The 72,089-nt window shown below is 34.8% G+C and overlaps 1 protein-coding gene and 1 pseudogene across 1 annotated transcript; both read left to right on the forward strand.

Moving 5' to 3' along the window:
* The first annotated feature begins 18,401 nt into the window (after positions 1-18,401).
* Positions 18,402-54,953, forward strand: LOC149149072 (GDP-L-galactose phosphorylase 1-like; annotated as a pseudogene).
* A 2,382-nt stretch (positions 54,954-57,335) lies between these two features.
* Positions 57,336-57,587, forward strand: LOC149149073 (uncharacterized). Its single transcript, XM_089445086.1, has one exon. The coding sequence runs from the start codon at positions 57,336-57,338 to the stop codon at positions 57,585-57,587; it is 252 nt and encodes an 83-aa protein (XP_089301212.1).
* Positions 57,588-72,089: the final 14,502 nt, after the last annotated feature.

A 72,089-nucleotide genomic window follows, 5' to 3' on the forward strand; every position in this document is an offset into this window, starting at 1 on the left:
CGAAGTGGTTTCCTGTAGTGAGGGGTAGAGATAGTATTTGGAAGGAAGTTTTTCCAGATCTGAGGATTGCGTAATAGAGGGAGAGTGTACTCCACGGAAATGTTGACATAGTGAAGAGAGGCAGCGCATAGCTTTAGAGGAAGATTCGTATTTGCTGAGGAGAAGTTGAGTTTTAGAGGAAGAAGCTAGAGTAGAGCCAAAAGATCTATTTCCAAAAGTAGAAGCTAATCAGGATTAGAGAGAGAGAGAGACACTTGTCCCAGCAGGCTGACACAAAACTGATTAGGCTGATGAAAAGGCAGCATAGAGGCAGCAATGGGCAGCTCATCTTGAGCTAAGGTTAGTGTCGGATTACTAGTGGAAGTGGGAACTTTCTCACTAGATGTTTTTCATATGTTTTCTCTGGATGGATTGCTAGCTCTGAAGCATCCATAGATTTGTACTTAGATTACTACTCCTTAATCATACAAACCCTCAGCTACTGCACTAGTTTTCCCACACTAGGTTTTTCCAGGGACATTTGTCAAAAAATAATTGTGTATATGTGTGTGATAATTATTTCTCACCTGTCTTGTATTTAGTTTCCACCATTTGTATTTGTGTATGCTGTAGTGTATTTAATTTGATATTTGTCTTACCACACAGCAAGTAAATTGTTTAATTGAATTAACAATAAGAAGAATTAACATCAATTATTGTAGTAGGAATCAACTAACTAAATTTTCACATGGTATCACAACACAAATCATGAGTGGAAGAGATCAGAAGTAGAAAGGAAGAGGAATTCAAAATTATTGCAGAGGTAGCAATTCAAAACCCCAGAGGTAGCGCAGTTCGTGGGGCTAAGGAGGTCAAAGTTTTGAGGAGAATTCAATTTTTCAGAGTGAGTTGATAGAGAAATTTGATCTCCAGATCAAAGATTTCCAGAGGTAGAAGTGAGTAGCGTACGTTTCCTTGTAGAGCATATCTTCAGCTAGGACACAGATTTTTTGTAGCAAATGTTGTCAAAATAGTGTGAGTGGGGGGAGAAGAAGAAGTCTGAATTTTGATTTTCTAAGCAGCTGGAGGGAGCCACAGATCTACTCACTCCAACATGGGGTCCGTAGGCCAGTAACAACGCAAAGGAGAGAGGAAGAAATTTGACGTTTCACTGGCAAACATGGCAGCTCATGGGTTGCGAGATCAGGATCAGTTGGAGGGTGCATCAAACTACGTGATCTGGAAGACAAGGATATCATGCCTTCTAGATGAGTCAAATATCAAAACCTATGTCAACTATAGAAAATATTGTAGATTCACAAGCTCATGCAACGTATTAAAGCACACGAGAAGAATCTACTTCTACAGTCAAATAGCAAAAGCCAATAGATTGATCAAAACAATGTGAACAAGAAGAAGATAAATGAATATGAACTGGTAGTTGGTAAATATGACTAGGGGTTGGAGCTATCTTCCGGTAGGTATCGGTGAATGAGATCAGGGGATTGGATTTCCCTTCCAGTGGGTGTTGGAGAATGAGAGAAGATTGCATCCTTGTGTAGGTGGTCGATAGCATACTAGTAATAGTACGTGTCGGTACAATATTGTAAGATGTTTTCATTTATAATAAAGGATGAAGACAAAGAGAACAATCATGATGGTTTCTCCACATTGAGTTTTGACCTAAAGATTATGGTCTCCTCATGTGTTGCTACGTTGATTTTGTATGATGGCTTATTTTGTTTTTACTTCTCATGGATACTTTTTAATGAAATGTTAATGAAGTGATGACACACTCGTTAAAGTAGAACAAATGGAAAAATATATGAAAAGTTAGTTAATTGGATATATGTAGTTGTCCTTCATCATTTGTGCATACATACGATGTTTTACTTTATGAAAGTAGCATACAGAAATCTAAATAAGAAATTGAAAGTTTTAAGTGAGTTTTAAAATATTGATTCACCCCCACCCCCTCAATATTTTTCCCAACAAGGGGTCCCATAGAATAATGAGCTAGTAGTTGTTCATTGAGAAGACAAGTGACACGGGATTTTACTGCTGGACAATGGATGTAGATTTCTCTTTGGCAGTGGATTCCAGATTTCCTATGAAGTTGGTGAATCCTAGTACTACTTTGAGGGTGGAGGTGTGAGCCTCTAGATCCCTTGTTGCTTATACAGGCACCATATCCTTTTATTTGTTGGTTAAGTAAATGTACATATGTATATATGTGTATATTATTATAAATACTCTATCAAGTTTGTGGTTATAAAGCTCCATAGAAAGTATGATTATTTGGTAGTTGAAGAAAATGTTCACGAGTATATGTGGTTCTGATTGTAAGTATTGTAATGAGTTGTGTTATAAAGATCTAGTACATGGTATGGTTGTCATGTTTTCATTAAGATGTCATTATAAATACTGCAATGAATAGGGTTATAAATCTCTATGGGGTAGTACGTTTTGGTTTTTAGTGGTCTTACTAGTTATAGGTGTCATTGAACAGCAAGGATGGTGTTCCCCTAAGGGGGAGTGTTATGTAATAACCCTGGATAAAAATACATGTAATAAAGTTAATAAAGGAAAAAATAAGACCAAGGTCATGGGACACATATCCCAAGGAAAATATTGGGAAAAAATCCTAGTGGGTATTCATTTGGTTTATTATGGCTAAAGAAAATTGGAAAAGGGAATGGTAAAAAAAACGAGGAATCTATTGACATTTATTTATGAAAATAATGGAAAATAGGAGAAAAGAAAGGTGAAAGGTCACATATTTTCATGAGAATGAAATTGAAGGAAAAATAGAGGAAAATGGGGAAAATAGAGGCCTCAATTATAAATAGGCTTTTGAGGATCAGTTCATGTCATTTTTCAATGTTAAATTTTTGCCATCTTTAGCTTGGAGCTCCCTCTTATTTCATTCTCTCTCACACTCTTGAAGGATTTGGAGAAGGAAGGCAATGGAAAGTAGGAAAGTGCAAGGGGAAAATGAGATCAGTAGTTACAAAACAACTTCCTTTCTCTATATTTATACCATAAGGCATTCTCATTTGAGATTAACTTCCCTCTTGTCCATCTTTCATCACATTGAGCCTTTGGACTATATTTTAGACGATTAGAGAATCTTCAAAAATTTGATTATCCTAGGTGAAGGTAGTTCAAAGGAACGATCTCGAGATGTAGGTAGATGTTTTATTAAAAATTTGCTTGTAGTTTTCATTATTTTTTAGATGAATGGAGAGTTGAAGTTCCTGAAGGAGAAGTTTTCTTTTAGAAAGATAGAGATGTATAGGCATTTTCTTTAGTTTAGAAAGTCATTTCAAGGCCAAAGCCTGGCATAGAAAGATGCATTAGGACATAAGAGCTCGATATGAAATTAGTAGATTGTGATTTTCAAGGCCTCTGCAAGTTCCTAATTGGGCATGTTTAAGAGAATGAGATTGAGCTAGTCAAATTTTAAACCCCATGCTTACGTAACTAATCTAAAATGATCATAAACTAAAACTGATGTAGAATTGATTGACAATTAATGATTTGAAAGTTAGTTGATGGTGTGGAAATCGAGGAAATCTTCTTGAGAAGAAGACTTTACGACAATTGATTAAACATAATAAAGATACATAACAGAAGTGAAAATAGTAAAAACACAGCGATACCAGACATCAAGATTGATGACAGAGTTCATCACTGATGGCCTACGTCTCCAAGTCCACTTTCAAGATGGGCGACCTTTTTTATTAGGAATTAAAAGAAGGTGTTGGTTACGTAGATATTTTATCAGTTTGAATGTGGACCCAGGCACTTTTGATCACTGTCATCAGATAGCGCTTTGAACCAGCTTTCCAACGCCTCTTACGGATTCCAATTCTCACCTCTGATGCTCGTGTAACATTGAAAACATAACTTCCTATGACATCCAAAATCTACCAGCAAAAAGTCAAAAAACCTCTCTTCTCATCAATGAAGAAAAACTTCACCTTTTAAAAGCCTCCAAGTTCATGAAAACCACCTCAGTTGAATTCAGGGTGAATTTGGTTGCCTCAGGTTGAGTTTTAGAACTTAGTCTTGCAGTTCCATGACACCTAGGCTAGGTTTAATGACCATCGCATTAGTTGTTTGAACAACTTCAGCAAAAGAACCGTAAATAAACTTTATAATAACCATAGGACCGCTAGCGATTTACAAGCCGGTTGGAGGAGGTTGATCGCCTGCATGTGAACGGGGCGATCTAAGAGCGACATGACATCTGGCGACTATCCCGACGGTTCCGACGATGGCTTCGTTAACCACCCGCATGTGACAAGTGCCTAGTGGTTACATCTGGCAGCTAACCTCTGACGCAGTTGTGGTAAAGGCTTGTGGTCTTGGTTTTATATTTGTTTTACAATGTGTTAACATATGAATATAGTCAGAGAGTTATATAAGCATAGGTTTAGGGGTTTAGACTTAGGCAATGATTCATTAGGTATGGAATTAGGATTTGATACATGGTTGAGGGCTTAAGTGTTAGGTTAATGCACTTAGGGTTTAAGTTTTTAGCATTAGGTTCGTATTAGGTCTAGGTTTCACAAAATAACCTATGTACCTTTTCTTCATCAAAAAGTGACATTTTTACCAATATCATAAGATGATAACCTATGTCAACAAATCGTGCCAGACTCTCCAAATTGGATGACAACCCATAAAGATGATCAATCTACGAGGCAATGACACGACACATGTCATCGACCAATTCTAGCAGAACTGTCGATGGACGCAAGTCGACAACCATGTACAAACCCATATCCACTCAACACCATGAAAACCATTAACATTACCTCAACAACCTAATCCATAACCAACATTGTCAAACGATCGAATCTTAACTGAATTGATGACGACATTGAATACTGATGATGACACTTGAACACCTATGCAACTGAATCAATGGAATCCTCCCAGATAATTCCTCTCCACTTGAATGCTTTTCAACCACAAAAGTTTGACGAAAAAATTAGTCGATGACGGTAGAACTCCCTCTCTTTTCACCTTGACCTAACGATGTACCAATACATTCAATCAATCACTTGCAAGTGATGATTGTGATGATGCTGACCATGACACTTTTTGAGTCAGTGACCTATTTCATCCATCTGCAGTATGAGCAACATACGATGATGGGAACACAACCTGTTATGAGCATGGAAATTGACTTCTTTCCACCAAGAACCATGAGTTAGTGATTCACAATCTTTGAAAATAGTCTCTACTGGATGTTGTTTAATACCATCAATATGTATAAAAAATCTATTTTTCATAATGATAGAAACAATCAAAGATATACTTGATATCTAACCAACTACTTGAATTGACATACTTTTTTGCTTCCTATTTACTAAGTGAATTTGCTGCAACTTAGTTTGTCTTTGAAAGTATTGATTTAGCTGTTGATTTGTTTGAATCACTTCTTTTTAATTTATTACATGATGTTTCCATTGATTAGCCATCCTAATGGGTAAGGTCTTGGATGATTCTGTCTTTCCAAACCGAAACTTTTAACTAAATATTTAGAGATTAGATTTGCCTGTGATCCACTATCAAACATCGTATCTATCTTTGTATGCTTAGAAGTTATCCTTATTCTAAACAAATCAACTGTCTTATCCTCATGTGGAGGATTTATGTTTGATGAATATGCAATAGTTTTCGATCTTGAACATGTGTCATAAGTTTTGCCTATCGTAACCATGACAATTGTCCTCCTTTCATCACCTGAATCTAAACCTAGCTCTTGTTGGACTACCGCAATTGCCTTATTTTCATCCTTCTCCTTCAGGAACTTTTCGAGCTTAAGTTCTAGATGAAGTTTCCAACACTTTGATTCATCATGACTGATTCTCTGGAAATGAGAACAAGTAGGTATTTCCTTTTGAACTATCGTTGATTTCTTCCCCTTCGAATTGTTCTTCCCCTTACTGTCACTAGAATCTTTGGTTTCCAACTGTTTGGATGACTGCGATGAAAACTTGAAGGGTCTGCCACCTGATTCAATATGTATGGCCTGAACACACACCTCGTCAAAATCGTCAGGAGTAAACATCAATAAAGTATGTTGCAAATATGAATGTAAATTGTTGATGTATTTTAAAAAAGTTTCACGCGTATCGAATGAAATACTAAGTGCCAATGCTTTCTTTCTAAAATCTTGAGTAAACTCCTGAACAGTCTACCCTTTACCTTTCCTTAGATCTTTCCAATCAGTAATAGCTTGCTGCATGTAACCTAAATGATTGAATTGTTTCCTAAGGCATTTTAAGAACTTATACCATGAAGAGATGACTTTTCCTTTATTCTTTACATCTATCTGATTTTTACTTTCCCACCAGATTAATCTTGTCCCCCCCATTCTAAGTGTAGCTAATTGAGTTTTAGTTTTATCACTAGAAATTTTATGAATATGAAAATACACTTCTAACTTCTTAATCCATTTATCTATATTTTAAGGATTCACTTCACCATCATAAACATGTAACTCAAATTTAACATCAAGTTTCAAAAGATATGTTTTCTTAGGTTTCTTTTCCATTTCGGATTATGCACTGGAATAACAAGAAGATGATGATGATGATGGAGATGATGGAGGTGAAGGTGGTTTATCAGTCTTCCATTTACCTCTGTCCTTCTCTGATTGCTTTGAAGAAGAATCTACATCTCTCACCTTCTTGTCTTTGTACAATTCTCCTAACATCTGCTGCATAGTCAAGAATGCCTGTTGAAACTATTCTTCACACATATTAGTTTCATTGTTTTCACCTGCATCACGTCTTGACATGGTCGATTTATGATTGACTCGTCGCTTTCCAATCTCTAGATCGATCTTCTCAAGGATTCCTTCTGCTCATTGTGACTTTGACTTGGTTAGCATTAAATGGAAAATTCTAAAAACACAACCTCCTCTAATATCAAATTATATGATCTAAAATGATCATAAACTAAAACTGAAGTAGAATTGATTGAATATTAATGATTTGAATGTTAGCTGAAAGTGTGGAAATCGAGGAAAGCTACTTGAGAAGAAGACTTTACGACAGTTGATTAAACATAATAATGATGCATAAAAGAAGAGAAAATAGTAAAAACACAGCGATAACAAACAACGAGATTGATGATGAAGTTCGTTCCTCATGGACTACGTCTCTAGGTCTACTTTCAAGATAAAAGACTGTTTTTATTAGGAATGAAAATAAGGTGTTGATTACGCAGAGATTTGATTAGTATAAATGTGCACGCAGGCACCTCTGATCATTGTCATCAGGTAGTCCTTTGAACATCTTTCCAACACCTCTTAGGGATTCCAATTCTGACCCTAGATGTTCCTATAACACTAAAAACAAAATTTCCTAGGACGTCAAGAATCTACAAGCAAGAGGTCAAAAAACCACTCTTCTCATCAATGAAGGAAAACATTGCCTTTTAAAAGCCTCCAAGTTCATGAAAACCACCTTGGCTAAATTCATGTTTAATTTGGTTGCCTCGGGATGAGTTTTGGAACTTGGTGTTGTGGTTCCGTAACACCTAGGCTAGGTTTAATGACCATGACATTTGTTTTTTTAACAACTTCAACAAAAAAAACCATAAATAAACTTTATAATAACCATAGGACTATTGCGGCCTACTAACTGGGCAGAGGAGGTTGACCGCCCACATGTGAACGGGGTGGTCTAACCACAAACTGACATCTAGTGGCTATCCCGATGGTTCCAGCGACAGCTTCGTTAACCACCCGCATGTGACAACTGCCCAGTGGTTACATTTGCCAACTATCCTCCGATGTGGTTGTGGTCAAAGCCTATGGTCTTGCCTTTATATTTGTTTTACAATGTTTTAACATATGAATATAGTGTAGAGTTATATGATCATAGGTTTAGAGGTTTAGACTTAGGCAATGATTCATTAGGTATAGAATTAGGCTTTCATAAATGGTTTAGGGCTTAAGTGTTAGGTTAATGTACTTAGGGTTTATGTTTTTAGCATTAGATCTGTATTAGGTTTAGGTTTCACAAAATAACCTATGTACCTTTTCTTCGTCACAAAGTTACTTTTGTACCAATATCATAGGACGATAACCTATGTCAGCAAACCATATCAAACCCTACAATGTGGATGAAAACACATAATGATGATCAACTTGCGAGACAATGACATGACACATGTTGTCGACCAATCTTAGCAGCACTGTTGATGGACACAAGTCGAGAGCCACGTACAAACCCATATCCACTGAATTCCATGAAAACCATAAAAAGTACATGAACAACATGATCCATAAGCAACATTGTCGAACTATCGAGGCTAAACTTAATTGACGACAACAGTGAATACTGATGATGACACTTGAATGCCTATGCAACTGAATCAACGAAATTCTCCTGGATCAGTAACCCTAATCTTTAATATCATACGATCCTAATATTTGGTAGTTTTTTTGTCCATCATTTTGATAAAAAAAGTAGTCTCCAAATATGTCTCCTTACACTATAGATATCTATTTTCCTCTATAACACCCGTGATTACATTCAACAGAACTGGGTGTAAAGTGTCCTTGTTCTTGTATTTTCAAATTATATAAATCTATTTCACAACTTCCTAAATTGACATTCAAATCAAAAGGGTCGAACATTTTTTAGAATCTTTGAATGAAATGAGAAATTTTCAATCAATACCTCCTTTCAGTATTCCATATCGTTATTTAAAATGTACAAAAAATATTGTAATATCAGAAAAACAATTTTTAAAATTTTAGAATAAGGAGTCTATGTATGGGCTTTCAATAATATTCAACAGTTCTTTTGTTACAATCAAATTGGAAAGGATGATTCCTATGTAATATTATAAAAAATTAGAAAATAAAATAAAATAAAAATATGTAGACATAATACATTCTTTTAAAAGATGAAATAATTTGGTTCCTTTCTGAATATTTTCATCACAAGAGAAATATTGAATATTTTCAAAGTCTTCAGTATTCCCTAGATTCCCAAATTCATCATTGATTCCTAAATTCATCATAATGAGTGTGACCAAACAAAATTGTAATATCAGAAAAATAGTTATTAAAATTTGAGAAAAAAAACTATGTACAAACTATGTTGAGTAGTTCTTCTCTCACAATCAAATTGGAAAGGATGATTCCTATGTAATATTATCAAAATTTAGAAAAAAAATCAAATAAGAAATGTAGACATAATACTTTGTTTTACAAGATGAAATAATAAGCACAAGACATGTTACCCCTTTGTATTTTCATCTAGACATAAATAGAATATTTTAAAAGTCTTGAGTATTCCGTGGAATCCCAAATTCATCATAATGAGGGGTGAAACAAAATTGTAATATCTGAAAAAAATGTTGAATTTTGAGAAAAAAATAATCTTTTTCTATCACAATCAAATTGGAAAGGACCATATATATATATATATATATATATATTACATATCTTTTTTTCTTCTCAATACTTTCATCTGTAGAGAAATATTGAATATTTTCAAAGTTTTTATTACCCTGATATTCCCAAATTCATCATAACGAGTAGGGTCAAGTGGTATGATTGGATTCAAAAAAATAACCTACCCAATTAAAAAATTTAAAATATAAGAAGAAAAAAAATTACAAGATCAACGAGCACTAAATATAAGAGAAAAACAAAATACAAATAAATTTCTTTAAAAAATAAAAAGTTAATTTAAAATCACGTGCACATGAAATATACAATATACCAGTACTAAAATCAGAAATATTGGATATTTTCAAAGTCTTTATTACTCCCTGGATTTCCAAATTCATCATAATGAGTAAGTAAAGTGGTATGATTGGATTAAAAAAGAACCTACCCAATTAACAAATATAAAAGATAAGAGAACCAAATATTACAAGATCAACTAACTAAATATAAGAGAGAAACAAAATACTAAGAGAGAAAAAAAATACAAGTAAATTTCTTTAGGAAATAAAAAATTAATTTAAAATCATGTGCACATGAAATATACAATATACCAGTACTAAAATAAGAAATTGATAGAAAACGTTTTTATTTTTAAAATCTAGCATGGTTCCAGTTCAACGAGTACTAAATATAAATGGGAAAAAATAATACAAGTAACTTTCTTTATGAAGTAAATGGTTGATTTAAGATCATGCTAGCGGATATGAAAAAAATATAATACACATGTAATAAAACAAAACATTAATACGTGAACATGTTTATTTTTAAAATCGCAGCATGGTTTCGTAGGTATTCTAGTTTAATAAACACGAAATAAGGGAAAATCAATGAAAGTAAATTTTTTAGGAAATAAAAAAGTTAATTTAGGATCATGCACACATAAAAGAATATAATACATAAATACTAAAACAAAAAAGGTGATAGGAAAAGATATTTATATTTAAAATGCATCAAAATTTTGTGAATTATAAAGATGTATGGTTTTATTTTTTAATATTTAAAAGTGTATTAAGTTAATTATAATTAAATTAGAATAATTATATAAATTATATGATTGATATACATTTATAAATATATTAAAAATATGTTTTTATTATACATTTCAATACCATAAGAATTAAATAAATTGTGACTTTAAATTATTGTTCTTATTATTAAATGACTTAACATAAATAAATTAAAAAAAATGTAATAGTATTTATTGATTTAATTTATTATAGAAATTATTAACATATAAATATCTCTTCTTATAATACCATTGGCCAATACCATTACTTATCAATACCACATGCCTAATATTATATGTGTTGATATGATATTTTCTTTAATTAATTAATTTAAGATAAATTAAGAGGGAAAAAATACAAGTAAATTTCTTTAGGAAATAAAAGGTTAATTTAAGACTGTGCACATGAAATAATACAATACACAGGTACTAAAACAAGAAATAGAAATTGATAGGAATACATTTTTATTCTTAAAATCGCTACATACTTACCTAGGAGTATGAGAATTATAAAGATATATGATTCTATGTTTAGTATTGAAAAGTATGGTGAGTTAATTATAATTAAATTAGGATAATCATATCGATTAAAAGGTTGGTAAACATTGATAAACATATCAAAAATAAATTTCCATTATGCATCTCAATATCATAAAAATTAACTAAATTGTCATTTTATTTTTAAATTATTATTATTATTATTAAAAGAGTAAATATATTAGTTAAATATAAATACATTAAAAAAAATATGTAACAATATTCATTTATTTAGTTTATCATGGAAATTCTTAACTTGTAAATAACTCCTCTTATATTACCATGGGTCAATACCACGACTTAATACCACATACCTAATATTATATGTGTTGATATGATATTTTCTATAATTAATTAATTTAAGATAAATTAAGAGGGAAATAAAAATACAAGTAAATTTGTTTAGGAAATAAAAGGTTAATTAAAGATCCCCACATGAAAGAATACAATACAGAAATACTAAAACAAGAAATTGATAGGAAATTTTTGTTTCTTTAACTTGCACCATGGTTCCATAGGTAATGAAGTCTATGAATTATAAGGTTGTATGGTTCTATGATTTTAGTATTGAAAAGTGTGTTGAGTTAATTATATTTAAATTCAGATGATTATATAAATTAAACAAGTCTGTGAATTATAAAGATGTATGGTTATATGATTTTAGTATTGAAAAGTGTGTTTACTTAATTATACTTAAATTACGATGATCATATAAATTAGACGATTGGTAAACATTGATAAACATATCAAAATTACATCTTCATTATACATCTCAATATCATAAAACATAACTAAATTATTATTCTATTTTTTAATTATTATTATTATTATTATTATTAAAAGAACAAATATATTGGTTAAACATAAATAAATTTTTAAAAAACATGTAAAAATATTGATTGATTCAATTTTTTTTTATTTCTTTTTTTGGTACAAACCTTTAAGCTCGAAACCTTTTCTTCGAGGTGGAATTATTATACATATACATTTCTATGTCAAGGAGAGGGAGTTTGAGTTATGTGCATTTATTTCTATTCTAGGTCACAACACTACTCATAATTTGGGGAAGTGGGAAGAATATGTGTTAAATGGGTGAATTCTCTGATCTATGAAGTGGAGTTCTTGTTTTCTTTCACTAGTCATAATTTTGGGGAGTGGTAAGAATACGTGTTAGATGGGTGAATTCTCTTATCTATGAAGTGGAGTTCTTGTTTTCTTTCTATGCAACTACTACATTTACACACTTACATTTTGGAATGACCACAATGAAGCCAATTATTTTCATTATATGGGATATATCTAGCCTTCCCATTTACCTTTCTCCGAGCCTGCAAAATTTATGATATGTTCCAATTTATCCATTGCTGCCATGAATGTGAGTCTCATGTGGAATTATGTTTATTTTTACTAGGTGAGATTGATAGACTTGTTTTCCCTATTTTGCGAACAAGTATCCCACTCCTTTGTAGGATTTAAATCAAGACATTCACTTTCTCACCTTTTTTGTTCATTTGTATGCAAACAAATTGTTACATTGTTGTCAAAGTTACTTAGAATTGTTGGTATTTTTTATATGGAACCGAATAGATACTAAAAATATTACATCCAATAGAAGTGTTGAAAATATGGAAAATAGCATGAACATATAAAATTTCAATGTGCAAAATGTGATGCAAATTATTGAAATTTCCTATTCAGCATAGATTAATTTGGGTATGCCTTTTTGGTGATGTTTTTAAGGACATGTTTTGATAGGGATTGTATCCACAAACTATGTGGGGGTATTAAATTTCAGATCATCCCTATAAATATGGTTTCATCTCTCAACTGAATGAACAATGTCATATTAACAAATGTCCTACTGAATTTTTAGTGGACAAGGTGCTTTAGGGCTTCGACACTAGTAAATTCAACTTCACCAAAGTAGGCCAGGAAATGGTGTTTTTCCATTTTGAAGAAAGTGAGCAAATTAAATTTCAGTACTTGGAAAAATTCCCTATCTTTGATAGTCCAAATGTGATTTCCATAAATGTAAGCATAAATAGCAAGGATGGAAGCACCTTTTGATGCAGTGTTTGATGGTTTTGAGTGCACTTTGATGCACTTCTCATGTTATTGTTTCTTATACTGCAGGTGAGTCTAATTGAGTTTGAGAATGTGCTTCTTGAGTATTGGACTACTTGCCTAAATGCATTAACCATGATAGCTTGTTGTTAGAATTTCATTTGGTTGTCAAGGTTGGGAACCCATTTTCTCGTCATGGGTACAAGAAACTCTGAGATTTTACAACTATAAACCAACTACAATTCCACTTAACTCCACTATTTTAGTTGCAACATTTGGCTCTTTTTGGATTGGAACAATTTCAATGGAACTTTTGAATAGAAATAAGAAGAGGTTAAATATTTAATTCTTTTTATTTTTTTCGATTTGATAAGAAATTTTTAAACTAAAGAGATATGATTACGATTGTGATATCTAAATATTGTTCAAATTGGCATGATGAATTAATGCAGAAAGTTTATTACCTCAACATTCCCTTCCTCATTGAAAAAGCACCCAAAAAAAGTACCATGAAGTTCTTAGAAAGGGAGGGTCAATATCGTGGAGGTTCTTGACTATCCTGTGAAGGTCTATTTTTTTGAGGGGGTAATACTTTGGAGGATCTCTCCAATGATGTTGTTAGTGCTATCATATGTTTTCAACATAAAAACATACCATACCTTGTTCTCATCGAAAATTGGTAGCAAAATGGGTTTTTTGTTTCCTTAGGTATATTGTAGTAGCATATTACCAATATTTGTTCCTCCCTCATGCAGCAGTGTAGTTAACATTAATGGTTAAGTTGAGACCTATTCCTTTTAATAAAGTGTATAATCCTTTTTTTATATTACTAAACATCTCTAAATTGTGTATATAAGTAATGCTAAGTAGAAAAATAGGCTTTGGGAGAAGTGGACTAAGATATATTAGACACTCAAGTTAATATTGTTATGTGGGAAAACATAAATGGTAAGTTCATTGCAAAAGGAGGATATCCCTATATATAAGGTTTGAGAAATAGTCCAGGAAATGTTTAGATAAATGGCTTCTTTGGGGGTTCAAAGTTTTTGGGTTAGAGGCATATCAGTAATCAACATTATCATAGCTTTGATCAAGACATGTATAATATGTTGTGGTAATGTACTCAATGTTTGGAAAGATGGCATTTGATGCCCATTTTCTCCATGTATTGTTATCAGACTCTCCAAATTATGGATTTTATGTATAATTGCAAAACCACTAACCACAAATATAGTTCAGTGGATATGTAAAACCCGGTTTTATCATTCGGTTCTATACACAACACACTTGTTTTGTCCCTTGGTTAAGGATTCATACATCTGTGTGGAAGATCTTGCTACCTCTCACAAAGTCTAGTTCTTTTTTACTATTCCAATAAAATATAAATACTATCATAACTACCTAAAATTGGGTGATATATTACTTATACCTAATAGTATTAACTAGACTTTTACAAAACATTTTAAGCAATCATTATCTTTGCAAATGTTGAAAACATAGAACCGAGAAAGCTCAAAAGCTTCATCAAGAAAGTGTTCAACAAACCACTAAAGTAGTGACAGAGGTTATTGAAAATATATATCAAGCTCATAAATTACTATCAAAGAATTTATATGTAAGACAAATACCTCGTCTCAATGTAGAGGATCTCCTATTATTTAATTTTATCATATTGAAGCATTTGTAATTTTAAAGTTTATTGATATTTATTCTCTAGTTAGATGACTTCTTTTGATTTTTTACTTGTGTTGTTTACAAATCATTAAGCTCGAAACCTTTTATTTGATGCGAAATTCTAATACATATATATTTCTGAGAGAGAGAGAGAGAGAGAGAGAGAGAGAGAGAGAGAGAGAGAGAGTTTGAGTGATTTGCATTTATTTCTATTCTAGGTCACAACATTACCCATAATTTGGGGGAATGGGAAGAATATGTGTTAGATGGGTGAATTCTCTAATCTATGAAGTGGAGTTCTTGCTTTCTTTCTATGTAGGTTCTACATTGATAGACTTACATTTTAGAATGACCATACTAATGAAAATTATTCTTCATTTTATGGGTTATATCTAGCCTTCCCATTTACATTTCTTTGAGCTTGTAAAATTTGTGATTTGTACCAATTTCTCCATTGTTCGCATGAATGTCAGTCTCATGTGCAATTCTATTGGGTTTTACGAGGTGAGATTAATGTACTTGTTTTCTCTATTTTTCGAATAGATATCCCACTCTTTTGTAGGCTTTAAATCAATTCCCTCACTTTCTCACCTTTTATATTCATTGCAATGTAAATAAATAGTTTAGCTATTGTGAGAGTTACTAAGAATTGTTGGAATTTTTTTAGATGCAAGAACCTAATACATACTAAAAATATTGCATCCTATAAAAGCGTTGAAAGTATGGAAAATTGTAAGAACATATAAACTTTCAAAGTGAAAAATGTGATGCAAATTCTTGAAATTTCCTATTGAACATACATTAATTTGGTTATGCCTTTTTGAGTGATGTTTTTAAGGACACATTTTAACATGGATTCTATCTGTAGACTATGCGGGGGTAATAAATTATAGATCATCCCGGATGAATATGGTATCATTGCTCAACTGAATGAAGGACATCATCTTAAGAAATGTCCTACTGAATTTCAAGTGTAGAAGGTCTTGTAGGGCTTCAAACCTAGTAAATTCAACTTAAACAAAGTAGGGCAGAAAGAGACGCTTCATGCCTTTGACAGTCCAAATGTGTGTTCCATAAATAAAATTAGAAATAGCGATTATGACAACACCTTTCCATGCAGTGTTTGGGGTTTTTTATTGTTCATTCATGCACTTCTAATGTTATTCTTTTCTATACTGTAGGTGAATCCAATTGAATAGGGGCATGTGGTAACTGTGCCTAGAGTATTGGAATGCTTTCCCCAATGTATTTACCATGATAGCTTATCGTTACCATTGCATTTGGTTTTCGAGGCTGGAAATCCAATTTTTCGTCTTGGTTACAATAGCCTCGGATCTTTTGCAACTATAAACCATCTACACTTCCACTTAAGTACACTATTTTAGTTGCAACATGTGACTCTTTACTCATTGAAACTGTTTTGGTGCAACTTTTGAACATAAATAAAAGGTTAAATAATTCATTGTTTTAATTTTTTTATTCAATAACTTATTTTGAACTATAGAGATATGATTACAACGATGATATCCTGAAATTGTACAATTTGACATGATGAATCAATGTGGAATGATTATTATCTTAACGTTCTTATCTGCACCCACAAAAGGAGTACCATAGAAATCTGAGGAGGTGGGGACAATATCTTGGAGACTCTTGACTATCTTGTTAGCGGCCTGGTTTTTGAAGGGGGTAACACTTTGGAGGATCTCTCTGATGTTGTTGGTAGTTCTTGCATTTGTATTCAACCTATCAACATACCATACAATGTTTTCATTGCAAATTGCTGCAAACATTGTTTTCGTTTCCTCAGGTATATTGTAATAGCATATTACCAATATTTGTTCCTCCCTCATGTAGTAGTGTAGTTTGCATTGATGGTTGTGTTGATACTTGTTTCTTTTTATAAAGTATAGAATCCCTTTTTATATTCCTATATATCTTCAAATTGTTTATGTAACTAGCATTATGCCAAAAAAAAAGCTTTGGGAGAAGTGGACCAAGAGATATTAGATACTCAAGTTAATTCTTCTATGTGGAAAAGAACGAATGCATTTAAAAAGTTAAATGGTAAGTTGATTGCAAAAAGAGGATACCCCTATATACAAGGTTTCGGAAATAGTCCCGGAAATGTTTAAATAAATGGCTTCTTTGGGGGTTCGATGTTTTTGGCTTAGAAGCATATCAGTAATGAACATTGTCGTACCTTTGATGAAGACATGTATAATATACCTTTGTGGTACTATACTCAGTGGTTAGAAAGATGACATTCGATACACATTTGCTCCATGTATTGTTATGAGACTCTCCAAATGTGGGCTTTTATGTATAATTATAAAGCCACTAAGAATATGTATCATTTTTTTTTTTCTATTTGATAACTAATTTGTAACTATAGAGATATGATTACAACTATGATATCTCAAAACTATCCAAATTGGCATGATGAACCAATGTGCAAACTTACTACCTTAATATTCCTTTTCCCATAAAAAAAAGCACCCACAAAGAGAGTATCATCGATGTGTGAGAAAGGTTTTGGATTGACGGTGAATGGGTGCACTGTTAAGGCACTCCTTATTATAGGTCACTCGTTCAAATCCCCGTGGGTGGTTACTTACCAAAAAAATATTTATTAAGTGATAAATAATAATAATAAGTGATAGACAAGGAGACCTCTCCGTGAGCACATCTCAGTTTGCAAATCATGTGAGCTCAGCAAAATCCTCTTGATTGGGTCAAAGTTGGTAAAAAGAAAGGGAAAACATGCCAAATAGTTAATTCTGCACATGTTGGGTAGAGTCCTCTGTTGTGTTCTTGCTCCTCTATTCCTCTTGTTTCTTCTCGCTCATCCCTGCTCTCTTCTCTTTCTCTTTTAGGAGCCGAGGTGGATAGCCTATCCTTTCCGGCTCCCTGTGTTCTTGCTTCTCTTGTTTGTAATCTCTTTTGTACCATACGTTCTCTTAATAGAATTAGTTTTTACTAAGAAAAAATAATAATAACATTTAATCTTTAAAAATTAACTATAAGATATAATGAATATAATATAGTAAAAATAATTAAAAAAAAAGTCTTAATAGTATAGTAAAAAGAATTAAAAAAACAAAAAAAATAGGTATGTGTGGAGGGTAAGAAAAAGGCAAAAACAACATTGGATAAGACAGCAAGTTAAGAAATTGCATAAAAAACCAAGTTAAGAAATTACCATGAGGGCCTTTAGAATAAGTTAAATTTCAATTGGCCCGCACTTCTTTTCATTCCCGGCAACAAGGATTCCATCATCGTGCAAGTTGAAATCAGATTCCAAATTTCAAGAGTCAAAGATTAAGAAGCAAAATCATGTAACAGATTTGAGAGATGGGGTGATTGTGAAAAAAAGGTGTCACGCACAAGTAGATTTTGACCGTAACGGAGAGTGAGAAAGTCGGGTTTCGCTTTGACACGATTTCGGGTTGAGTTTCACTGAATTCCTTCGACCGATTGTAAACCGTCCATGCCATGCCGGTGTGTTGTCTATAAGTAAGATCCATCCATCGCACTACAATTCCAAAACGCAATTCGCAATTCCTTTTTCTATTATCGATTCCGTTACACATTCTGCAAGTAGAGTTAGAATTCATCATTTTATTTTCACTTTATATCAACAAGAGGACGGAAATGGCGCGGTTGTGCTCGATATCAATAGTTGCAATGCTGTTGTTAACTTCGACGATTCTGGTGACACTCTTTGGAGCTGAAGCTGAAGCTGCTGCCGCTATGTCTAACGAAGAAGTAGGTTCTGGAAGATTGGCGGAAGGGTCGACAAAGGCTGCATCCGGGTGCCACAAGCCCATCCATCTCCGTCTCCCCATGCCCATCGCCCTCTTCCATCCCGCATGCTTAATCTCCCTGGTCTCAAATTTTTTGTTCTTAAATCTCACCAGGAGCACATGCACATCACAAATGTGGTCTGCTTGCTTTTACCTCAGGTTCTCATCACCTCCTAGCAAGTAAATAAATAAATTCCATTCATGTAATGTAATCATTTGGCAAAACATTTCTGTTATCTCAATCTCAATAAAAGTTTGTGAACTTCGTTGGCGTAAGTTTTAAAATTATGGTTACAGTTAGTTATTTATGCATGATGATATGAATGTCTCTTTTATCTGAATAGTATTTGAACACATTTATATTATTAGTGGTGATAAACACGATAGTATTACATATTATAAAAAAACTTAAAAATAGTTTTTTTTTTAAATTTAATTAATATTTTATTTTTCTCCTTATACTAATCTTTTTTAAACTAAGATATCAAAAATTCATTTAGTCCTAAGGGATTGTAAGATTATTTTATGCGAAAATTTTGAAATCATCTATTAATTCTTAAGATATAAATAGTGTTTACAACATTCTAAATGATTTGTTCTCATTCATGTGATAACAGTGGCCTTCAAGGATCAAATATAAAGACGTGGTCAAGGCATGTCAATTAATGATTAAAAATTTAACATATCTCATAATGTTTTTCTCTAATAAATTGAATATCCATCCAAATGATACAAAATGAAACTTAATTTCAACATTTAATTTTGGTCCATTAATATTTTTAAAACTTGTGTATTATATATATATATATATATATATATATATATATATATATAGTTCCTAACCCTTTCATATATCATAAAAGAACTATACATGGCATGCATGTAAATTTAGTCATGAATCAACTCTAAGATATGAGCTAAATGATACATAGTATTCCATGTTCATCCTTAAATATTTTCATTCTTTTTTTGTTTCTCATTGTAATTTTTTTAGAAGAAATGACATGTGCTCTGACTGAAACAAGGAACTCATATGTATGATTTGGACTACTTGCCATATTGTTCAACAAAATTCTTAGTAATGACTATGCAATATAAGGAAATTGAGAGAATTCGTACCTAACAACCTTATTATAATAAGTTATTACATCATATCTATTGTATGAGATCTCATTCTTCCAATATCTAATAATGTTCGACATCAAAGATTTCTCATTTGAATACAAATATAGATGTTGAGAAGGAATAATGTAATAAAAGTATCCATAAAGTGGTAACAAATGCTTTTATTTTTCTAATTTACTCTATTTCTTAATCATTGAATTCATTAAAACATCTATAATATTATTTTTACTTTTGTGACATATTTATATTAATATGATAACAATGTAAATTTAGAAACATCTAAACCTATTTATCAAGTGACATTTCCTTACATTGTCTAGAAAATGCTATCCAAATATATGATTCCAAAATAAATTATTTGAAATAGCTCAAAACTAAATATTAGAGAGTAAAATGATTATTCTTTTTTAGGAATGACTCATCACTCACTTAGAATACACACTAGAAATTTACCATAACGACCTATGACTACAATTGACTAGTCTATCATTAGAAATAAAATGGAATAATTCAACTTGTATCTTTCTCAAAACACAACTTCTTAAGGTGAATAGTGGGTTTTAATGTTTAGTAATGCACCCCAATTTTAAAAAGTATCTAGGTTGTTTTGAGTTTGAAGAGCTTGAACTTTTGGCCTTATGGACCATTGAAAAGGTAAAAATTTGAAGGTGGGGTGTAAACTTGTATTCTACTGTGAAAACCCCTTTACTACCCATATTGCAGATGTCATGACAAATTGTAATATTTAAATTTTTTGGAAATTTTATCACAAGTAATCAATCACCTTCATTATTTGTTGAGAAGGAAATGGGGCTCTACTACGTAATTTTAATGATGGTTGTGCACTGTATGAATGTGTTGACATCATAATTTCAAATGATAGGAAGGGAAGATTCCGATATGTTATTGGTTCTATAATTTCCATGCTAAATTGTAGATGTCATGCATACCACTCTTTGTAAAAAGGATGATTTCAAACCTAGTGATGATATGAATATAAACATGATGATATGCACTTTTTATTCCTAGAATATGTGGCTACATGACTAAGAAAGGTTAAAATTGTTGATTTCTGATAGTATCTGATGTGTTGTAAGCTTCAAAAATTGAAGGGAGGCTTGGGCACATGTATTCCATAATACCCAGAAATCGTTTTGGCAAATTCCACATGCAGACAGTTTTATTAAAATAATTAATTCTTTTTAATGGGTCCCGAATTCTAAGCTTAGGAAATTAAAATAATTAAATGGTATTAATCAATTTGTGGGTGAAATTTTTGAACAACACGAGGATCTATCAAAAATTATTTGAGCCATTGATTAGAATCTAATTTGGGTCATTGGTTCTCACCTGAATGATTATAAGACAAGGCTTACTCAGAAGTTGGAGAGAACATCAAGTAAGATATCAGAATCAATTTTCTGAAGAGAGTGATGCAACAGTTACCAAAGAGAGATTTTTAAAGTGGTTTCTTGCAGTGAGGGGTAGAGATAGTATTTGGAAGGAAGTTTTTCCAGATCTCGGGAGTGCATAGTAGAGAGAGAGTGTACTCCACAGAAATGTTGATGTAGTGAAGAGAGGCAACGCATACCTTTAAAGTGAGATTCGTATTTGCTAAGGAGAAGTCGAGTTTTAGAGGAAGAAGTTAGAGTGGGAGCCTTGAAAGCCAAAAGATCTATTTCCCAAAGTAGAAGCTAATCAGGAGTAGAGGGAGAGAGAGACACTTGTCCCAGAAGGTTGACACAAAACTGATAATGCTAATGAAAAGGCAACGATAGACAATAAGGGGCAGTTCATCTTGAGCTAAGGTTAGTGTCGGATTACCAGTGGAAGTGAGAACTTTCTCACTAGATGTTTTTCATATGTTTTCTCTGCATGGATTGCTAATTGTAAAGAATCCATATATTTGTACTTAGATTACTACTCCTTAACCATACAAACCCTCAGCTACTGCACTAGTTCTCCCACAGTAGGTTTTTCCAAGAACATTTGTCCAAAAATAACTATGTAGATGTGTGTGATAATTATTTCTCACCTGTCTTGTATTTAGTTTCCATCGTTTGTATTTGTGTATGCTATAGTGTATTTCATTCGATATTTGTCGTAGCACACATCATGTAAATTTTTTAATCGAATTAACAATAAGAAGAATTAACATCAATTGTTGTAGTAGGAATCAGCTAACTAAATTTTCACATGGTATCACAACACAAATCATGAGCAGAAGAGATTAGACATAGAAAGAAAGAGGAAATTGAAATGACTGTAAAGGTAGAAATTCCAAGCCCCAGAGGCAGTGCAGTTTGTGGGCTAAGGAGGTCAAATTTTTGAGGAGAATTCGATTTTTCAGAGTGGGTTGATAGAGAAATTTGATCTCCAAATCAAATCTTTCTAGAGGTAGAAATGAGTAGCGTACGTTTTCTTGTAGAGCATATCTTCAGCTGGGACGCATGATCCAGGTGGATATTGGTGGCCACCTGCCAAGTCCACCTGGACCCCCACCATTGTCTTTCTCAGCATTTTCAGTTTCCTTAATTGCAGCACAACTTACTATTTTTAGCAGTTTTTCGGGTCCTGAACTTCCGGAGCCGTTTTGAGGCCCTAAATGACGTTTTTTGGGGAATCCGGGGGCAACACCAGTCCATGGAATGGACTGGTGTTGCCCGTTCCAACAATGATAGTGCTCGGATATATCTTTCTAATGAGCTATTGTACACGTCAAACGGAGATCATATGCCAAAGTTACGACCCCGGGAAGTTGATGTACCAACTTACCCCCAAACGGGGCCCACAGTTTGGCGTTTCATCTCCTAGGGTTAGGTTTTGGAATGTTAAGGGTTTTTCCATTGTTTCTCAACAATAAATAGGCCTTCGAGCCTCATTGTAACACAGTTCAGAGGCATGTAGCCATCACATCTCTTCTCAGAGATAAGCTACCATCGCCCTAGCTAGTTTATTGCCATTTCTGTTTGTAAGCATATTTCAGTATTTTCCATTAATGAAATGAAGTATTATTTCCACTGCATCTTTGTGTATATGGTTATCTCTGTAATTTGTTGCGTTCCTGTTTAAATCCGGATCAGTGGTATCAGAGCGGTCTGCTTTTTCTCTGTTTTTCTTTGCATGTCCCCAACAAGGTCGGGATATAAGGAGTTAGGGCTTGAACTAGTTGAACCTTTGCAAGACCAGCCTCGCAAATCCCGACGGCCTCCCATGGCGGATGAGAAGAAAGACGAGGGGGCAGGAGATCCCATCAAAATCTTGCTCGAAGAAGCGCTCGAGCGACAACGGAACGCGATGATGGACAGCTTTGCGCAGATCCTTCAGCGGCTACCCAGAAGCGGCGCATCGGCTTCGAGCAGCTCCTCTGGAAACGCCACACCCTTTAAGGTACAAGTTAATTTTGAAATCCCCATATTCGAGGGTTAGATAGACGCCGATGCCGTAGATAAATGGTTAAATCTGCTAGAGGGTTATTTTTCTGTTCATGAATTTTCGAGTCGGGAAAAGATTGTTTTTGCTCTTCTCAAAGCAGCCCCCCACGTCAAGGACTGGTGGGAAACCTACTGCGAGCAGAAGGATGAAAGTACTGGCTCACTATTTTCAGCCGCACCCACCTGGGATTCGTTCTGGGATGCCATCAAGGAGCAGTACTACCCTGTCGGAAGCTATGAGGATGAATACATAAAGTGGACCACGCTGCGGCAGGGAAGGGACCAAGACGTGCCGAAGTTCACCAATATTTTCCATACCCTTCGCACAAAGTTGGGTATCAAGGATTCGGAGCAACATTTGATCCTCAAATACCGTGGCTGCCTGCACAAGTACATCCAGGAAGAAATACAGTTCCTAAACATCCCCTCGCTCAGCGCAACATACCGGTATGCCGTCAAGGTCGAGCAGAAATTTAAACAAAAGAAGCGAGACTTTGGATCTGCGAATCCAAAGCAGGGGAAAGGTGCCCCTAAACCACAGAACAAAGGACAAAGCCAAGGCGGGACAACCCAAGAAAACCAGCCGAAGCTGCAAGCAAAGAGCAATGCTGCGAAGCCGAGAAAGGACACTGGAAAATGGTGCGAGTTCCATAAGAGCTCCACTCACAACACAAGTGAGTGTCGGGCCAAGCAGTCACTGGTGGCTGAGCTAAAGGTTTCAGAATCAGATGCATGTTCCGACTCTGAGTCAGAACCCGATAAGGGGTATGAAAAAGGGAAGCAGATCATTGATGCGGATCCCAGCGCCACTGTTGCTACCGCAAAGATCCAGAAAAATAAACCCGAAGATCCAGAGGAGGAGGAGCGTCTCTTCCACTCCCAGATGTGGGTAAAGGGCTCCCCGATACAGTTCATTGTTGATAGCGGGAGTCAAAAGAACCTCATTTCGGCAGAGGTCGTGAAGCGGTTGGGCTTACCGACCACAGCACATCCACAACCATACACCATTGGGTGGCTTCACCAAGGGCGAGATCTTCGCGTGAGCCAGCAGTGTCGCCTTCCATACAACATCAAGCCCTTCACGGATGAGGTATTGTGTGACATTGCTCCCCTTGAAGTTTGTGATGTATTACTAGGACAACCATACTTGTGGAAGCGACATGCTGTGTATGAATCAAGGCCCCGTGCTGTTATTATTACATTGGGAAATAAGTTGTTCAGGATACCAGAGGTAGCACCACCTGCCGCCATCTCTTTGATTACTGCAAAACAATGCAGTAAGATCATTTCCAAAACCAGGAAATTTGTTTTCCTGATGATACGCCCTCAAGGGAAGAAGAAGACAGTGGTCGCGGCCTCCAAACGGGGTCCCTCTGCACGGCAGCTACAGATGGACAAGATTGTGGAGGAGTACGAAGACATCTTCACCTCCCCAGCAGGGGTTCCTCTGCACTGTCAAGTCAAGCACTCCATCGATCTGACCCCAGGTGCGCCGCTACCCAATGGACCAATTTATCGGCTCTCCGTTCTGGAGAACAATGAAATCAAGAGGCAGATTCAGGAGCTCCTGCAGAAAGGTCACATCCGTCCGAGTTCTTCGCCCTGTGGAAGCCCGATAGTGTTGGTACAGAAGAAGGATGGGACGTGGAGACTCTGTATTGACTATCGGGCGCTGAACAAGATCACTGTCTGTAATAGGTACCCGATCCCGCGGATTGATGACCTCCTAGACCAACTAAAGGGGGCAAAATATTTCAGCAAGATCGATCTGAAGTCAGGATATCACCAGGTACCAATTGAACCCTCAGATGTGTGGAAGACTGCCTTCAAATCCAAGGAGGGCCTCTTCGAATGGTTGGTCATGCCTTTCGGATTGACGAATGCTCCTGCAACCTTTATGAGGCTAATGGATGACATCTTGCGGCCATTCACCAACTCCTTTGTAGTAGTATACTTGGATGACATTCTGATCTTCAGCCAAAGTTGGGAAGAGCACCTCCACCACATCCGACAGGTTCTCCAAACACTTCGGCAACACAAGCTATGTGCCAATTTGGAGAAATGCACTTTTGGCATGACCGAGGTTCAGTATCTGGGATACATCATTGATGAACAGGGGGTGCATGTCGATCCAGCCAAGGTCCAAGTCATTCGGGATTGGCCCTCTCCAACCACTCTAACAGAGCTCCGCAGCTTTCTAGGTCTTGCCAACTTCTACCGCAGGTTTGTGTTGGGATTTTCTCATATTTCTTGGCCCTTGAGTCAAGTCACCAAGGGCGGGGCGAAAGCAAAATTCTTTTGGTCTGAATCTCAACAGAAGGCATTCAGGGAGTTGAAGGATCGCCTCTGCACGGCACCAGTGCTCGCGTTACCAGATTTACAACTACCATTTGAGGTCGAGACAGATGCCTCTGACTATGCTATTGGGGCAGTCCTTACTCAACATGGACATCCAGTGGCATATCACAGTGAAACAGTTTCAGACACAGTCCGGAAGTACCCCACTTATGATAAAGAGATGTATTCCATTGTACAGGCCTGCCGACAATGGAAGCATTACATTTTGGGGAAGGAAACGGTCATCCACACAGACCACCGACCTCTGCAGTTCATACAGACCCAAGGGAAATTGCAGAATGATCGCCATCAGAAGTGGTCTACATACCTGCAACAGTTTCACTTGAATATCAAGTATAAAAAGGGCAGCACCAATAATGTTGCAGATTGCCTCAGTCGACCACCGATCATGGCGCTAACCACCGTGCTCAACTCTTGCGGGCACGAGACTTCTGATTGGCCACTTCTCTACAAAAGCGACCCAGAATTCGGCCACACATACCAGACACTCTTGGAGGGTCGGCAGGTTGCAGATTTTCACCTCCAGGATGCCCTATTATGCCACCTCGGTCACCTCTGTGTTCCTTCAAGCGAGCGTGCCAAGATGATTTGGGAAGCACACTACAGTCGGGCTGCTGGGCATTTCGGGGTTGAGAAAACAGTGGCAGTACTGCAAAACTATTTCTATTGGCCGAATCTTCGACAGGATGTTGGGAAGTACATCCGATCATGTATTGCCTGTGCCATTGCCAAACCGACCATTAAGAAGCAAGGCCTCTATACCCCGTTGCCTACCCCTAGTCGACCTTGGGAATCCATCTCCATGGATTACATGTCAGGCCTTCCTTCCACTAAGCATGGAAATGACTATGTTTTTGTGGTCGTCGACAGGTTCTCAAAGATGGCCATTATGATGGCCTGCAAGAAGAATATCACAGCAGAAGCCACTGCTAAACTCTTCTTTGAACGAGTGTGGGTGCAACTTTTGGATCCCACAGTCTATCATCTCAGATCGGGATAGTCGGTTTCTCAGCACCTTTTGGTCCAGTCTCTGGTCAATGCTGGACACCAAACTCACGAAGTCCACAGCCTTCCATCCTCAAACTGATGGCCAGACAGAGGTTGTCAATAGGATGATTGTGCACATTTTGCGCATGTATAACTCAAAGCATCCACGCACATGGGACGAGAGCCTCCCCTACGTTCAGCACAGCTACAACCGAGCTCTTCACAGCTCCACTGGCCATAGCCCTTTTCAGGTGGGTTTGGGATTCCAGCCACTATGCCCCATTGATGTGGCCATGCCACTTGCTGCTACTCACATGAATTCAGCTCATGTCCAGTCCAAAACAGATAAGGCCACCAGCTTCATTGAGCGCATCCAACATATTCGCCAGCAGGTCCATGACATTCTTGAGAAATCAAATGCCAAGTACAAGCAGCGACATGATCAACATCGGGTGCCACACAAGTTTCAGGTGGGCGACAAAGTCTGGTTGCATTTGCAAAAGGAACGCCGTACTGGAGCCTATCGGAAATTGAGACCAATTCGATATGGTCCTTACACCATTACTAAGGCTATGGGAGACAATGCATTTGAGCTCATCATTCCCCCATTCCTTGGCCTGCACCCAGTATTTAATGTGGACCGTCTTCGGCCATACTTTCCACCATTGCTAGACACATCCGACATTGCAGAACAGCTCAAACCCACAGAATTAAATCCAGATTGCATGGAACAGTTGCAACTGATCGGATCATTGACACACAGATCAAGAACACTCGCCAACAAAATATCCAACTGTATCGAGTTGTCAAAGCGGGCCAACTCCTTCAGCAGGGCAAGTGGCTCACCAAGGAACAAGTTCAGCAGAAGTTTCCTCATCTCATGGAGGAGCTCAACGCAATGGGGACCATTGCTTCCTAAGGGGGGAGGAATGATCCAGGTGGATATTGGTGGCCACCTGCCAAGTCCACCTGGACCCCCACCATTGTCTTTCTCAGCATTTTCAGTTTCCTTAATTGTAGCACAACTTACTATTTTTAGCAGTTTTTCGGGTCCTGAACTTCCGGAGCCGTTTTGAGGCCCTAAACGACGTTTTTTGGGGAATCCGGGGGCAACACGAGTCCATGGAATGGACTGGTGTTGCCCGTTCCAACAATGATATTGCTCGGATAGATCTTTCTAATGAGCTATTGTACGCATCAAACGGAGATCATATGCCAAAGTTACGACCCCGGGAAGTTGATGTACCAACTTACCCCCAAACGGGGCCCACAGTTTGGTGTTTCATCTCCTAGGGTTAGGTTTTGGAATGTTAAGGGTTTTTCCATTGTTTCTCAACAATAAATAGGCCTTCGAGCCTCATTGTAACACAGTTCAGAGGCATGTAGCCATCACATCTCTTCTCAGAGATAAGCTACCATCGCCCTAGCTAGTTTATTGCCATTTCTGTTTGTAAGCATATTTCATTATTTTCCATTAATGAAATGAAGTATTATTTCCGCTGCATCTTTGTGTATATGGTTATCTCTGTAATTTGTTGCTTTCCTGTTTAAATCCGGATCAACGCTGATATTTTGCAGTAGCTATTCTCAAAATAACATTAGCGGGGGGAGAAGAAGACACACTTAAGGGCATTCTTCCTCAAAGGACTTCTGGCTAAGAAGTCCAAATTCTGATTTCCTAAGTAGCAGGAGGGAGCCACAGATCTACTAACTCAAACATGGGGTCCGTAGGCCAGCCCAACAACAACGCAAAGGAGGGAGGAGGCAATTTGACATTTCATTAGCAAATATGGTAGCTCATGGGTTGCGAGATCAAGATCGGTTGGAGAGTTCATCCAACTACGTGATCTGGAAGACAAGGTATCATGCCTTCTAGATGAGCAGGATATCAAAACCTATGTCAACTATAGAAAATATTGTAGATTCACAAGCTCATGCAATGTACTAAAGAACATGAGAATAATCTACTTCTACTTTCAAATAGCAGAAGCCAATAGATCGATCAAAACAATATGAACAAGAAGAAGATAAATCAATATGAACTAGTAGTTGGTAAATATGATTAGGGGGTTGGAGTTCTCTTCCGGTGGGTATCGGTAAATGAGATCAAGGGATTGGATTTCCCTTCTAGTGGGTGTTGGAGAATGAGAGAAGATTGTATCCTTGTGTAGGTGGGTGATTATGTACTAGTAATAGTATGTGCTGGTACAAGATTGTAAGATGTTTTCATTTATAATAAAGGATGAAGACAAAGAGAACAATAACGATGGTTTCTCCACATTGAGTTTCCACCTAAAAATTATGGTCTCCTCATGTGTTGCTATGTTGATTATGTATGATGGTTTATTTTGTGATTACTTCTCATGGATACTTTTTAATTAAATGTTAATGAAGTGATGATACACTCGTTAAAGTAGAACAAATGGAAAAATATATGAAAAGTTAGTTAATTGTATATATGTAGTTGTCGTTCATCATTGGTGCATACATACAATGTTTTACTTAATGAAAGTAGCATACAAAAATCAAAATAATAAATTGAAAGGTTTAAGTGAGTTTTAAAATATTGATTCACCCCCACCCCCTCTGTTTTTTTCCCAACAAGGGGGTTCACTAGAATAATGAGCTAGTAGTTGTTCATTGCGAAGACAAGTGGCGGAGGATTTTAGCGCTGGACAATGGATGTTGGTTTGTCTTTGGAAGTGGATTCCAGAGTTCCTAAGAAGGAGGCGAATCCTAGTACTACTTTGAGGGCAAAGGTGTGAGTATCTAGAATCTCTTGTTGCTTGTACGGGCACCATATCCTTTTATTTGTTGGTTAATTAAATGTACATATGTATATATGTGTATATTATTGTAAATACTCTATCGCGTTGTGGCTATAAATCTCCATAGAAAGTATGATTATTTGCTAGTTGAAGAAAATGTTCATGAGTATATGTGGTTTTGATCGTAAGTATTGTAATGAGTTGTGTTATAAAGATCTAGTACATGGTATGGTTGTCATGTTTTCATTAAGATGTCATTATAAATACTGCAATGAATTGGGTTATAAATCTCTATGGGGTAGTATGTTTCAGTTTTTAGTGGTCTTACTGGTTATAGGTGTCATTGAATAGCAAGGATAGTGTTCCCCTAAGGGGGAGTGTTATGTAAAAACTCTGGATAAAAATACATGTAATAAAGTTAATAAAAGAAAAAATAAGACCAAGGTCATGGGACACATATCCGAAGGCAAGTATTGGGAAAAAAATCTTAGTGGGTATTCATTTGGTTTATTATGGCTAAAGTAAATTGGAAAAGGAAATGGTAAAGGAAAAGAGGCATTTATTGACATTTATATATGAAAATAATGGAAAGTAGGAGACAAGAAAGGTGAAAGGTCACATATTTTTATGAGAATGAAATTGAAGGAAAAATAGAGGAAAATGGGGAAAATAAAGGCCTCAATTATAAATAGGCTTTTGAGGATCAGTTCATGTCATTTTTCAACGTTAGATTTTTGCCATCTTTAGATTCGAGCTCCCTTCTATTTCTTTCTCTCTCACACTATTCCGCACTTAGAGTTTTCTTGGAGAATTCTTGGAGCACATTGGATTTGTAGAATGAAGGCAATTGAAAGTAGGAAACTGCAAGGGGATAGTGAGATCAATATTTTCAGAATAACTTCCCTTCTCTATATTTATACCATAAGGAATTCCCCTTTGAAAATAACTTCCCTACTGTCCATTTGTCATCACATTGAGCCTTTGGATTATATGTTAGACGATTGGAGAATTTTCAACAATTCGATTATCCTAGGTGAAGGTAGTTCGAAGGGACGATCTCAAGATGTAGGCAGATGTTTTATTAAAAAATGGCTTTTAGTTTTCATTATTTTTTGGATGAATGGAGAGTTGAAGTTCCTGAGGTAGAAGTTTTCTTTCGGAAATACAGACCTTTATAGGCATTTTCTTATAGCTTAGAAAGTCATTTCAAGGCCAAAGCCTAGCATAGAAAGATGCATGAGGCCACGAGAGCTCGATATGAAATTAGTAGATTGTGATTTTAATGGCCTTTGCGAGTTCCTAATTGGGCATTTTTAAGAGAATGAGATTGAGCTAGTCAAATTTTAAACACCATACCTACGTAACTAATCTGAAATGATCATATACTAAAACTAATGTAGAATTGATTGACAAATAATGATTTTAGTGTTAGTTGATAGTGCGAAAATCGAGGAAATCTGCTTGAGAAGAAGACTTTACAACAGTTGATTAAACATAATAAAGATACATAACAGAAGTGAAAATAGTAAAAACACACCGATTCCAGACATTAAGATTGATGACAGAGTTCGTCCCTGATGGCCTACGTCTCCAGGTCCACTTTCAAGAGGGGAAACTATTCTTATTAGGAATGAAAAGAAGGTGATTGTTACACAGATATTTGATCAGTTTGAATGTGCACCCAGGCACTTCTAATCAGTGTCATCAGATAAACCTTTGGACCAGCTTTCCAACGCCTCTTATGAATTCCAATTCTCACCTCGGATGCTCCTATAACACTGAAAACATAACTTTCTATGACCTCTAGAATCTGCAAGCAAAATGTCAAAAACCACTCTTCCCATCAATGAAGGGAAACTTCTCCTTTAAAAAGACTCTGGGTTCATGAAAATCACCTTCGCTGAATTCAGGGTAAATTTGGTTGCCTCAAATTGAGTTTTAAAACTCGGTCATGTCGTTCCATGACACATAAGCTAGGTTTAATGACCATCACATTAGTTGTTTTAAAAACTTAAAAAAAAACCATAAATAAGCTTTATAATAACCACACGACCACTAGTGATTCACTAACCGGTCAGAGGAGGTTGACCGCCTACATATGAACGGGGCTGTCTAACTGCGACCTGACATATGGCGGCTATCCCAATGGTTCTGGCAACAGCTTCGTTAACCACACGCATGTGACAACTGCCCAGCGGTTACATCTAGCAACTAACCTTCGACGCAGTTGTGGTCAAGGCTTGTGGTCTTGGTTTTATATTTGTTTTACAATTTGTTAACATATGAATATAGTCCGAGAGTTATATGAGCATAGTTTTAGGGGTTTAGACTTAGCCAATGATTCACTAGTATAGAATTAGGCTTTGATACATGGTTTAGGGCTTAGGTGTTAGGTTAATGCACTTAGGCTTTAGGTTATTAGCATTAGGTTCGTATTAGGTTTAGGTTTCACAAAATAACGTATGTACCTTCTCTTCATCAAAAAGCGACATTTGTACCAATATCATAGGACGATAACCTATGTCAACAAATCATATCAAAACCTGAAAAGTGGATGACAACCAATAATGATGATCAATCTGCAAGGCAACGACACGACACATTTCATTGACTAATCCTAGTGGAACTATCGATGGAAAAAAGTCAACAGCCAAGTACAAACCCATATCCACTCAACGCCATGAAAACCATAAACATTGTGTAAACAACCTGATCCATAACAAACATTGTCGAATTGTCGAATCTTAACTGAATTGAAGACGACACTGAATACTAATGATGACACTTGAACACATGTGCAACTGAAGCAATGGAATCCTCGATAATTCCTCTCCACTTGAAAGCTTTTAGACCACAAAAGTTTGACTAAAAAATTAGTCAATGAGGGTAGAACTCCCTCTCTTTCCAGCTTGACCTCGTGATTTACCAATACATTTAATCAATCACTTGTAGGTGATGACCGTGATGATGCTAACCATGGTACTTTTTGAGTCGGTGACCTGTTTCATCCTTCTGTAGTATGAACAACTTATGATGATGGGCAAAGAACCTGTTATTAACATGGTAATTGATTTCTTTCCACTAAGAACCATGAGTTAGTGATTCACAATCTTTGAAAATAGTCTCTACTGGATGCTTTTAAATACCATCAATATGTATAAAGAATCTATTTTTCATAATGATAGAGAAAATCAAATATATACTTGATATCAAATCAGCTACTCGAATTGACATACTTTTATGCTTCCTATCTTCTATGTGAACTTGCTGCGACTTAGTTTGTCTTTGAAAGTATTGATTTAACTATTGATTTGTTTGAATAAGTTTTTCTTCATTTAATACATGATGTTTCCATTGATTAGCCATCCTAATGGGTAAGGTCTTGGATGATTATGTCTTTCCAATCCCAAAATTTTAACGAAATATTCAGAGATTAGATTCGCCTGTGATCCACTATCAAACATTGTATCTATCTTTGTATGCTTAGAAGTTATATTTATGTTAAAAAAATCAACTCTCTTATCCTCATGTGGAGGATTTATGATTTATGAATATGCAATAGTTTTCAATCTTGAATTGGTGTCACAAGTTTTACTGATCGTAACCATGATGGTTATCGTGCTTTCATCATGTGAATCTAAACCTAGATCTTGTTGTACTACTGCAATTGTCTTCTTTTCATCCTTCTTCTTAAGGAACTTTTTGAGCTTAAGTTTTGGATGAAGTTTCTATCACTTCGATTCATCATGACCGATTCTTTGAAAATGAGAACAAGTAGGTATTTCCTTCTGAACGATCACTTATTTCTTCCCCTTCGAAGTGTTCTTCCCCTTACTGTAACTGGAATCTTTGGTTTCCAACTCTTTGGATGACTGCAATGAAAACATGAAGGGTCTGCCACCTGATTCAATATGTATGGCCTAAACACACCACTCATCAAAATCATCACGAGTAAACATCAATAAAGTATGTTGCAAATATGAATGTAAACTGTCGATGTATTTTAAAAAAGTTTCATGTGTATCCAATGAAACACTAAGTGACATGTTGGAAATAATACTGGGGGGGGGGGTGAATCAGTATTATCAAATCAATAAAACTTTTTCCTTTTCATATTTTGATTCATATACGCTACTTCAATTAAGGATATCTGCGTATATACGCGACTGTGTTAAAAGAAACTAGCGTACATCTAGTAATATTTATGATTTAGTTAGTTCATCTTCAGTGAATGCATCAAAACCTTATTAACCATATTAACAGTAAATAGAACAGATCATCACACATAAATAGCACACATGAACACCATGATATAAGGCGGAAACCCAATGTGGGTGAAAACCACCTGCTGCAATTTGTTTCTATCTTCCTTTAATAAGAAACTTATTTTACAATGTACTGGTGCAGTCCTTTACCAGTACGCAGGCTGCAACCTGCGGAGGGATACAAACCTCTTATCTCTTGTACTAGCCAATCCATTACTAGTACGTAGGCGCTGGCCTATTGAAGGCTCCAACCTTCACTCGTTTTCCAGCTGCTCCTGGAAGGGAGCTACAACCCCCTGGCTCTTGTACTAGCCGATATCTTTACCAGTACATAGGTGCCTGCGTACTGAACTTTACGATCTTCCAAGGACCAAATTTCATACATTTTCATACTGGATCCATAAAACAATCACCATTGCAATACAATCATCAACTACACCTGCATCATCAATCTCTGAATCACCCAATACTGAAACCCTACCAACAACACAGTCACCAGAATACAGAATAGACAACATAACTCTGAAACAACAAGCAAATCCAACTGCAACTTCAAATATCATACTTCATACTGTATACGCTACTCAGACGAACCCAACCTGCATGTATACGCGCTTTTACCAAAGACAACTTGCATAGAGATCTTCAAATTCTAACTCATAACATTGCAGCTATTCCATACATCAGTCATACCCATATCATAATATTCATACGATAAACATGCATAAATAGATATAATCTATCCATAATCAAACCATATAATGATAATCATTCCAAGCCTTAAGATCCCGATCCGTCATTCATCATCCTTCACATGAGTGCCTCCTTGGTTCAGATCAAGCAAGGCATCACCAACCCATAACCAGCATCTAGATCTTACACTTCATCAGATATTCCTCACCTACACACATTCCTCTTGGCCTAATGATCTTCTCCTTATACAGGTTTAGGCTTCTCTCAATACCAAGGTCCAAAACGATGTAGAATCAATACCTTGGACCCAATACTAGGGGTCGATACTTCGAACCAAATACCATGGACCAATACCAAAATACCATGGACCAAATACCACGGACCAAAACCATGGTTTCTGATATGTACGCACCTTTCCTTCAGCAAACGTGCGTGTGTATGTATACGCGCATTTTGCCCCGTTAACCCGCGTGTATACACACTTTCATCACGGTTAACCTGCTTATATCTTTTTCTTGACCTGCTGCACTATGATTTGACATCTAAGTGAGTTGCCATTCAAGGACAATACTTGTATCATACTTCTGAGTAAGTTGCCATCAAGGACAACACTTGAATCATAATGCCAACAATCTCCCCCTTTGGACTTGATGGCAACAACCACACCAAGTTACTCTCCCCCTTTGAAATCAAGTGCAAAGGGCGGACCAAGATATTCTCTTCTTGATCTGCATCTGTTGTCCATACTCCCCCTGAGTACCCCCTGAAATCTCTGATTGAGCTCCCCCTTTGTAATCCGTCTATGGTCCCCCTGAGCACATGCAAGGTCTGCAAAAGCATAACATGACTCTATACATACATCAATCTCCCAATCAAGTGGGAATACACCATTTTCACTCATCCACCCAACCAAGTGGGGATATGCCAAATATTTATACATGACTCAACAACAAGAACCATAGAAAATTTTAGGGGCGAATGTTCACCCTTTGGCGAAATTAAGGGGTTTTAAATTTTTAGTGGGCGAATATTTTGTATCATAGTACATTTTTACAAATCACCTCAAATAGCCCACCTTATTTTAAGGGAGAGGGTAAAAAGGTAAATTTAGCGCTTGAAATTAGGAGTTAAAACCTTTCATTCGCCCATTTTCAAGAATAGATTTGATTTAAGTGAATCCATTCACCCATTTCAAGAATAGGTTTTATTTAAGTGAATACTATGGGCCAAATACCATATTTATAAAAGAGGTATAGTAAATTAATAAAAATATAAATAAATGAGAGATATGGTAAATAAATAAAACATTTTTTATATTTACTCCATAAGTCACCTTATATACATGCAAGGGTGTAAACAAATAAAAATATAAGTAAATTGGAGGTATGGTAAATAAATAAAACGTCCTTTTATACTTACTCAAAATGTATGGTAAATAAATAAAAATATAAATAAACTAGACGTATGGTAAATAAATAAAACCTCTTTTTATATTTAGTCCATAACCCTCACTCTATTTATGAAGGCTCAAGAAAGAGGTTTTATTTAAGTGAATCCTATGGGCCAAATACCATATTTGTAAAAGAGGTATGGTAAATTAATAAAAATATAAATAAACGAGGTATGGTAAACAAATAAAACATTTTTTATATTTACTCCATAAGTCACCTTATATTTATGAACACTCAAAAAATGTGTTATATTTATGTGAAACCTATGGGCAAAATACTATGGGACAAATACCATGGACTAGATTGTTATTAATACCATGCAAAAAAATATTATTAACCCTAATATTAGTATTAATAAAAATAAAAATAGCACATGGTATTGACCCATGGTATTCACCAAAATGGCACATGGTATTGACCCATGGTATTCACCTGGAATGTAGCCTATTTAAATGAGGGAATTAAACCAACATAGATCCATCTTTACTCTAGATCTACTAACCCCTAGAGGTATCAAATATCGTGATATGAAAACTAGCATAGAGTGAAAAAAAATTGATCCCTCTCCGAGTGGATCAAGAGTAAAAATGGATGTTGTAATTTAATGTATGTTAAACATTTTAGCTTGGTTACAATAAAAAATAAAATAAAAATCAACTATTAATTTTATTATTTTTTATAAATTACTAATAGTAATTTTTAAGCTCGAGGTTTATGATAACCCATGGTATTGACCCATGGTAATACCAAGATCTTACAAGATTTTATAATTGAGTAAAATATTCGCCATGCCTGTGAGAGATTCTCCAAAAATCGATATATACATATTATATTATTGATAAAATCGCCTTCCATTTTTCCTATATACCATGGAGATTCGCCCATTTATTATATATATAAATTTAGGGGGGGTTCTTAAAATTTTCCCTGACAAGAACCATTACATTATCCATCCCATGCATAGTGGGGTAACAAAACAAAGACCAACAATCTAATCGAGACCAACATCTAACATACACCGTGTATGATCTGCACATAAGCATCTGTCATTTGCATCCAGACTTGTAACCTGCAATTCATTCTTTTGGTCAAGCAAGATATGTCAATAAGCATCATCACCAAAGACTTCTAACCATAACTCCAACAATGCATTATTTGAAGTATATGCTCCCCCTGAACCTGTGCCATGCCATCATCAAAACAGTGACTGAATCAGACTTCTGTACTGCTGTTGCCTTTCCTCAGAACATCATATACGCGACTGTGCAACATATTGTAGGAATTTACAGGGTAAGTTCCTCAGAAAGAATACCAAGAGGACACCGCTCACAACCAGATCTCAAATCAATACACCAGTATTTTTGACGTGGTTAAAACCCTCAGAGTGCAAGGAGGGAAACAGTCCACGGCCTGTCCCAACGTGGGTACAGACAATTTATTAATCAAAGAATGAAAATTTACATAAGCTTCTCTCATGCACGGATTACCCGAACAATGACCCTCCATGCGCTTTAAATAGAACTCATGGACCAATCGGGTGTCAAGCCACGGATCAAGTGTCGGTAATACCGAGGTGAGAGTGAACCGTCGGATCACTACATATCGTGACCGTCGGATTGTAAGTTACAAAATGTACAACGGTAAAGAAACACACTTTACCTAACTCTAACCTAACTCTATACTAGACCAAGTTGAACTTAACTATATCCTATGTGTCGGAATATCCTAACATCCCCCCTTAAGAACAACTTGGGATAGGATTGAAGGATTTACAAATATGACACAATAGGAGAAGGAAGGAGGCACTAGAGCCTATCCCCCCTTAGTGACAACTTCCTGAACTCCAAGCATATATCGAAGTTTAGTGAACTTCGCCTCTGTGAGAGCCTTTGTGAAGATGTCTGCAACCTGATCATCTGTTGGACAATATTGCACTTCAAGAACATGGTCATGAATGAGCTTTCTGATGAAGTGCATGTGTAGTTCAATGTGTTTGCTGCGCTGATGCTGGACTGGATCTTTGCATAGCTGAATGGCACTTTGATTATCACACCAAAGTGTGGTTGGATGCTGCTGCTCAAAGCCAAACTCTGATAGGATCTGACGAAGCCACAAGGCTTCCTTACTAGCTTCCACGGCACCACGATACTCTGCTTCTGCTGACGAAAGAGAAATGGCAGCCTGTTTCTTACAAGCCCATGTAATAGGTCCTGAACCAAGAGTGAAGACATAACCGGCAGTAGACTTCCGATCATCAAGGTCACCAGCCCAATCAGAATCAGTGAAACCAACTAACAGAGGAGCTGCTTTGGCACTGTAATGAATCCCAAACTGTACTGTACCTCGAACATAACGAAGTATTCTTTTAGCTGCTTTCCAATGACTTTCACGGGGGTTTTGCATAAAACGAGCAACAAGGCCAACAGCAAAGGAAAGATCAGGACGAGTATGGGTTAAATACAAGAGTTTTCCGACAAGTTGACGGTATAAGGTAGCATCAACTTCAGGAGAAGTACAAGAGACTGAAAGTTTGACTCCAGACTGAAAGGGAGAAGTGGCTGGCTTACAGTCTTCCATGTGAAAATGACGAAGAATATCACAAGCATACTTGGACTGGGAAAGGAAAATACCCTCTTGGGATTGCAAGACTTGAAGACCGAGAAAATAGTGTAAGTGTCCTAAGTCTGTCATTTCAAATTTCTTTTTAAGGCTGGACTTCACATGGTTTATAAGGTTGGGATCACTACCAGTAAGAATAAGATCATCAACATAAAGAACAAGGATGATGAGAGAGTTGCCCACTTTCTTGGTGTAGACAGTATTGTCAGAATGACACCTAGAAAAGCCAGATTCTAAAAGAAAGCTATCCATTTTGGCATACCAAGCTCGAGGAGCTTGCTTGAGGCCATAAAGGGATTTCTTAAGTCGACAAACGAGGCTGGAGTCTGTTTGTATGAAGCCAATGGGTTGTTCCATATAGATTTCTTCCTGCAAGTCCCCATGCAAGAAGGCAGATTTAACATCCATTTGATGGACTTCCCATTTTAAAGAGGCAGCAAGGGAAAGAACAAGGCGGATAGAGTTCATTTTGGCAACTGGAGAGAAGGTTTCAGTGTAGTCAATGCCTTCAACCTGTGAAAAGCCCTTAGCAACTAGACGAGCTTTATGTTTATCAACTTTCCCATCTGGTCCATACTTGGTTCTGTAAACCCATTTGCATCTAACAAGTTTGCGTCCCTTTGGTAGAGGAACAAGATCCCATGTATCATTTGTCATCAATGAATGATATTCTTCATTCATAGCTGTTTCCCAATGTGGATGGCCTGAAGCTTCTGCAAAAGTGTCAGGATCATGATTTACTGGAGCTTGAGCCAGTAAAGAAGAGGCTCTTTCAAACTGAGAACGTGTACGTCGCTGATCTGTAGGATCACCGGCAAGATCACCTGCTGCATCCCGAGTAGCACGGACCCATCTTGGAAGTTGAGGATCCTGAGAAGGTGGGGAAGGATTATCATCCTCGCTTTCATCATCAGAAGAAGAAATGTTTTCAAAGATAGAAGAGATAGGAAGAGGTGGCACATCCGCCGGACTAGGCTCGCAGGCCGATTTATTTTCATCAAATTTTACATCTCTTCTAATGATAACATTTTTGGACTTAAATGGAATAAGTCTATAGCCTTTTACATCTTCAGAATATCCAACAAAAGTACATTTCTCACTCTTAGGTTCTAAAGGCTTTATGCTTTTCATCTGGAATATGGGCCCATGCTTCACTTCCAAACACACGAAAGTGACTTACATCTGGTTTAATGGAACTCCAAGCTTCTTCTGGAGTGATATTCTCTAGAACCTTAGTAGGAGTGCGATTGATTATATAATTTGCACAATTAATTGCTTCGGCCCAAAAACTAAGACTGAGTCCTTTAGATTGCAGCATACAATTAGCCATTTCCTTTAAGGTGCGATTTTTCCTTTCAGCTACACCATTTTGTTGTGGAGTGTATGGAACAGTATGTTGCATTTGAATTCCATTTTCGGTGCAAAAGTTGATGAATTCATTTTTAACATATTCTCCACCATTATCAGTTCTTAGCTTAAGAATTTGATGTCCAGATTGTTTTTCAACAAATGCTTTGAAGGCCAAAAAGGTGGTAAATACTTCGCTCTTGAGTTTTAAGAAGTATACCCAAGTGCGTCTGGAGAAATCATCAATGAAAGTTAAGAAGTACTTGCAGCCAGAGAATGAAGCAACAGGAAGAGGACCACATAAATCACTGTGCACAAGCTGTAAAGGGGCTGAGGCGTGCCAAGAGGCACGTTTGTCAAAACTGTCCCGATGATGTTTTCCGAGTACACATCCGGAACAAACACCATCTTTGCAAGATACCATAGGAAGACCTGTCACCATATTTTCTTTACATAGATGCTGAAGGGAGCGATAGTTTAAGTGACCAAACCGCTCATGCCAAAGTTTGCTCACTTCATCATTATGAGCAACAAATACTGAGGGAAGATGGGATGACCCAAAGTTGTGAAACTTATACAACCTTTTGGAATCATCAGCAAGACCAGTAGCTAGAATCTGTTTAGGATCTTTTAGATCCTTGATTACAACATCATGAGGTGAAAATTCAACAATTTTACCTTCACCTGAATGAGTTATCTGATAGACAGATAGAAGGTTGCAGGATAAGTTTGGAACACATAATACATCATTGAACTGACCATTGTCTAGATGAACAGTTCCAGTCCCTACAACATTAAGAGATCTATCATCACCAACATATATATTTTTGGTGTTACAATCATTTAAAGAAGAAAACATGGCTTGGTTTTTGGCCATGTGACAAGAGGCTCCAGAATCAATGAGCCACTCATGAGAATGAGAAGAAGAAGAAGATACATTTAATGCATAACCAGACTGAGATGATTGACGATGACATGCAGAAAATGCCGTTCCGGAAGTTGAAGTTGAAGTAGGCTCCAGATGGATGTTATGTTTCTTCATTGCGGCTTCCAAGGCTTCCATCTTCTTAAAGCATTTAGATTCTAAGTGGCCATCTCGATTACAAAAGTTACAATGTCTGTCAGTCTTCTTCCATTTGTTTTTATTGGTCTTATCATATTGCTGAAATGATCTTTCATCTTGAGGCTGAGTTGGTTTAGGACCATTCCTTTGAGGATAAGACTTCTTAGGATTCTTTGAATTTGGTTGCTGCTGGGCGGCTAACGCTTTCGAGGAAGAGTTTCCAAGATTAAGAAGACCAAGGTGTAAGAGTTTTTCTTGTTCTCTTATTAAGGAATCACAAAAGGAGTCAAAGGAAGGGGGCTTGTAGTCTTTGCCTTGACAAATGAAAGCTTCCCTGGTAGAATGGAAAGTGGAAACAAATACAGAGTAGGCTGGTCCCAACTTAGTAAGGATGGAATAAATAAGGTTACCATCTTCTTTCTTAACTTTAACACCTTCCAAGAGATATCTAAGGGTCTTGAATTTGGACAAGAAATCTTCAATGCAAGAAAAATTATTAGGATCCAAAGTAAGCAACTCATTCTCAAGTTGATGGGCTCTAATTTCATTTTTAATCCCAAAAACTTTAGCAAGTTTTTCTAATGCTTCATGAGGAGTTTCAATTTCTGCAATGTGGAATCTAAGATCAGGAGAAACAGACATTCCTATCAAACCACGTGCTTGATCTTGTCGATTTTCCCATTTTTCGGCCTTGTCTTCATCTTTGGGTTTCTTCTCTTGGTCTGTGGCTATTCTGAAGAGACCTTTACTTCTAAGTAAATCTCCCATGTAGGCTACCCATTGGAAGTAGTTAGTGCTGTCAAGAATGACTTGGCATGGACTTTCCATTTTTTGAAAAACAACTGAAGCTGAAGATGCTGAAAGTAAGTGGTCCAATGGATAGATCTCGAAAAAATAGGCGGTTTTAAAAAAAACGGCTCTGAAAAAGGCTTCCGGATGAAGAAGTTATGGCTTTTTGAAAAAAAAATTGTTGACGTTGCCGGCAAAGTGCGCGAATGTGCGGGAATGAAAAAATCCGCCCCCACAAAATGGAGACTTGAACCCAAGACCTCTACTCTCTTAAAAGGTCTTTGAACCAATTGATCTATACAAAATATTTGAGAGAGAGAGAGAGAGAGAGAGAGAGAGAGAGAGGGGGGGGGGGGGGGGGGGGCCTCGATTTGCGTGCTTGCCTTGGGAAGACTCTTTTCCCCTACAAAACACAAAACACAAAACCCAACACGAATATCCAAAGAAAAACGAACCTTACGGCTCGAAGTTAGCTTTAGCCAAAAAACTAGAAATTTAAAAAAAAATCTCAAAGTTAGCTTTTAGCCGAAAAACTAAATATTTTTCTCAATGTTTCTGATTTTCCGAGATCACACTAAGGTGCAGGGAAAAGAGCATACGCATGAGAAAAATCCTTTCTTTCTGTTTCTGATTTGCCCAGATCGCACAGAGTCGCAGGGCAAAGAGCATACGCAGAAATGAAAGGTATAGATCCGGAAAAAAAAAGGCTAAATAAACCGAAACCGAAATAAGCAGAGAGAAAATGACAGTAAACTGCAAAAAAAACAATGTATACCTCCCGATCTGAAAAATGACGCAGCTAGGGCTACCGGAAACCTTTTCGCGTGAAACGAAAGGGGTTCCTCACTGAAACAGATGCTCCGAATGCAACAGAGCAGTCCTCTCGGCCCGAAAGCAGTCAGAAACAGCAGATCTAGGAAACGACAGCCGCATGCAGTTCTACCGGCTTCAGATTTGGATCACCAACGGACGCGGCCCTCAAATAGCTCTGATACCATGTAGGAATTTACAGGGTAAGTTCCTCAGAAAGAATACCAAGAGGACACCGCTCACAACCAGATCTCAAATCAATACACCAGTATTTTTGACGTGGTTAAAACCCTCAGAGTGCAAGGAGGGAAACAGTCCACGGCCTGTCCCAACGTGGGTACAGACAATTTATTAATCAAAGAATGAAAATTTACATAAGCTTCTCTCATGCACGGATTACCCGAACAATGACCCTCCATGCGCTTTAAATAGAACTCATGGACCAATCGGGTGTCAAGCCACGGATCAAGTGTCGGTAATACCGAGGTGAGAGTGAACCATCAGATCACTACATATCGTGACCGTCAGATTGTAAGTTACAAAATGTACAACGGTAAAGAAACACACTTTACCTAACTCTAACCTAACTCTATACTAGACCAAGTTGAACTTAACTATATCCTATGTGTCGGAATATCCTAACATAACTCGCGTATATATGCGACTTGTCTTCATGAAACATTCTTATGAGATTTAGAACACTGATGTTCCACACTTCTAGCTTCCTTTGAATTTGTCATGTCTGTGTACTCTACTATGCCACATATTTCTGGCTGTACTTCCTTTTTCTTCCATATATTCAATTGTGATGATGTTTTTTTCTTTTCGTTTCGTGTCCACAATCTTCTCCTGCATTCTTTTGCTATATGTCCAGGCTTGTTGCATGCATAACCTCTTACATGTTTCATATTCCTCCTAAAACATTCAATGGCTTTGTGACCAAACATATTGCAAGCAAAACAATATCCCTTAAAGAACCTGGAACGTGATGATCTTTCTGTTTGACGGTCTTGAACCATTTTACTTCTGCATCTGGCTCAACTTGATGTTGTTCTTCATTTTCAAGGTATTGCTTCGTCAAAGTTTCTTTAGACTTTCTTCCTTCTTCCACTTGTTGCCTTAGTTTGATAATCTAATTTTCTTTCTCTTCATTTAGCACCTGCAACATTTGTCGTACTCTGGAGGCACATTCTAGCTGAGCTTTTAAGCTGATAATTTCTTCTTTGAGGGCACTCTCCCTTTTTCTAGGTAGATCTTGTTGATCTGTGATTTTGTCTGATGCTTCATTTGCTTGTCCATCTTCAATATGAGGTGATTCAGGATCTGAATACTTGCTTCCATTCAATAGCAAGATGTCATTGTTCCTTTGAGCTGTCTTCTTCTTTTGACGTGCTTTCTTTCCCATTGTTCTACGGATCTCCTTCAAGCGATCAAGCTTCTACCAAAAGACCTACTCTGATCCCAATTATTGGAAATAATACTGAGAGGGGGGGGGGGGGGGGTGAATCAATATTATCAAATCAATAAAACTTTTTCATTTTCGTATTCTGATTCATATACCCTACTTCAGTTAAGGATATCCGCGTATATACGCGATTGTGTTAAAAGCAACTAGCGTACATTCAATAATATTTATGATTTAGTTAGTTCATCTTTAGAGAATGCATCAGAATGTTATTAACCATATGAACAATAAACAGAACAGATCATCACACATAAAGAGCACACATGAACACCATGATATAAGGTGGAAACCCAATGTAGGTGAAAACCATCTACTGCAATTTGTTTCTATCTTCCTTTAATAAAAAACTTCTTTTACAATGTACCGGTGCAGTCCTTTACCAGTAAGAAGACTGCAACCTACAGAGGGCTACAACCCTCTTAGCTCTTGTACTAGCCATTCCATTTACTAGTACGTAGGCGCTGGCCTACTGAAGGCTCCAACCTTCACTCGTTTTCCAGCTGCTCCTGGAAGAGAGCTACAACCCCATGGCTCTTGTACTAGCCGATATGTTTACCAGTAAGTAGGTGCCTACCTACTGAACTTTATAATCTTCCAGGGACCACGTTTCATACATTTTCATACTGGGTCCATAAAACAATCACCATTGCAATACAATCATCAACTACACTTGCATCATCAATCTCTAAATCACCCAATACTGAAACCTTGTCAACAACATAGTCACCAGAATACAAAACAGACAACATAACTCTGCAACAACAACCAGATCCAACTGCAACTTCAAATATCATACTTCATACTATATACTCTACTCGGACGAACCCAACCTGTGTGTATATGCGCTTTTACCAAAGACAACTCGTGTACAGATCTGAAAATTCTAACTCATAACATTGCAGTTGTTCCAAGCATCAATCATACCCATATCATAATATTCATACATTAAACATGCGTCAATAGATCTAGTCTATCCATAATCAAACCATATAATGATAATCATTCCAAGCCTTAAGATCCCGATCCATCGCTCATCATCCTTCACATGAGTGCCTCCTTGGTTCAGATCAAGCAAGGCATCACCAACCCATAACCAGCATCTAGATCTTACACTTCATTAGATATTCCTCATATGCACACATTCGTCTTGGCCTAATGATCTTCTCCTTATATAGGTTTAGGCTTCTCTCAATACCATGGTCCAAAACCATGTAGAACCAATACCTTGGACCCAATACTAGGGGTCGCTACTTCGGACCAATACCAAAATACCATGGACCAAATACCACAGACCAAAAACATGGTTTTCGATATGTACAAGCCTTTCCTTCAGTGAACCTGTGTGTGTACGTATACGTGCATTTTGCTTCGCTAACCCATGTGTATACGCACTTTCATCATGGTCAACCTGCGTATATCTTTTTCTTGATCTGCTGCACTATCATTTGACATCTGAGTGAGTTTCCATTCAAGGAAAATACTTGTATCATACTTCTGAGTAAGTTGCCATCAAGGACAACACTTGAACCATAATGCCAGCATGCCAATGCTTTCTTTCTAAACTCCTGAGTAAACTCCTGAACACTGTGCCCTTTACCTTGCCTCAAATTTTGCCAATCAATAATAGCTTGTTGCATGTATCCTAAAGGATAGAGTTGTTTTCTTAGACCTTTTAGAAACTTAGACCATGAAGAGATGACTTTTCCTTTATGATTTACATCTACCTGATTTTCAATTTCCCACCAGATTAAAGTTGTTCCCCACATTCCAAGTGTAGCTAACTGAATTTTAGTTTTATCACTAGAAATATTCTGAATATGAAAATACACTTCTAACTTCCTAATCCATTTATCTAGATTTTCAGGATTCATTTCGCCATCATAAACATGTAACTCAAATTTAACATCAAGTTTCAAAAGATATGTTTTCTTAGGTTTCTTTTCCATTTCAGATTCTGCATTGGAAGAAGAAGAAGAAGATGATGATGATGATGGAGATGATGGGGGTGAAGGTGGTTTATAAGTCTTCCCTCTACCTTTGTCCTTATTTGATGCCTTTGAAGAAGAATCTACATCTCTCACCTTCTTGTCTTCGTACAATTCTCCCAACATATACTGCATTGTCAAGAATGCCTACTAAAATTGTTCTTCACTCATCTTAGTTTCATTGTTTTCACCTGCATCATGTCCTGACATGGTCGATTTATGATCGACTCGTGGCTTTCCAATCTCTAGATCGATCTGCTTAAGGTTTCCTTCTCCTCGTTGTGACTTTGACCTAGTTAACATTAAATGGAAAATTCTACAAACGAAACCTACTCTCATACCAAATTATATGATTTGAAATGATCATAAACTACAATTGATGTAGAATTGATTGAACATTAATGATTTGAATGTTAGCTGAAAGTGTGGAAATCGAGGAAAACTACTTGCTAAGAAGACTTTACGATAGTTGATTAAACATAATAAAGATGCATAAAAGAAGAGAAAGTAGTAAAAACACAGTGATACCAAGCAACGAGATTGATGAAGAAGTTTGTTCTTGATGGACTACGTCTCGTGGCCCGCTTTCAAGATGGACAACCATTTTTATTACACAAAGATTCGATCAGTCTAAATGTGCACACAGGCACTTCTGATAATTGTCATCAGGTATTCCTCTTAACCATCTTTCCAATGCCTCTTACGGATTCCAATTCCAAACCCGGATGCTCCGATAACACTCAAAACAAAATTTCCTAGGACCTCAAGAATCTGCAAGAAAAAAGTCAAAAAACCACTCTTCTCATCAATGAAGGAAAACTTTTCCTTTTAAAAGCCTCTAGGTTCATGAAAACCACCTTTGCTAAATTCAAGGTGAATTTGGTTGCCTTAGGATGAGTTTTGGAACTTGGTCTTGTGGTTCGATGACAACGAGGCTAGGTTTAATGACCATCATATTTGTTGTTTTAACAACTTCAACAAAAAAAACCATAAATAAACTTTATAATAACCATAGGACCATTGGCGGCTTGCTAACTGGGCAGAGGAGGTTGACCGCCCACATGTGAATGGGGCGGTCTAACCACGACCTGACATCTGGCAGTTATCACGACGGTTCCGATGACGGCTTCGTTAACCACCCGCATGTGACAACTACCCAGCGGTTACATCTGGCAGCTAACCTTCGATGTGGTTGTGGTCAAGGCCTATGGTCTTGGTTTTATATTTGTTTTATAATGTTTTAACATATGAATATAGGCTAGAGTTATATGAGCATAGGTTTAGAGGTTTAGACTTAGGCAATTATTCATTAGGTATAGAATTAGGCTTTGATAAATGGTTTAGGGCTTAGGTGTTAGGTTATTGTAATTAGGGTTTAGGTTTTTAGCATTAGGTTTGTATTAGGTTTAGGTTTCACAAAATAACCTATGTACCTTTTCTTCATCACAAAGTTACATTTGTACCAATATCACACAACGATAACCTATGTCGACAAACCATATCAAATCTTGCAATGTGGATGACAACCCATAATGATGATCAACGTTCGAGGCAATGACATGACACATGTCGACGACCAATCGTGGTAGAACTGTTGATGGACACAACTCGACAGCCAGGTACAAACCTATATCCATTGAATTCCATGAAAACCATAAACATTACATGAACAACATGATACATAACCAACATTGTCGAACTGTCAAAACTTAACTGAATTGACAACAACACTGAAGACTAATGACGACACTTGAACACCTACGCAACTAAATCAACGAAATCCTCCTGGATTAGTAACCCTAATCCTTAATATCATACAATCCTAATCTTTGGTAGTTTTTTGTCCATCATTTTGATAAAAAAGTAGTGTCCAAATATGTCTCCTTGCACTATAGATATCTATTTTCCTTTATAATGCCAACGATTACATTCAACAGAACTAGGTGTAAATTGTCCTTGTTCTTGTATTTTCAAACTATGTAAATCTATTTTGCAACTTCCTAAATGGACATTTGAATCTAAAGGGTCGAACATTTTTTAGAATATTTGAATGAAATGAGAAATTTTCAATTAATAACTCCTTTTAGTATTCCGTATCGGCATTTAAAATGTACAAACAAAATTGTAATATCAGAAAAACAATTGTTAAAATTTGAGAATAAGGAGTCTATGTATGGACTCTCAATAATATTCAATAGTTCTTTTCTTATAATCAAATTGGAAAGGATGATTCCTATGTAATATTACAAAAAATTGGAAAAAATAAAATTAAATTAAAAATATGTAGACATAATACATCGTTTTAAAAGATGAAATAATGTGGCTCCTTTCTAAATATTTTCATCACTAGAGAAATATTGAATATTTTCGAAATCTTCAGTATTCCCTAGATTCTCAAATTCATCATCAATTCCTAAATTCATCATAATCAGCATGGTGAAACAAAATGTAATATCAGAAAAATAGATATTAAAATTTGAGAAAAAAACTATGTACACACTCTGTTAAGTAGTTCTTCTGTCATAATCAAATTGGAAAGGATGATTCCTATGTAACATTATAAAAATTTAGAAAAAAATCAAATAAAAAATGTAGACATAATACTTTGTTTTACAAGATGAAATAATAAGCAGTGTAGGATATGTTACCACTTTATATTTTCATCTAGACATAAATATTGCATATTTTCAAAATCTTGAATATTGCGTGGAATCCCAAATTCATCATAATGAGTGGGGTTAAACGAAATTGTAATATCCAAAAAAAATGTTAAATTTTGAAAAAAATAATCCTTTTTTATTACAATAAAATTGGAAAAGATCGTTTATATCTAATATTATCACAATTTAGAATATATATATATATATATATATATATATATATATATATATATATAGATATAGATATAGATAATATATCTTCTTCTTTTTTCCGAATACTTTCATCTCAGAGAAATATCAAATATTTTCAAAGTCCTTATTACTTCTTAGATTCCCAAATTCATCCTAAAATATAAAATTATAGAAGAAAAAAATTACAAGATCAATGAGCACTAAATATAAGAGAAAAACAAGATACAAGTAAATTTCTTTAAGAAATAAATAATTGATTTAAAATCATGTCCACATGAAATATACAATATACCAGGACTAAAATCAGAAATTGATAGGAAAACGTATTTATTTTTGAAATCGTAGCATGGTTCGAGTTCAACGAGTACTAAATATAAATGGGAAAAAATAATACAAGTAACCTTCTTTAAGAAGTAAAAGGTTAATTTAAGATCATGCGAGGGCATATGAAAAAATATAATACACATGTAATAAAACAAAACATTAATACGAAAACATGCTTATTTTTAAAATCGCAGCATGGTTTCGTAGGTAATCTAGTTTAATAACCACGAAATATTGGAAAAACAATGAAAGTAATTTTTTTAGGAAATAAAAAAGTTAATTTAGGATCATGCACACATGAAAAAATATAATACATAAATACTAAAACAAAAAAATTGACAGGAAAAAATATTTACATTTAAAATGCACAAGACTTTATGTAATCAAATTTGTGAACTATAAAGATGTATGGTTTTATTTTTTAATATTTAAAAGTGTATTGAGTTAATTATAATTAAATTAGAATAATTATATAAATTATATGGTTGATAAACATTGATAAATATATCAAAAATATATTTTTATTATATCATCTCAATATCATAAAAATTAACTAAATTGTGATTTTAAATTATTGTTATTATTATTAAAAAACTAAATATATTACTTAAACATAAATAAATTAAAAAATATATAATAATATTTATTGATTCAATTTATTATAGAAATTATTAACTTGTAAATATCTCTTCTTATAATACCATGGGCCAATACCACTACTTATCAATACCAAATGCCTAATATTATATGTGTTGATATGATATTTTCTTTAATTAATTAATTCAAGATAAATTAAGAGGGAAAAAATTCAAGTAAATTTCTTTAGGAAGTAAAAGGTTAATTTAAGACTATGTGCACATGAAATAATACAATACACAAGTACTAAAACAAGAAATTGAAAATGATATGAAAACATTTTATTTTTAAAATCTCGTCCCTAGGTAATCGAGTATGCCAATTATAAAGATATATGACTATATGTAAAAGTATGGTGAGTTAATTATAATTAAATTAGGATAATCATATAAATTAAAAGGTTGGTAAACATCGATAAACATATCAAAAATAAATTTCCATTATGCATCTCAATATCATAAAAATTAATTGAATTGTGATTTTATTTTTAAATTATTATTATTATTATTATTATTATTATTATTATTATTATTATTATTATTATTAAAATAGTACATATATTAGTTAAATATAAATACATTTAAAAAAATTATGTAACAATATTCATTTATTTAGTCTATCATGGAAATTGTTAATTTGTAAATAAATCCTCTTATATTACCATAGGCCAATACCACGACTTAATACCACATACCTAATATTATATTTATTGATATGATATTTTCTATAATTAATTAATTTGAGATAAATTAAGAGGGAAATAAAAATACAAGTAAATTTCTTTAGGAAATGAAAGATTAATTTAAGATCATGCCCACATGAAAGAATACAATACAGAAATACTAAAACAAGAAATTGATAGGAAATTTTTGCTTTCTTTAAATCGCACCATGGTTCCGTAGGTAATCAAGTTGTGAATTATAAAGATATATGGTTCTATGATTTTAGTATTGAAAAGTGTGTTGAGTTAATTATAATCAAATTTTGATGATCATATAAATTAAACGAGTAGCGAATTATAAAGATGTATGGTTCTATGATTTTAGTATTAAAAATGTGTTTAGTTAATTATAATTAACTTATGATGATGATATAAATTAAATGACTCGTAAACATTGATAAACATATCAAAGTTACATCTCAATATCATAAAACATAACTAAATTATTATTATCATTATTATTATTATTATTATTATTAAAGGAATAAATATATTAATAAAACATAAATAAATTTAAAAAAAACACGTAATAATATTCATTGATTCAATTTTATTTTTTTTTGGTACAAACCATTAACCTCGAAACCTTTTCTTCGAGCTGGAATTATTATACATATACATTTCTAGGTCACAACAATACTCATAATTCGGGGAAGTGGGAATAATATGTGTTAGATGGGTGAATTCTCTGATCTATGAAGTGGAGTTCTTGTTTTCTTTCACTACTCATAATTTGGGGGAGTGGTATGAATATGTGTTACATGGGTGAATTCTCTTATCTATGAAGTGGAGTTCTTGTTTTCTTTCTATTCAGCTACTACATTTATAAACTTACATTTTGAAATGACCACAATGAATCCAATTATTTTCATTATATGTGATATATCTAGCCTTCCCATTTACCTTTTTCTGAGCTTGCAAAATTTATGATATGTTCTAATTTATCCATTATATATCCTTCCCATTTACCTTTTTCTGAGCTTGCAAAATTTATGATATGTTCTAATTTATCCATTGTTGGCATGAATGTAAGTCTCATGTGGAATTATCGTGATTTTTACGAGGTGAGATTGATAGACTTGTTTTCCCTATTTTGCAAACAAGTATCCCACTTCTTTGTAGGATTTAAATTAAGACATTCACTTTCTCACCTTGTTTGTTCATTTCTATTTAAATAAATTGCCACGCTGTTGTCAAAGTTACATAGAAATTTTGGTATTTTTTTATATGGAATCAAATACATACTAAAAATATTACATCCAGTAAAAGTTTTAAAAGTATGGAAAACAGCATGAACATATAAAATTTCAATTTGAAAAATGTGATGCAAATTAATGAAATTTCCTATTCAACATAGATTAATTTGCGTATGCTTTTTTGGGTAATGTTTTTAACGACATGTTTTGACATGGATTGTATCCACAAACTGTGTGGGGAATTCCAGATCATCCCTATAAAATATGGTTTCATTTCTCAACTGAATGAACGATGTCATATTAAAAAAATTTCCTACTGAATTTTTAGTGGACAAGGTGCTTTAGGGCTTCAACCCTAGTAAATTCAACTTCACCAAGGTAGTCGAGGAAGAGGTGTTTTTCCATTTTGAAGAAAGTGAGCAAAATAACTTTCAGTACTTGGAAAAATTCCTTATCTTTGATAGTCCAAATATGATTGCCATAAATGTAAGCATAAATAGCAAGGATGGAAGCAACTTTTGATGCAGTGTTTGAGGGTTTCGAGTGCACTTTGATGCACTTCTAATGTTATTCTTTCTTATACTTCAAGTGAGTCCAATTGAGTGTGAGAATGTGCTTCTTGAGTATTGGACTGCTTGCATAAATGCATTAACGATGATAGCTTGTTGTTAGAATTGCATTTGGTAGTTGAGGTTGGGAACCTTTTTTCTCATCATGGGTACAAGAGACTCTAAGATTTTACAACTATAAACCAACTGTAATTCCACTTAACTCCACTATTTTAGTTGCGACATTTGACTACTTTTGGATTGAAACAATTTCAGTGGAACTTTTGAATAGAAATAAGAAGAGTTTAAATATTTCGATTTTTTTTTTTTTGATTCGCTAACAAATTTTTAAACTATAGATATATGATTACAATTTTGATATCTAAATATTGTGCAAATTGGCATGATGAATTAATGTGGACAGGTTTTTACCTCAACGTTCTTTTCATCATTGAGAAAGCACCCAAAAATGGTACCATGAAGGTCTGAGAAACGTGGGGTCAATATCATGGAGCTTCTCAAATATCGTGTGAGGGTGTATTTTTTTAAGGGGGTAATACTTTGGAGGATCTTTCCAATAACGTTGGTAGTGCTGTCATATGGCTTCAAGATAAAAACATACCATACACTGTTCTCATTGCAAGTTGGTGGCAAAAAAGGTTTTTTATTTCCTCAGGTATATTATAGTAGCATATTACCAATAATTGTTCCTCCCTCATGCAGCAGTGTAGTTAACACTAATGGTTATGTTGAGACCTATTTATTTTAATAAAGTGTATAATCCTTTTATATATTACTAAACATCTCTGAATTGTGTATATAACTAATGCTAAGTAGAAAAACGAGCTTTGGGAGAAGTGGACTAAGATTTATTAGACACTCAAGTTAATATTGTTATGTGGGAATACATAAATGGTAAGTTCATTGCAAAAGGAAGATACCCCTATATACAAGGTTTGAGAAATAGTCCAGGAAATGTTTAGATAAATGGCTTCTTCGGGGGTTCAAAGATTTTGGGTTAGAAGCATATCAGTAATGAGCATTGTCATAGCTTTGATGAAGACATGTATAATATACCGTGGTAATGTACTCAGTGGTTGGAAAGATGGCATTTGATGCACATTTTCTCCATGTATTGTTATGAGACTCTCCAAATGAGGGATTTTATGTATAATTGGAAAACCACTAACCAAAAATATAGTTCAGTGGATATGTAAGACCCGGTTTTATCGTTTGCTTCTATACACAACACACATTGGAAGATCTTGCTAGCTCTCACAAAGTCTCGTTCTTTTTTACTATTCCAATAAAATATAAATACTATCATAACTACCTAAAATTGGGGTGATATATTACTTATACCTAATAGTTTTAACTAGACTTTTACAAAACATTTTAAACAATCATTATATTTGCAAACCTTGAAAACATACAACCCAAAAAGCTCAAAAATATCATCAAGAAATTGTTCAACATACCAATAAAGTAGTGACAGAGGTTATTGAGAATCTATATCAAGCTCGTAAATTACTATCAAAGAATTTATATGTAAGACAAACACCTCGTCTCAATGTAGATGATCTCATAGTATTTAATTTTACCATATTGAAGCATTTTTAATTTTAAAGTTTATTGATATTTATTCTCTGGTTAGATGACTTCTTTTGATTTTTTACTTGTGTTGTTTACAAATCATTAAGCTCGAAACCCTTTATTTGATGTGAAATTCTAATACATATATATTTTTGAGAGAGAGAGAGAGAAAGAGTTTGAGTGATTTCCATTTATTTCTATTCTAGGTCACAACATTACCCATAATTTCGGGGAATGGGAAGAATATGTGTTAGATGGGTGAATTCTCTAATCTATAATGTGGAGTTCTTGTTTTCCTTCTATGCAGCTACTACATTTATAGACTTACATTTTGGAATGACCATACTAATGAAAACTATTGATCATTGTATGGGTTATATCTAGCCTTCCCATTTACATTTATCTGAGCTTGTAAAATTTGTGATTTGTGCCAATTTCTCCATTGTTCGCATGAATTTCAGTCTCTTGTGGAGTTCTATTGGGTTTTATGAGGTGAGATTAATACAGTGGTTTTCTCTATTTTTCAAATATGTATCCCACTCCTTTGTAGGATTTAAATCAATACCCTCACTTTCTCACCTTTTATATTCATTGTTATGTAAATAAACAATTTAGCTACTATGAGAGTTACTAAGAATTGTTGGAATTTTTTTAGATGCAGGAACCTAATACATACTAAAAATATTGCATCCCATAAAAGCACTGAAAGTATGGAAAATTGTAAGAACATATAAAATTTCAAAGTGCAAAATGTGATGCAAATTCCTGAAATTTCTATTGGACATACATTTATTTGGTTATGTCTTTTGGAGTGATGTTTTTAAGGACATGTTTTAACATGCATTCTATCTACAAACTATGCAGGGGTAATCAGTTGTAGATCATCCCAGTCGAATATGGTTTCATTTCTCAACTGAATGAAGGACATCATCTTAAGAAATGTCCTATTGAATTTCAAGTGTAGAAGGTCTTGCAGGGCTTCAACCCTAGTAAGTTCAACTTCACCAAAGTAGGGCGGAAAGAGATGCTTCATGCCTTTGACAGTCCAAATGTGTGTTCCATAAATTTAATTAGAAATAATGATTATGACAACACCTTTTCATGGAGTGTTTGGGGTTTTTTATTGTTCATTGATGCACTTCTAATGTTATTCTTTTCTATACTGCAGGTGAATCCAATTGAATAGGGGCATGTGGTAACTGTGCCTAGAGTATTGGAATGCTTTCCCCAATGTATTTACCATGATAGCTTATCGTTACCATTGCATTTGGTTTCGAGGCTGGAAATCCAATTTTTCGTCTTGGTTACAACAATCTCAGATCTTTTTCAACTATAAACCATCTACACTTCCACTTAAGTACACTATTTTAGTTGCAAAATGTGACTCTTTACTCATTGAAACTGTGTTGGTGCAACGTTTGAACATAAATAAAAGGTTAAATAATTCATCGTTTTAATTTTTTTATTCGATAACTTATTTTGAACTACAAAGATATGATTACAACTGTGATATCCTAAAATTGTACAATTTGATGTGATGAATCAATGTGGAATGATTATTATCTTAACGTTCTTTCCCGCACCCACAAAAGGAGTACCATGGAAGTCTAAGAAGGTGCAGACAATATCTTAGAGCTCCTTGACTATCCCGTGAGGGGCCTGGTTTTTGAAGGGGGTAACACTTTGGAGGATCTCTCTTATGTTGTTGGTAGTGCTTGCATTTGTATTCAACGTAACAACATACCATAGAATGTTCTCATTGCAAATTTCTACAAAACAATGTTTTCGTTTCCTCAGGTATATTGTAATAACATATTACCAATATTTGTTCCTCCCTCATGTAGTAGTGTAGTTTGCATTGATGGTTGTGTTGATACTTGTTTCTTTTTATAAAGTATAGAATCCCTTTTTATATTGCTAAATATCTTCAAATTGTTTATGTAACTGGCATTATGCAAAAAAAAAAACTTTGGGAGAAGTGGACCAAGAGGTATTAGATACTCAAGTTAATACTTCTATGTGGAAAAACATTAATTCATTTAAAAACTTAAATGGTAAGTTGATTGCAAAAGGAGGATACCCCTATATACAAGGTTTCGCAAATAATCCTAGAAATGTTTAAATAAATGGCTTCTTTGGGGGTTCGATGTTTTTGACTTTGAAGCATATCAGAAATGGACATTGTCATACATTTGATGAAGACATGTATAATATACCTTTGTGGTACTATACTAAGTGGTTAGAAAGATGACATTCCATACATCTTTGCTCCATGTATTATTATGAAACTCTCAAAATGCGGGCTTTTATGTATAATTATAAAGCCACTAAGAATATGTATCATTTTTATCTTTTTTTATTTAATAACTAATTTGTAACTATAGAGATATGATTACAACAATGGTATCTCAAAACTATGCAAATTTGCATGATGAACCAATGTGGAAAACTTATTACCTTAAGGTTTCTCTTCCCATAAAAAAAATCACCCACAAGGAGAGTAGCATCGAAGTCTGAGAAAGGTGGGGTGATGCTTTTAAGATAAATGCATATGAAACAACTAAATCTTTTTTATATAGTCATTTTACTAAACAACATCACTTTGATTCGCAATAAAGACAATGCTCACTGAGCTCTTCACCCATTTCGCCAGAGAATGTCTTTACTCTTGCCAGCAGAACAACTAAAAGTTACGTGTTAATTGCATCTTAAAAAAACATTGTGGTGAGAGAACCATCACATTCAATAAAAGATCCATAACTACATTCACAAACCATCCATTTCCAAATTTCCAAGATAGCTACTACCCTAGAAGGGTATGAACCTGAAGTAAAGCTCTTTACTTAAAAGAAGTACACACACAGATATATATATATATATATATATATATATATAATGAAAGTTACCATTGATTCAAATTGATATTTTTTAGTAATATAGATTTTAACCAACATAATTAAAATAAGGATTATTAAGTGAGAAGCCCCTCACGTTTTGGATTGACGGCGAATGGGTGCTATTAAGGCACTCCTTGCGATAGGTCATTGGTTCAAATGTGTGTGGGTGCTTACCTACCAAAAAAGATTTGTTAAGTGATAGATAATAATAATACTATTTAATCATTAGAAATTAATTATAAGATATAATGAATATAATCTAGTAAAAATAATTTAAAAAAAGGTCTTAATAGTATAGTAAAAAGAATTAGAAAACAAAAAAAATTAGGTATGGGTGGAGAGTAAGAAAAACACAAAAACAACCTTGGATAAGAAAGCTTGTTAAGAAATTGGATAAAAAACATAGTTAAGAAATTACCATGAGGGCTTTTTGAATAAATTAAACTTGAATTGGCCCACACTTCTTTTCATTCCCAGCAAAAGATTAACACACAAAATCAAATACTGGGGATTCATGTAACAGATTTGAGAGATGGGGTGATTGTGAAAAACAAGTGTCACGCACAAGTAGATGTTGACCGTAACGGAGAGTGAGAAAGTCGGGTTTCGCTTTGACACGATTTCGGGTTGAGTTTCACTGAATTCCTTCGACCGATTGTAAACCCTCCATGCCATGCCGGTGTGTTGTCTATAAGTAAGATCCATCCATCGCACTACAATTCCAAAACGCAATTCGCAATTCCTTTTTCTATTATCGATTCCGTTATACATTCTGCAAGTAGAGTTAGAATTCATCATTTTATTTTCACTTTATATCAACAAGATGGCCATGGCCATGAAATCCAAGAAGACGGAAATGGCGCGGTTGTGCTGGATATCAATAGTAGCAATGCTGTTGTTAACTTCGACGATTCTGGTGACACACGCTGGAGCTGAAGCTGCTGCCGCTAAGTCTAACGAAGAAGTAGGTTCTGGAAGATTGGCAGAAGCGTCGACAAAGGCTGCATCCGGGTGCCACAAGCCAGGCTACCCTGTACCCCCTCATTCTCACTGCCCTCCATCTCCACCTCCCCATGCCCATCGCCTTCGTCCTATCCCGCATGCTTAATCTCCCTGGTCTCATATTTTGTGTTATTAAATCGCACCAGCAGCACATGCACATCACTGATGTGGTCTGCTTGCTTTTACCTTAGGTACTCATCACCTCCTAGCAAAACATTTCTGTTATCTCAATCTCAAAAAAAAATTGTGAGCTTTGTTGGCATAAGTTTTAAAATAATGGTTACAGTTAGTTATTTACGCATGATGATATGAATCTCTTTTATCTGAATAATATTTGAACACATTTATATGATTAGTGGTGAATAAAGTTTTATTAAACCTAAAAATGGTATTTTTTTAAATTTAATTAAGACTATTTAATTCTTAAGATATAAATAGTGTTTACAACTTTCTAAATGATTTGTTCTCACCATGATGTGATAACGGTTGCCTTCAAGGATCAAATATAAAGACATGGTTTGAGGTCAAGGCATGTCAATTAATGATTAAAAATTTAACATATCTCATAATGTTTTTCTGTAATAAATTAAATATCCATCCAAATGATACAAAATGAAACTTAATTTCAACATTTAATTTTGGTCCATTAATGTTTCTAAAACTTGTGTATTAAAAAATTATATATATATATATATATATATATATATATATATATATATATATATATATATAGTTCTTAACCTTTTCATATATCATAAAATAACTATACATGGCATGCATGTAAATTTGGTCATGAATCAACTCTAAGATATGAACTAAATGATACATAGTAATTTGAAAAAGTATCTAGGCTGTTTGTATCTTTCTCAAAATACAACTTCTTAATGTGAATAGTGGGTTTTAATGTTTAGTAATGCCCCCCAATTTGAAAAAGTATCTAGGCTGTTTTGAGTTTGAAGAGCTGGCACTTTTGGCCTTATGGACGATTGAAAAGGTCAAAAATGTGAAGCTAAGGCGTACACTTGTATTCTAGTTTGAAAACGCTTTTACTACCCATATTGCAGATGTCGTGACGAATTCTAATATTTAAATTTTTTGGAAATGTTAACACAAGTAATCGATCACGCTCATTATTTGTCGAGAAGGAAGTGGGGCTCTACCATACAATTTTGATGATGGTTTTGCATTGTATGAATGTGTTGACATCATAATTTCAAATGATAGGAATGGAAGATTCTGATATGTTATTGGTTCTCTAATTTCCATGCTAAATTGTAGATGTCATGCATACCACTCTTTGTAAAAAGGACGATTTCAAACTTAGTGATGATATGAATATAAACATGATGATATGCACTTTTGATTCCTAGAATATGTGGCTAGCATGACTTATAAAGGTGTAAATTGTTGATTTCTGATAGTATCCGATGTGTTGTAAGCTTAAAAAATTGTAGGGAGGCTTGGGCACATGTATTCCATAATACATAGAAATCATTTTGTGAAACTCCACCCCAAGATAGTTTTATTAAAATAATTAATTATTTTTAATGGGTCCCTAAGTCTAAGCTTAGGAAATTAAAATAATTAAATGGTATTAATCAATCTATGGGTGAAACTTCTAGAAGAAGACAAGGATCAATCAAAAATTATGTGAGCCATTGAGTAGAATGTAATCTAGGTCATTGGTTCTCAACTGAACGATTATAAGAGCAGGCTTACTCAGAAGTTGGAGAGAACATCGAGTAAGATATCAGCGATCAAATTTCTGAAGGGAGTGACACAACAGTTACCAAAGAGAGAATCGAAGTGGTTTATTGTAGTGTGGGGCAGAGATAGTATTTAGAAGGAAATTTTTCTAGATCTGGGGAGTGCTTAGTAGAGAGAGAGTGTACTCCACAGAAATGTTGACGTAGTGAAGAGAGGCAGCACATACCTTCAGAGGGAGATTCGTATTTAATGAGGAGAGGTCGAGTTTTATAGGAAGAAGCTAGAGTGGGAGCCTGGAGAGCCAAAAGATCTATTTCCCAAAGTAGAAGCTAATCAGAAGTAGACGGGGAGAGCAACTCATCTTGAGCTAAGGTTAGTGTCGGATTACTAGTGGAAGTGGGAACTTTCTCACAAGATGTTTTTCATATGTTTTCTCTGCATGGATTTCTAGTTCTAAAGCATCCATAGATTTGTACATAGATTACTACTCCTTAATCATACAAACCCTCAGCTACTGCACTAGTTTTCCCACACTAAGTTTTTCCAGGCACATTTGTCCAAAAATAATTGTGTAGATGTGTGTGATAATTATTTCTCGTCTGTCTTGTATTTAGCTTCCACCGTTTGTATTTGTGTATGTTGTAGTGTATTTAATTCCATATTTGTCGTAGCACACAACAAGTAAATTGTTTAATCAAATTAACAATAAGAAGAATTAACATCAATTGTTGTAGTAGTAATCAACTAACTAAATTTTCACATTGTATAACAACACAAAAAAGGAAGAGGAATTTGTAATTACTATAGAGTTAGCAATTTAAGGAGGTCAAAGTTTTGAGGAGAATTCGATTTTTCAGAGTCAGTTGATAGAGAAATTTGATCTCCAAATCAAAGCTTTCCAGAGGTAGAAGTAAGTAGCATATGTTTCCTTATAGAGCATATCTTCAGCTGGGATGCAGATATTTTGCAGCAGCTCTTGTCAAAATAGCGTCAGTGGGGTGAGAAGGAGACACACTTAAGGGAATTGTTCCTCAAAGGACTTCTAGCCAATAAGGGAGCCACATATCTACTAACTCCAACATGGGGTACGTAGGCCAACCCAGCAGCAATGCAAAGGAGAGAGGAGGCAATCTGACATTTCACTGGCAAACATGGAAACGCATGGGTTGTGAGATTAGGATCAGTTGGAGGGTGCATCCAACTACATGATCTAGAGGGAAAGGATATCATGCCTTCTAGATGAGTAGGATATCAAAACCTATGTTAACAATAGAAAATATTGTAGATTCACAGGCTCATGCAATGTACTAAAGCACATGAGAAGAATCTACTTCTACTTTCAAATAGCGGAAGCCAATAGATCGATGAAAACAATATGAAGAAGAAGAAGATAAATGGTTATGAACTAGTAGTTGGTGAATATGATTAGGAGTTTGGAGCTCTCTTCCGGTGGGTACCGGTAAATGAGATCAGAGGATTGGATTTCCCTTCTAGTGGGTGTTGGAGAATGAGAGAATATTGTATCCTTGTGTAGGTGGGTGATTTCATACTGGTAATAGTATGTGCGAGTACAAGATTGTAAGATGTTTTCATTTATAATAAAGGATGAAGACAAAGAGAACAATAACGATGGTTTTTGCACATTGAGTTTCCACCTAAAAATTATGGTCTCCTCATGTGTTGCTATGTTGATTATATATGATGGTTTATTTTGTTTTTACTTCTCATGGATACTTTTTAATTAAATGTTAATGAAGTGATGATGCACTTGTTAAAGTAGAACAAATGGAAAAATATATGAAAAGTTAGTTAATTGGATATATGTAGTTGTCCTTCATCATTGGTGCGTATATACGATATTTTACTTAATGAAATTAGCATACAGAAATATAAATAAGAAATTGAAAGGTTAAGTGAGTTTTAAAATATTGATTCACCCCCAACCCCCAGAATTTTTCCCAACAAGGGCGTCCCCTAGAATAACGAGCTACTAGTTGTTCATTAAGAAGACATGTGGCACGGGATTTTAGCACTCGACAATGGATGTAGGTTTGTCTTTGGTAGTGGATTCCAAACTTCCTAAGAAGGAGGTGAATCCTAGTACTACTTTGAAGGTGGAGGTGTGAGCCTCTAGATTCCCTTGTTGCTTATACAGGCACTATATCCTTTTATTTGTTGGTTAAGTAAATGTACATATGTATATATGTGTATATTATTGTAAATACTCTATCGATTTATGGTTATAAAGCTCCATAGAAAGTATGATTATTTGCTAGTTGAAGAAAATGTTCATGAGTATATGTGGTTCTGATTGTAAGTATTGTAATGAGTTTTGTTATAAAGATCTAGTACATGGTATCGCTGTCATGTTTTCATTAAGATTTCATTATAAATGCTGCAATGAATTGAGTTATAAATCTCTATGGGGTAGTATGTTTCAGTTTTTAGTGGTCTTACTGGTTATAGGTGTCATTAAACAACAAGGATGGTGTTCCCCTAATGGGGAGTGTTATGTAATAACCCTAGATAAAAATACATGTAATAAAATTAATAAAGGAAAAAATAAGACCAAGGTCATGGGACACATATCCTAAGGCGAATATTGGGAAAAAAAATCCCAGTGGGTATTCATTTGGTTTAATTATGGCTAAAGAAAATTGGAAAAGGAAATGGTAAAGGAAAAGAGGCATTTATTGACATTTATTTATGAAAATAATGGAAAATAGGAGAAAAGAAAGGTGAAAGGTCGCATATTTTCATGAGAATGAAATTGAAGGAAAAAAAGAGGAAAATGGGGAAATAGAGGCCTCAATTAGAAATAGGCTTTTGAGGATCAGTTCATGTTATTTTTCAATGTTAGATTTTTCCATCTTTATCTTGGAGCTCCCTTCTATTTCATTCTCTCTCACACTCTTCCACACATAGAGTTTTCTTGGTGAATTCTTGAAGCACATTGAATTTGGAGAAAGAAGGCAATGGAAAGTAGGAAAGTGCAAGGGGACAATGAGATCAATAGTTACAGAATAACTTCCCTTCTCTATATTTATACCATAAGGCATTCCCCTTTGAAAATAACTTCCCTCCTGTCCATCTGTCATCACATTAAGCCTTTGGATTATATGTTAGATTATTGGAGAATGTTCAACAATTCAATTATCCTAGGTGAAGGTTTCTGGAAGGAATGATCTTGAGATGTAGGCAAATGTTTTATTAAAAATTTGCTTTTAGTTTTCATTTTTTTTTGGATGAATGGATAGTTAAAGTTCCTGAAGCAGAAGTTTTCTTTGAGAAAGACAAACCTTTATAGGCATTTTCTTGTAGTTTAGAAAGTCATTTCAAGGCCAAAGACTGGCATAGAAAGATGTATGAGGCCATAAGAGCTCGATATGAGATTAGTAGATTGTGATTTTCATGGCCTCTGTGTGTTCCTAATTGGGCATGTTTAAGAGAGTGAGATTGAGCTAGTCAAATTTTAAACCCCATGCCTACATAACTGATCTGAAATGATCAAAAAGTAAAACTGATGTAGAATTGATCAACAATTAATGATTTTAATGTTAGCTAATAGTGTGGAAATTGAGGAAATATTCTTGAGAAGAAGACTTTATGAAAGTTAATTAAACATAATAAAGATACATAACAGAAGAGAAAATAGTAAAAAAAACAGTGATACCAGACATCAAGATTGATAACAGAGTTCATCCCTCATGGCCTACATCTCGAGGTCCACTTTCAAGATGGGAGATCGTTTTTATTAGGAATGAAAAGAATGTGTTAGTTACACAGATATTTGATCAATCGAATGTGCACCCAGGAAATTGTGATCATTTTTATCAAATAGCCCTCTGAACAAGCTTTCCAACGCGTCTTACGAATTGCAATTTTCACCTTGGTTGCACTTGTTACACTGAAAACATAACTACCTATGACCTCTAGAATCTACGAGTGAAAAGTCAAAAAACCACTCTTCTCATCAATGAAGGAAAAATTCGCCTTTTAGAAGCCTCCAAGTTCATGAAAACCACCTTGCTTGAATTCAGGATGAATTTGGTTGGCTCAGGTTGAATTTTAGAACTCGGTCCTGTGGTTCCATGACACCTAGGCTAGGTTTAATGACCATCACATTAGTTGTTTTAACAACTTCAACAAAAGAACCATAAATAAACTTTATAATAACCACAGGACCATTGGCAAGTTACTAACCGGTCAAAGGAGGTTGACCACTTGCATGTGAACGGGGTGGTCTAACCGCGACCTGACATCTGGCAGCTATCTCGATGGTTCTAGCGACGGCTTCGTTAACCACCCACATGTGACAACTACCCAATGGTTACATCTAGCAGCTATCCTTCGACGCAGTTGCGGTCAAGTCCTATGGTATTGGTTTTATATTTTTTTTACAATGTGTTAACATATGAATATAGTCCAAGAGTTATATGAGCATAGGCTTAGGGGTTTAGACTTAGGCAATGATTCATTAGGTATAGAATTAGGCTTTGATACATGGTTTAGGGCTTAGGTGTTAGGCTAATGCACTGGGTTTAGGTTTTTAGCATTAGCTTTGTATTAGGTTTAGGTTTCACAAAATAACCCATGTACCTTTTCTTCATCAAAAAGTGACATTTGTACCAATATCATAGGATGATAACCTATGTCGAAAAATCATATCAAACCCTGCAAGGTGGATGACAACCCATAATGATGATCAATTTGTGAGGAAACGACACGACACATGTCATCAACTAATACTAGTGGAACTGTCAATGGATACAAGTCGACAGCCAGGTACAAACCCATATCCACTCAACGCCATGAAAACTATAAACATTACCTGAACAGCCTGATCCATAACCAACATTGTCGAACTATTGAATCTTAATGGAGTTGATGACGACAATAAATACTGATGACGACACTTGAACACCTGTGCAACCGAATCAATGGAATCTTCCTAGATAATTCCTCTCCACTTGAAAGCTTTTGGACCACAAATTCTTGACTAAAAAATTAGTCGATGAGGGTAGAACTCCCCCTCTTTCCACTTTGACCTGATGATGTACCAATACATGCAATCAATCACTTGCAAGTGATGACTATGATGATGCTGACCATGGAAATTTTTGAGTCGGTGACCTGTTTCATCCATCTGCAGTATGAACAACTTATGATGATGGGCAAACAACCTATTATCAACATGGCAATTGATTTCTTTCCACTAAGAACCATGAGTTAGTGATTCACAATCTTTGAAAATAGTCTCTACTAGATGTTGTTTAATACCATCAATATGTATAAACAATCTGTTTTTCATAATGATAGAGACAATCAAAGATATTCTTAATATCAAACTAGCTACTTGAATTGACATACTTTTCTACTTCCTATTTACTAAGTGAACATGTTGCAACTTAGTTTGTCATTGAAAGTATTGCTTTAGCTTTTGATTTGTTTGAATCACTTTTTCTTCATTTATTACATGATGTTTCCATTGATTAGCTGTCGTAATGGGTAAGGTCTTGGATTATTCCGTCTTTCCAAACCCAAACTTTTAACTAAATATTTAGAGATTAAATTCACTTGTGGTCCACTGTCAATCATTGTATCTATCTTTGTATGCTTAGAAGTTATCCTTATGTTAAACAAATCAACTCTGTTATCCTCATGTGGAGGATTTATGTTTGATGAATATGCAATATTTTTCAATCTTGAACTAGTGTTAGAAGTTTTACCTATCGTAACCATGATGGTTATCCTCCTTTCATCACCTAAATCTAAACCTAGATCTTGCTGGACTACTGCATTTGTCTTCTTTTCATCCTTCCCCTTGAGGAACTTTTTGGACTTAAGTTCTGGATGAAGTTTCCAGCACTTTGATTCATCATGACTGATTCTCTGGAAATAAGAACAAGTAGGTCTTTCCTTCTGAACACTCGTTGATTTCTTCCCCTTCGAATTGTTCTTCCCCTTACTATCACTCGAATCTTTGGTTTCCAACTCTTTGGATGACTACGATGAAAAGTTGAAGGGTCTGCCACCAAATTCAATATGTATGGCCTGAACACACACCTCGTCAAAATCATTAGGAGAAAACATCAATAAAGTATGTTGCAAATACGAATGTAAACTATCGATGTATTTAAAAAAAAATCGCATGTATCCAATGAAATACTAAGTGTTAATGCTTTCTTTCTAAAATCCATAGTAAAATCTTGAACACTCTACCCTTTACGTTGCCTCAGATGTTGCCAATCAATAATAGCTTGTTGCATGTATCCTATAGGAAAGAATTGTTTCCTAAGACCTTTTAAAAACTTAGACGATGAAGAGATGACTTTTCTTTTATGCTTTACATCTATCTAATTTTTACTTTCCCACCAGATTAAAGTTGTTCCCCATTCTAAGTGTATCTAACTGAATTTTAGTTTTATCGCTAGAGATGTTCTGAATACAAAATACACTTCTAACTTCTTAATCCATTTTTCTAAATTTTTAGGATTCATTTCGCCATCATAAACAGGTAACTCAAATTTAACATGAAGTTTCAAAAGATATTGTTTCTTAGGTTTCTTTTACATTTCATATTTTTCATTGGAAGAAGAAGAAGAAGATGATGATGATGGAGATGATGGAGGTGAAAGTGGTTTATCAGTCTTCCCTTTACCTTTGTCCTTCTCTTATGCCTTTGAACAAGAATCTACATCTTTCGCCTTCTTGTATTCGTACAATTCTCCCAACATCTGCTGCATAGTCAAGAATGCCTGCTGAAATTGTTCTTCACTCATCATAGTTTCATTGTTTTCACCTGCATCACATCCTGACATGGTCGATTTATGATCAAATCTTCGCTTTCCAATCTCTAGATCGATCTGCTCAAGGATTCCTTCTCCTTGTTGTGACTTTGACCTAGATAACATTAAATGGAAAATTCTACAAACACAACCTACTCTAATACCAAAGTATATGATCTGAAATGATCGTAAACTAAAACTAATGTAGAATTGATTGAACATTAATGATTTTAATGTTAGCTGAGAGTGCGGAAATCGAGGAGAACTACTTGAGAAGAAGAATTTACAACAATTGATTAAACATAATAAATATATAAAATAGAAGATAAAATAGTAAAAACACAGTGATGCTAAACAGTGAGATTGATGGCGAAGTTCGTTCCTGATGGATTACCTCTCCGGGTCCGCTTTCAAGATGGACGACCGTTTTTATTAGGAATGAAAAGAAGGTGTTGATTAAACAAAGATTTGATCAGTATAAATGTGCACAGAGGCACTTCTTCTCATTGTCATCAGGTAATCCTCTGAACCAGCTTTCCAATGCCTCTTACGAATTCCAATTCCAACCCCGGATGCTCCTATAACATTGAAAACAAAATTGCCTAGGACCTCAAGAATCTGCAAGCGAAAATTAAAAGAACCACTCTTCTCATCAATGGAGGAAAACTTCACCTTTTATAAGCCTCCAGGTTCATGAAAACCACCTTGGCTAAATTCAGGATGAATTTGGTTTCCTCAGGATGAGTTTTGGAACTTGGTCTTATGGTCCCATGACACCTAGGCTATGTTTAATCACCATCACATTTGTTGTTTTAATGACTTCAACAAAAAAAACATAAAAAAACTTTATAATAACCACAAGACCATTGGTGGCTTGCTAACTGGGCAGAGGAAGTTGACCGCCCACATTTGAACGGGGCAGTCTAACCACAACCTGACATCTCGCAGCTATCCTGACAGTTCCGGCGACGGCTTCGTTAACCACCTGCATGTGACAACTACCCAGCAGTTACTTCTAGCAACTAACCTTAGATGTGGTTGTGGTCAATGCCTATGGTCTTGGTTTTATATTTTTTCTACAATGTTTTAACATATGAATATAGTCCAAATTTATATGAGCATAAGGTTTAGAGGTTTATACTTAGGCAATGATTCATTAGGTATAGAATTAGGCTTTGATAAATGGTTTAGTACTTACGTGTTAGGTTAACGCACTTAGTATTAGGTTTTCACCATTAGGTTTTTATTAGGTTTAGGTTTCAGAAAATAACCTATGTACCTTTCCCTCGTCACAAAGTTACATTTGTACCAATATCACAATACAATAACCTATGTCGACAAACCATATCAAACCTTGCAATGACATGGCAAATGCCATCGACCAATCCTTGGTAGAACCATTGATGGACACAAGTCGCAGCCAAGTACAAACCCATATCCACTGAATGCCATGAAAACCATAAACATTACATGAACAACACCATCCATAACCAACACTGTCAAGCTGTCGAAGCTGAACTGAATTGATGACAACACTGAATACTGATGGCGAAACTTGAACCCCTATGCAATTGAATCAATGAAATCCTCCTAGATTAGTAACCCTAATCTTTAGTACCATACGATCCTAATCTTTGGTAGTTTTTTTGTCCATCATTTTGATAAAAAAAGTAGTCTCCAAATATGTCTCCTTATACTATAGATATCTATTTTCCTCTATAGTGCCGACGATTACATTCAAATTTCTGAATTATAAAGATGTATGGTTTTATTCTTTAATATTTAAAAGTGTATTGAGTTAACTATAATTAAATTAGAATAATTATATAACTTATATGGTCGATAAACATTGATTAATATATCAAAAATACGTTTTTATTATACATCTCAATATCATAGAAATTAACTAAATTGTGATTTTAAATTATTGTTATTATTATTAAAAGACTAAATACATTAGTTAAACATAAATAAATTGAAGAAAAAAAATGTAATAATATTTATTGATTGAATTTATCATAGAAATTATTAACTTGCAAATATCTCTTCTTATAATACCATGGGCCAATACCACTACTTATCAGTTCCACATGCCTAACATTATATGTGTTGATATGATATTTCCTTTAATTAATTAATTTAAGATAAATTAAGCGGGAAAAAATACAAGTAAATTTCTTTAGGAAATAAAAGGTTAATTTAAGACTATGTGCACATGAAATAATACAATACACAAGTACTAAAACAAGAAATAGAAATTGATAGGAAAACATTTTTATTTTTAAAATCGCGACATACTTCCCTAGGTAATGGAGTATGCCAATTATAAAGATATATGATTCTATGTTTAGTATTGAAAAGTATGGTGAGTTAATTATAATTAAATTAGGATAATCATATAAATTAAAAGGTTGGTAAACATTGATAAACATATCAAAAATAAATTTCCATTATGCATCTCAATATCATAAAAATTAACTAAATTGTGATTTTATTTTTAAATTATTATTATTATTATTATTATGTTATTAAAAGAGTAAATATATTAGTTGAATATAAATACATTTAAAAAAAATATGTAACGATATTCATTTATTCTCTTTATCAGGGAAATTCTTAACTTGTAAATAACACCTCTTATATTACCATGGGCCAATACAATGACTCAATACCACATACTTAATATTATATGTGTTGATATGATATTTTCTATAATTAATTAATTTATGATAAATTAAGAGGGAAATAAAAATACGAGTAAATTTGTTTAGGAAATAAAAGGATAATTTAAGATCATGCCCACATGAAAGAATACAATACAAAAATACAAAAACAAGAAATTGATAGGAATTTTTTGTTTTCTTCAAATTGCACCATGGTTCCATAGGTAATCAAGTTTGTGAATTATAAAGTTGTATGGTTCTATGATTTAAGTATCGAAAAATGTGTTTAGTTAATTATAATTAAATTCGGATGATGATATAAATTAAACCAGTCTCTGAATTATAAAGATGTATGGTTCTACGATTTTAGTATTGAAAAGTGTGTTTAGTTAATTATAATTAAATTAGGATGATCATATAAATTAAACGATTGGTAAACATTGATAAACATATCAAAATTACATCTTCATTATACATCTAAATATCATAAAACATAACTAAATTATTATTTTATTTTTTAATTATTATTATTAAAAGAATAAATATATTAGCTAAACATAAATACATTTTAAAGAAACATTTAATAATATTCATTGTTTCAATTTTATTTTTCATTTTTTTTGGTAAAAACCCTTAAGCTCGAGGGAGTTTGAGTTATATGCACTTATTTCTATTCTAGATCACAAAACTACTCATAATTTGGGGAAGTGGGAAGAATATGTGTTAGATGGGTGAATTCTCTCATCTATGAATTGAAGTTCTTGTTTTCATTCACTACTCATAATTTGTGGGAGTGGTAAGAATATGTGTTAGATGGGTGAATTCTCTTATCTATGAAGTGGAGTTCTTGTTTTCTCTCTATGCAAATACTACATTTACAGACTTACATTTTGGAATGACCACAATGAAGCCAATTATTTTCATTATATGAGATATATCTAACCTTACCATTTACCTTTTTCCGAGCTTGCAAAATGTATGATATGTTTCAATTTATCCATTGTTGGCATGAATGTGAGTCTCATGTGGAATTATGTTTATTTTTACTAGGTGATATTGATAAACTTGTTTTCCCTATTTTTCAAGCAAGTATCCCACTCCTTTGTAGGATATAAATCAAGACATTCACTTTCTCACTTTTTTGTTCATTTGTATGTAAATAAATTCTTGCTTTGTTGTCAAAGTTAGTTAGAATTGTTGGTATTTTTTTATATGGAACCAAATACATACTAAAAATATTACATCCAATAAAAGTGTTGAAGGTATGGAAAACAACATGAACATATAAAATTTCAATGTGCAAAATGTGATGCAAATTATTGGAATTTCTTATTCAACATAGATTAATTTGGGTATGACTTTTTGGGTGATGTTTTTAAGGACATGTTTTGACATGGATTGTATCCACAAGTTGTGTGGGGGCAATAAATTCCAGATCCTCCCTATAAAATATAGTTTCATTTCTCAACTGAATGGACGGTGTCATATTAAGAAATGTTCTACTGAATTTTTAGTGGACAAGGTGATTTAGGGCTTTGACCCTAGTAAATTCAACTTCACCAAAGTAGGCGAGGAAGAGGTGCTTTTCCATTTTGAAGAAAGTGAGAAAAAAAAAATTCAGTACTTGGAAAAATTCCCTATCTTTGATAGTCCAAATCTGATTGCCATAAATGTAAGCATAAATAGTGACAATGGAATCACCTTTTGATGTAGTGTTTGAGCATTTTGAGTTCACTTTGATGCACTTATCATGTTATTCTTTCTTATACTACAGGTGAGTCCAATTGAGTGTGAGAATGTGCTTCTTGAGTATTGGACTACTTGCCTAAACACATTAACCATGATAGCTTGTTGTTAGAATTTCATTTGGTTGTCAAGGCTGGGAACCCATTTTCTCATCGTGGGTAGAAGAGCCTCTGAGGTTTTACAACTATAAACCAACTACAATTCCACTTAACTCTACTATTTTAGTTGCGAAATTTGACTCCTTTTGGATTGAAAAAATTTCGGTGGAACATTTGAATAGAAATAAGAAGAGGTTAAATATTTCATTCATTTTATTTTTTTCAATTCGATAACAAATTTTTAAACTATAGAGATATGATTACAACTGTGATATCTAAATATTGTGAAAATTGGCATGATGAATTAATGCGGAAAGGTTATTACCTCAACATTCCTTTCCTCATTGAAAAAGCACCCAAAAAAAGTACCATGAAGGTCTGAGAAAGGTGGGGTCAATATCATGGAGCTTCTCGACTATCCTGTGAGGGTCTGTTTTTTTAAGGGGGTAATACTTTGGAGGATCTCTCCAATGATGTTGGTAGTGTTGTCATATGTCTTCAAGATAAAAACATACCATACACTGTTCTCATTGCAAATTGGTGGCAAAAAGGGTTTTTTGTTTCCTTAGGTATATTGTAGTAGCATATTACCAATATTTGTTCCTCCCTCATGCAACAGTGTAGTTAACATTAATGGTTATGTTGAGACTTATTTCTTTTAATAAAGTGTATAATCCTTTTTTATATTACTAAACATCTCTGAATTGTGTATATAACTAATGCTAAGTAGAAAAACAAGCTTTGGGAGAAGTGGACTAAGATATATTAGACACTCAAGTTAATATTGTTATGTGGGAAAACATAAATGGTAAGTTCATTGCAAAAGGAGGATACCCCTATATACAATGTTTGAGAAATAGTCCAGGAAATGTTTAGATAAATGGCTTCTTTGGGGGTTCAAAGTTTTTGGGTTAGAAGCATATCAGTAATGAGCATTGTCATAGCTTTGATGAAGACATGTATAATATACTGTGGTAATGTACTCAGTGGTTGGAAAGATGGAATTTGATGCACATTTTCTCCATGTATTGTTATGAGACTCTCCAAATGAGGGATTTTATGTATAATTGCAAAACCACTAACCAAAAATATAGTTCAGTGGATATGTAAGACCCGGTTTTATCGTTTGGTTCTATACACAACACACTTGTTTTGTCCCTTGGTTAAGGATTCATACATCTGTGTGGAAGATCTTGCTAGCTCTCACAAAGTTTGGTTCTTTTTTACTATTCCAATAAAATATAAATACTATCATAACTACCTAAAATTGGGCTGATATATTACTTATACCTAATAGTATTAACTATACTTTTACAAAACATTTTAAACAATCATTGTCTTTGCAAATATTGAAAACATAGAACCCAAAAATCTGAAGAATATCATCAAGAAACTGTTCAACATACCACTAAAGTAGTGAGAGAGGTTATTGAGAATCTATATCAAGCTCATAAATTACTATCAAAGAATTTATATGTAATACAAACACCTTGTCTCAGTTTAGAGGATCTCCTGTTATTTAATTTTATCATATTGAAACATTTGTAATTTTTAAGTTTATTGATATTTATTCTCTAGTTGGATGACTTCTTTTGATTTTTTTCTT

This window comes from Pinus tabuliformis, chromosome 9 (assembly GCF_031772625.1).
Source record: "Pinus tabuliformis cultivar Carrire ecotype Pingquan chromosome 9, CPIR1, whole genome shotgun sequence".
Taxonomy (NCBI): domain Eukaryota; kingdom Viridiplantae; phylum Streptophyta; class Pinopsida; order Pinales; family Pinaceae; genus Pinus; species Pinus tabuliformis.

Excerpts from the sequence above, each read along its gene's own strand:
- LOC149149073 (XM_089445086.1), top strand. The coding sequence starts at position 57,336 with ATGGCGCGGTTGTGCTGGATATCAATAGTAGCAATGCTGTTGTTAACT.